Source organism: Salvelinus fontinalis, chromosome 38 (assembly GCF_029448725.1).
Source record: "Salvelinus fontinalis isolate EN_2023a chromosome 38, ASM2944872v1, whole genome shotgun sequence".
Taxonomy (NCBI): Eukaryota; Metazoa; Chordata; class Actinopteri; order Salmoniformes; family Salmonidae; genus Salvelinus; species Salvelinus fontinalis.
In genome coordinates this window covers 36,280,053-36,341,974 of record NC_074702.1, presented here as the reverse complement: position 1 = coordinate 36,341,974, position 61,922 = coordinate 36,280,053, and the positions used below count along the sequence as shown (strand labels likewise).

Sequence of the window (61,922 nt, the reverse complement as noted above, 5' to 3'; positions counted from 1 at the left end):
TCTCCTCTTCCACTCGGTGATTGGTCATCCTGTGCCGGGACGAGAGGAGGGTGAGCGCCTACTCCGACTACGCCAGGGATCTAGGACCGCCTTGAAGTTCGCTCTGGAGTTCCGGAATATCGCAGCCTCCACCAAATGGAACGAGTCGGCTCTGGTCACCGTGTGGAGGTACAGGTGGGAGTTGCCGTGATAACAACCTGCCACTCGACCAGCTCATCAGCATGGCGAATCATTTGGACAACCTCCTGCGGACCCGACAAAGACCTGCACAGAATCCAGAGCCCATGGCTACACCTGCTCTGTGGCCGGAGCCGATGCTGGTGGGCTCTGCACGTTTGCCTAAAGGCAGAGCGTAGGAGCAGGAGGAATCTGGGCCTCTGCTCCTATTGTGGAGTAAGGGGTCATTTCTCCCCAACCTGACCTCTATCCACTAATAGGCGAGGAGGTGACAAGCTAGGGAATTCTCCTGCTCCAACCCAGGTGGGATGCAAGTTCTCCCCTCCTTTTCTATCAGCTCAACCAGCGTGTTTCCCCATTAAATTCCCTGAATACCCTAGCCCCACACTCCGGTTAGCTCTCATTGTTAGCTCTGATTTGCGGAGCTGCCGGGAATCTTTTAGATTCGTCACCCATTCCGTTTCTCTGCTGACCCATGACACTTATTTAGAACAGATCACCTTTTCGATTATAGACACCCCCACGCACCTTGTTGTGTTAGGTCTCCCCTGGTTGAGCTGGCATAACCCTGTTATTTCCTGGTCCGAGGGGAGACTGCTGGGTTGGTTGCAGGAGTGTCAGGGGAGGTGTCTCGCGGTGTCTGCCAACACCACTACGGTGGAAAGTCTGGACCACACACCTCAAGTGGAGTTACCGGAGGAATACCAGGATCTGCATCAGGTTTTCTCTAAGACCCAGGCTACACACCTGCCTCCTCATCGCCCCTGGGGACTGCGTCATTGATCTGCTGTCTGACGCAGCCCTCCCGGGAGGACACGTCTATCTCCTCTCCTATGCGGAGACCGAGGCCATGGAGACCTATGTGCAGGAGAGCCTCCAGCAGGGTTTTATCCACCAATCTACGTCACCAGCCTGCTCAAGCTTCTTTTTTATTAAAAAGAAAGATGGGGGACTGCGCCCCTGCATTGGTTATCGAACTCTGAAAAAAGCCACCATTAAGTTCAGCTATCCTTTACCCCTCATCCCAACCATGATCAAACAAATGCACGGGGTGCAGTACTTCACAACACTGGACTTGAGGAGAGCCTACAATCTGGTGCGCATTCATGCAGCCGTCGAATGGAAAAGCGGCCTTTTCCCATGACCACAGGCTTTTATAAGTATCTCGTAATACCTTTTGGCCTGTCTAAAGCTCCTTCAGTCTTTCAGGCCTTTATTAACGAAGCGTTTCGGGATATGCTGGGACGGGGCGTAGAGAAACATTTTGGTCTATTCTGCTGACCCTGCCCAGCGTGGCTTGTTAGTCAGCTCTGTGCTGTGTAGACTGTTGGAGCATGATCTATATGTTAAACAAGAGAAGTGTTTGTTTTTCCAGCGGTCCGTGTCCTTTTTGGGATACCTCATATCCACGAAGGGAGCGGAGATGGAGGAACAACGCGTCAGCGCAGTCAGGTCATGGCCCATCCCCAACTCTGTGAAAGCAGACCAGCGATTCCTGGGGTTCGCCAACCATTTCCGGAGGTTCATCCGGGGCTGCAGCACGGTGGTCGCACCTCTCACCTCCCTGCTGAGAGGAGGTCCCTAGCGGCTTCGTTGGACGGCAAAGGTGGAGAGGGCGTTTGAGACACTGAAGGCACGCTTCACCGCTGCTCCCGTGCTGGAACCTCCCGACCACTCACTTCATCGTTGAGGTGGATGCCTCCGAAGTACGAGTCGGGGCAGTGCTGTCCCAGTGCACTGGAATCCCTCCAAAGCTGCGGCCCTGCGCCTTTTACTCCAAGCAGCTAAAACCCACCCAGAGGAACTACGACGTAGGTGACCAGGAACTCTTGGTCGGTCAAGAAGGCTCTGAAGGCGTGGAGGCACTGGCTGGAGGGGTCAAAACACCCTTTCATGGTGTGGACGGACCACCGCAACCTGGGCAGTGAAGAGGCTAAACCCGAGACAGGCTCGAAGAACGTGAAGGTGGACACCCTGTCTCGCCTCTATGATGCAGAGGAGAGAGAGGGAGAGGAGACCCCCATCATCCCTCCGTCCCGTATCATCACGCCAGTGGTGTGGGACATGGACGCCGACATACGGCAGGCCCTGCATACGGAACCCGCACCTGCACAGTGCCCGGAGAACCGCACCTACGTGCATACGGGTGTGTGGACAGCCTCCCTACCTGGGTGCACACGGTGCCTGTGTCGGGTCATTCTGGGATAAGCCGTACCGTCGCCTGCCTGACTGAGAAGTTCTGGTGGCCCACATTGGCTAGGGACGCCTGGGTTTACATCTCTTTCTGCTCCATCTGTACCCAGTCAAAGACACCCAGACACCTCCCTTATGGAAAGCTCCTTCCATTGCCAGTGCCACAATGACCCTGGTCTCACCCCTTGGTGGACTTTGTGACTGACCTTTCAATCTCCCAGGGGAACACCACCGTTCTCATCATTGTGAACCAGTTTTCCAAAGCTTGTCGCCTCCTTCCTCTGCCTGGTCTCCCGTTGGCCATGCAAACCGCAGAGGCTCTTTGTACTCACGTCTTCCGACACTACGGGATCCCGGAGCACATTGTATCAGATTGTGGCCCTCACTTCACCTCACGCGTATGGAAAGCATTCATGGAATGCCTGGGAGTCACGGTCAGTCTCACCTCCGGGTACCGTCCTCAAGCTAATGGGCAGGTGGACATGGTAAATCAGGAAGTGGGCAGGTTCCTGAGGTGTCACTGTCAGGACCGGCCGGGGGAGTGGGAAGATTTTCTACCTTGGGCTGAGTACACGCAGAATTCCCTCCCCCACTCTTCCACTAGCCTCACTCCTTTACAGTGCATGTTGGGGTATCAGTCGGCTATGGCACCTTGGCCTCCAAGCCAGACCGAGGCCCCTGCAGTTTCGGCGCGCTAAGGAGTTCTGGAATGCTGGACACACTCGTCTCCAGCGGGCCGTACGTCGGCACAAGGAAGAGGCCGACCGCCACCTCAGTGAGGCGCCTGTCTTCTCTCCAGGAAACTGGGTCTGGCTCTCCACCCGGAACCTGCCCCTCTGCCTGCCCTGCCGGAAGCTGAGCCCGTGGTTTGTGGGGCTATTTAAAGTCCAGAGGAGGGTTAATGAGGTAACGTACCATTTGCAACTCCCTGCTGATTTCCACATTAACCCGACTTGTCATGTGTCTCTCCTCAGGCCAGTGGTGCCTGGTCCCCTCGCTGAGGCTGGACCCAGTGATGCCCTGCCTCCTCCTCTGGACATCAAGGGAGGTCTGGCATAGTCGGTCCGTGAAGTCCTGGATTTGAGGCATCGGGCATGGGTGTCTCCAGTACCTCATCGACTGGGAGGGGTACGGCCCAGAGGAGCAGTGCTGGGTTCCTGCGGTGGACATCCTGGACGCTTTGCTGACCGGGGATTTTCACTGTCGGCACCCTGACGTCGGCACTGCATCCCTGTGGTCGTCCTCGAGGCCGGTGTCGTCCCGCTGCTGGTGCAGTGCGTCGGGGGGGGGGGGGGGGGGGGGGGGTTCTGTCACGGATCCTACTGCTGCTGCTCATTCCATTCACCAGCTCCAGAGGTCACGTCACCGGCCTTCTATGCTTCACTGAACTGGATTCATTACCACCAACCCCGGACTGTCTTGTCTCATTGCGCACACCTGGTTCCCATTCCCCCTGATTAGTGTGTGTATATATGTGCCCTCTGTTCCCCATTGTCTCTGTCGGTTATTGTTACCATGTCCGTTGGTCTTGTGAGGCCCTGTGCTGCTGTATCGGCTTCCATGCTACGTGTTTACTGTACACTTGTTTTCCGGGTCTCGTCCCATGTATTATTTAGAGGTTTACACCTCGCTCTTTTGTTTGGGTGGAGAAAATAAATCCCCCTTTTACGTATTCCTGCGCTTGTCTCCTATCATTATACAGCGTGACAGCTTGTAATAATTTAGCATCAGAAAAGTATTATTGTCTACACATCAACAGCCATCACAAGAGTAATGAAACTATCACTTGTATGTAGAAGGCTGTAATTTTCAGACAAAATTAATGGTACCTTTTAAATCTCACAAACATTGCTCTCACACATGGTTGGATTTAAATCCTGGAGTATTCACAACTACTAGAGTATCTTCACCATCGGCGGATGAATCACTTGCAAATATTCAGGACGAAGAGTTTGTTGATGATGCCAATGCTTCTTCTGATTTGTATTGTACAGCTAAAGGCTTAGCAACTATTATTGAGGAAAGATGTGCATCTTCTCTACTGAAATTAGAGAATTTGGTCCATGTGCCAAGCTCAGTTATTGATGAGTTTTTAAGGGAGCTCCATCATTTGATTTGTTCCACAGCTGTACCTTTATCTAGTGACTTAGTTATTGGCAGTTTTCGTCAACATAACCTCCAAGTGGATGAATCGACCACTTCTTCGAGATCGGTGTCCCTTCCACAGGACGGTTGAGCTAATTTAGGCTAACGCGATTAGCATGAGGTTGTAAGTAACAAGAACATTTCCCAGGACATAGACATATCTGATATTGGCAGAAAGCTTAAATTCTTGTTAATCTAACTGCACTGTCTAATTTACAGTAGCTATTACAGTGAACGAATATCATGCTATTGTTTGAGGAGAGTGCACCATTTTGAACATGAAAACTTATTAATAAACAAATTAGGCACATTTGGGCAGTCTTGATACAACATTTTGAACAGAAATAGAATGGTTCATTGGATCAGTCTAAAACTTTGCACATACACTGCTGCCTTCTAGTGGCCCAAATCTAAATTGCACATGGGCTGGAAAAATACATTATGGCCTTTCTCTTGCATTTCAAAGAGGATGGTTAAAAAATTAAAATACAAAAGAATGGTTGGTTTTTTCTTTGTATTATCTTTTACCTGATCTATTGTGTTATATTCTCCTACATTCCTTTCAAATTTCCACAAACCTCAAAGTGTTTCCTTTCAAATGGTACCAGGAATGTGCATATCCTTGCTTCAGGGTGTAACGCTCGTCCTCCTCCTCGTCTGAAGAGGAGCATGGATCGGACCAAAACGCAGCGTGGTTTGAATACATACTTGTTTTATTAAAGAAAGACGAACACGAAAAAACACTTGATAAACTACAAAACAATAAACAACGTTAACAGACCTAAACTTGAGAACATATAACATGAACGCACAAACAGGAATGAACACAGGAATGAATGAACGAACGAAACAAACGAAACCAGTCCCGTGCGGCACAAACACTGACACAGGAACAATCACCCACAAACAAACAGTGAGAACAGCCTACCTTAATATGGTTCTCAATCAGAGGAAACGTAAAACACCTGCCCCTGATTGAGAACCATATCAGGCTAATTGAAAATGAACCCAACATAGAAACACATAACATAGAATGCCCACCCCAACTCACGCCCTGACCATACTAAACAAAGACAAAACAAAGGAAATAAGGTCAGGAACGTGACACAGGGCCTGAGCTGCAGGCAGTTAGATTTGGGTATGTCATTTTAGGCGAAAATTTTAAAAAGGGGCGGATCCTTAAGAGGTGTTAAAAAAATACTAAATTATAAAGGGCACAAAATGATTATATGGAGCAATCACTAATAACGTTACTGCTTACAAAGAAATTGAAGTTAATAAATTGCTCTTGCAGTTTGTTCTGGTAATCCTGTGCAAAAGTCTATTGAAAAAAGTGGTCATCTTAGCACTGCTTATCAGTGTAAGCAGTATTACAAGGAGCACTTCAGTGTTGTGGAGCCAATTGAATACATGCTAAACGCTAAAAAGAGACACACTTTCCAGTATGTCCCAAATACTGAAGTAGTTTCAGAAGCTTTTAAGTAGAAGGGACATTGTTGATAAAGTAGTTGAGAGTCATTGGGGACAGCAGGACATGAATATTGGACCATCATATCAATACAAGTCTTACAAAGATGGTTCACATTTTAAGGAGAACTGTTTTCTCTCTGGAGAAGAGCGAAGGATACTCTTAGGTCTTTATGTGGATGACTTCGAAATGTGTAATACCCTTGGCACTTCAAGGAAGAAACGGGTGGGTGGGTCTCATTCCTCTTTATCATCCATTTATTTAGCAGTTCTGTGCAAGAACAATGATGTTAAAACTATGGTTATGGTAAGGTTTTAGAACCTCTTCTACGAGATCTACGAACTCAGGAGGAACTGTGTTTATGCCCCTATACTAGGTGTATATGTCAAAGGTACAGTATAGAGTGTAGTGGTTGACAATCTGGGAGCTCACAGCATATCTGGTTTCATTGAGAGTTTCTCAGGGGAGTACTATTGCATGTTTTGCACAGGAAAGAGTTGTGATATTCAGTTACATGAAGTTGCATCTGGTGCTTTCAGCTTGAGAACAAAAGAAGCTGAAGACATTTGAACAAACATTTTTGGGGTGAAGAAAGACTGTGTTTTCACAGGCAACTTAACTAATTTTCACGCCATCTCTGGCTATACTCCAGATCTTGATCACAATATTTTGAGGGGGTATTGTCCCAAACGAGCTGTCTCACTGCTTAGCATTACTTGTATCAAGACAACTTTTTACATTGGATTACCTGAATACAGTTATTCTGAATTTCCCCTACAAGTGGTCAGACAAGACAAACAGAATTCACGTGTTACCACACAGATTTTCCAGTAGAAAAACAGTGGGTGTAAACGCTCATGAAAACTGGTGCTTGCTAAGGTTGCTACCATTTTTGATCGTCCCCTTGTACCTGAAGATGAGCCAACATGGCTTGTACTTATGGACCTGAAAGACATCATTGAGCTTGTTGTTGCCCCTGTGCATAGTGATGACTCTATTTCTTATCTAGAACGCAAAATAATTGAGCACAGGCAAAGAGTTGTTCCCTGGCGTTAGGCTTCTGTAACCGGAGGTTGCTGGATCGAATCCCTGAGCTAACAAGGTAAAAATCTGTCGTTTTTTCCCCGAGAAAGGCAGTTAACCCACTGTTCCAGGGGTGCTGAATAAGTGGGTGTCAATTAAGGCATCTCTCATTCAGAGAGGTTGGGTTAAATGCGGAAGACACATTTCAGTTGAATACATTCAGTTGGACAACTGACTGGGTATCCCCCTTTCTACTGAAGCATCATTATCTGGAACACTACTCCCAGATGATTCGTTTTTCTGGTCCTCTTGTAAGGCTGTGCTGCCCTACCAAGCAAAAAGGCAGTAGCTGCTCATAGTGTGGAACTGAGAAAAAGGCCTTTTTTTAACCTTGATTAAACAGTAACTTTATGCAGTTACTGCTAACATGACCCCCCATTTCCTCCAAAACACAATACAATATAGGCAGGATCCTTGTCCACATGATTAAGCATTGTATTTAATGTAGCAAAAATGACATTAACTCATTTTTGACCAAATGAGCAGTTACTGCCTTTTTGCTTGGTCATTGTTAGGACAACGCTTCTTATTTTTTAAACAGATATATAGCCTACAGCACTGTGATTTAGACCTGTGCAATTTGTTGAACACTGAATGTCAGTGAATGGACATTTGTCTTTCCAAAGCGCTGAACCGTTACAAAAAATACAGTATAATCTTTGAAACTCATGCCTGTTGCCTTCTTTGTCACTGATGCAAATGGTCTCTTGCTCCTTGGTTCTACATTTTAGCATGTACTTTATATTTCCCTGTTCATTAGTGTAAATACAAACACTAAGGTAGAAAGTGGCAGCATTTCATCTTGTGCTTACATGAATAATTATGTAGAACCTGGTCTATAATATAAATGATGGATGAAGTTCTACATAATTATGAGTAATATCAATAGAATAATGTTAATTATTAAGTAGTTGTCACGCCCTGACCGTAGAGATCCTTTTTATGTCTCTTTTGGTTGGTCAGGGCGTGAGTTGGGGTGGGCATTCTATGTGTGGTGTAATATGAACACTTACCACGCTGCACCTTGGTCCTCTCCTCCTCCTCCTCTATACGACGAGCGTTACAGTAGTGATCAGGTTTAGGGAACATGATCAAATCCATTTGAAGCTACACATTTAATTCAGATAAAATTAGCTTTACCAAACCATGTTCAATTGATTCTATTCCATTACAATGCATTTACTTGAACAAATTATATTTGCTTGACAAAAATAATAAAAGAAAACTGAAAAAGAATAATTGTGTTTATCTAACATGTTTCATTCATTTGGAACAGATGTACATATTTTAATTAATTACATTCAAAGCACCATCTTTTTCAGTGCATTACAAATGTAGACATAGAGGACAAAAGTTAAATACTCTACAAAAGATAAATCAGAGAAAAATGTAATAAATTCACTATCTTAGAAAAATCCCATAAAAACCTTTACAAGGTAAAGAAAATAAATTGTCTGAACTTAAGCAGGAATATGATATTTTACTTTTGAAGAGAGCCAACAACTACAGGTTATACTCAAATAAAGCATACTACTTAATGGCAAATAAACCTGGTAAAGATCTTGTAGCCCTCACAAAACGAATACACACCAAACCACTTGTAATTTTAAAATATAAAGATACAAGTGTGTTAATTAGAAACAAGAAAGTGATTATTGTCATTTTTAAAAGCTTCTATAAAAATCTATATACATCAGAATTAAACAACAGTTGGACTGATCCTACAGCCTTCTTAGACTCAACAACCCTGATGCAATTATCAGCAGACAGAAAAGAATCACTAAAAACAGAGATTACCCCAAAATAAATATTAGATACTGTTAAAACATTAGTGTGGAGAAATGCACCAGGAATGGACAGCTTTCCTATAGAATTCTATTTAACATTTTGGGAAAAATAGTTCCCCGATTTACGCAAATGACAACACACATGCAACTCAATTCAGTGTTTCCTAGTACCATGCATCACACCGTTATTTTAATTATATTAAAACCAGGAACATCTGTGGAGTTCCCTGATGATTACAGACCTGTAAGTTTAGTAAATTGTGACCGTAAAATATTAACAAATCTCATAAGCAACAGAATGTCAAAAGTCTTACCAGACTTGAAACATATTAATCGAACAGGGTTTATGACACTTACAAGCAAATACAAGTACAAGTTTCAGTTTAATACAATATGCTAAAAAACAAGATAGAGATTTATCAACGAAGGCTGTTGATTCCGAAAAGGCTTTGGACCGTCTATTCAAAACATTCAAAGCTTTCAACTTTCCAGCTGAACTAATAAATGTAAAAAAATATATAATGTGCAGTGTTATTAAGCAGTAAGGCCAGAGGGGGTGTGGTATATGGCCAATATACCATGGCTGAGGGGTGTTTTTATGGAAGACGAAAAGCGAATTCCCTGGACACAGCCTTTAGCTGTGGTACAGTGACCATATATCACAAACCCCTGAGGTGCCTTATTGCTATTGTAAACTGGCTACCTGATTAGAGCAGTAAAAATACATGTTTTGTCATACCCGTGATATGGTCTGATATACCACAGCTGTCAGCCAATCAGCACTCAGGGCTCGAACCACCCAGTTAATAATTTGTATTTATAAAGTACATTTTGCAATGCATTAATCCATCAGAGGTTGTCTAAGGACTAGATTCAATCCGTATAGCAGACGTTCTGCGTTATAGCTCGATTGAAATTGAAAGATTTTATTTTATTTTATTTGGATCCCCATTAGCCGACGCCTATGGTGACAGTTGCTAGTTGAGTAGCAATTTTTACACCTGAGTGTAATGTAAACCTTATAAGCCTTCAACAAGCTTTTTAAGTGAACACACGTTTTTATGTGTAACCAGGCCATGTAGAAACAATTTGTGTTCTATAGATAGGAGGTGTGAGTCCTCAAGGGGTTATAAATATATATATGAACATAGAGATTTATATTATACAAATTTTGAAGTTAATGTAATGCCATTGTTAGGTGAGAAAACCCCTCTGGAGAAGGGAAAAACAGCTCCTCCGGATGTGAGCATGAAAGAGATTTTCAATTCACTGTCTAGTGATAGTGATATAAAGAACCATTTCAAAGTAGAGGAGGAGACACGGGTGAAAAAGTCAGACGTGACCCCCCTGTGGGCTCTCTGTTCCCTCAATCTATCCTCACACTGAGTTGCGCAAGGCAGATCAGGTTTCAAGCATCTGGTCAGCACTGCCTGTCTTTGAGTCAACAGACTTTGACAGCAGTGATGAACGCTGTCTTAGGCCAACCAGAACACAGGCTGCGAAAGGAAATAAAGACTAACCTCCAGTGACAGTAATCACACATAAATCAGCATCTCCAAAACAGTTGGATGGATGGTCAAAAACTTTGAACCATCCACGAGACGTGGGTAACAGAGTTGTACAGGTTCCGAGTGAAACCAACAACATTATTTGTTCAGCAGAAGACAAACCTGGTGTGTGTCATTATTGTGGGATTTCTGGTCACTGGCAACGAGAACGTCGGAACGAAAACGTGTCTTTATGAGAAGTGGCCAGGAGAAGAAGGGTCCGTCTAAGGGAAAATGGACGTGTCTTTATGAGAAGTGGCCAGGAGAAGAAGGGTCCGTCTAAGGGAAAATGGACGTGTCTTTATGAGAAGTGGCCAGGAGAAGAAGGGTCCGTCTAAGGGAAAATGGACGTGTCTTTATGAGAAGTGGCCAGGAGAAGAAGGGTCCGTCTAAGGGAAAATGGAAACAGGACAACAGCCCCAACAACACAATGCTGATGCAGAAATTTAAGAAGCTCTCTCCGGCTGCTGTGGAGGTAAACTAATAGACCCCCTCTTACGTCCATCTCAGCTGGTGTACATCGGGTGGAATATATGTCAACATGATGGTTAACAACTTTACAGTAGGTTTTTAGTACAGTAGATATGGGTGCTGAAGTCACTGTATTGCCCATATCTTATGGAAAACATATGTCCTCAGTACACGGGCGGGAGACAGAGACAGATATGAAACAGACCAAACCATTATCAATTTCTATTGGTCCAATGAAGATTGATGCAGGGGTGTGGATAGACTCATTTGAACAACCTATTTTAGGCCTTGGTGTTATTCTGCAACTTGACTCTACGCTGAACGTTTCTGAAGGAAAGGTGACGTGAGAAATTAGACAACTGCAGGGATCTACAGTTCAGAACCATGCTATTTGGACTACAAAGAAAAATGAGAGTGGAACTTTGGATATGGAACCAGTGTGCTTGACAGGTGTTGCCCCACCTTGCACAAGACAATATCCCATTAGCAAGAAAGCTATGGCCGCTACTAAAGTAGTAGAGACTCCTAACATCATCATACAACGTGGCACACCATGTAATCCAGTTACTCGGATTCTTCCTCCAGATACTACATTACTTGAACATGACTGCTGTGAGTTGGTTTTGGATCAGCTATCTGATAGGTTTACTAAGAGTCATCCGTTGGAAAACCCAGAGTTTATCTTATACACAGATGGTTCAAGCATTGTGGAGGAGGGTGTGAGGAAGGCAGGCTGGGCAGTTACTACAATGGACAATGTGATAGTGACAGACACGTTACCTGCAGAAACAACAGCCCAGGTGGTGGAATTGGTGGCTTTGACAGAAGCATGTAAACAGGCTGAAGGAAAAACAGCTAAAATCTACACAGATTCGAGGTCTGCTTTTGGCGTTACCCATGATTTTGGAAATATATGGAAAAACAGAGGATTCATGACATCACTGGGAGCTCCTCTGAAGAATGGACCAGAGCTCATGGCTCTACTGAATGCTCTCCAGTTACCTGGACAAGTTGCGATTTTGAAAATGAAAGCACATGGAAAAATCTTTACAGACGAGAGTGAAGGTAATGATCTGGCTGACAGAACTGCCAAGGCGGCTGCCAAGAGAACACCTCTGTCACCTAAACTGATTAGGAAACACCTCGTATGCATTGTTTACGGTATTATGTAGTATATGGGCACACATAACAAAACCACATGGTTGAGTCCGTTTGAGGTCGTCACAGGTTAACCCATGTCACTACCAGGTACGTTAGATTTGAGAAAAGCAGACGTTCACTTTATGAGGGACATAATGCTTAACTGTAGCATCCAACTCTCTAATGCAGTAGGGGAAGCAGACAGACAAGTAAGAGAGGCGTGGGGAATAATACACGAGGGGGGACATGACATTAGGGCCAAAATGAGAAGGTCCTTATCAAGTTTTGCTCATAACAAGATCAGCAGTAAAAGTTCAGGGAAAATCACGGTGGATACATGTCATTCATTGCAAGGTTGTCCATTTTGATGACAAAGCGGAGCCTGGAGAATAAAGAACTGATTGATTAGCAATCGGGGGCCAATCTCGGGTGAAGAAGCATAGTAAGATGATCAGAACCTGATAAGCATGTATGTTGTACACCGCTGTAACGGCTTTCCTCCTCCTCTTCATCCGAAGAGGAGGAGCAGGGATTCGACCAAAACGCAGCGTTGTGAAATGACATGATTTTAATGAACAAGACGAAAAAACATGAAACGAAATACACTTGAATAATTAACAAAATAACAAAACAGAGTAGACAGACCTGGACATGGAACTTACATAAATACACGAAGAACTCACGAACAGTCTACATAAACCGAGACAGTCCCGTGTGGCGCGACAAACACTGACACAGGAGACAACCACCCACAACCAAACAGTGTGAAAACACCTACCTTAATATGACTCTCAATCAGAGGAAATGAAAACCACCTGCCTCTAATTGAGAGCCATATCAGGTCACCCTTAAACAAACATAGAAACACATAACATAGACTACCCACCCAAACTCACGCCCTGACCGTCAAACACATACAAAAATAACAGAAAACCGGTCAGGAACGTGACAACCGCAGTCATCATATTAGGGATATCTAGGTGAAATGTCCAACTTTCTCCCAAAAATCGGTACATGCTTACATAGGGAGATCTATGTGAAATATCAATTTATCTTGAAACCAGAACTTGTTACTTTCACTTTTTTGTTTCCTTCGTTACAGGTTATGAGAATCTATCGTCTGAGGCTGCAGCAATATTCCTTGACCCGAGGCCTGTACCTGAAACGATACAAGATCACCGGTGAAGTGTTCATTAGAGATGTCCTTATCAACCAGTGTAACGGAAGAATAATTCCTCACTACCGGCAGACTGTCAGAATATAATCTTTAATAGTTATCTATGTGGGACTGATACCAGTGTGGAAGAGCTGGTCACTTTTAAAGGACTTGGTGAATGATTACCTTGCTAATAGGACGATTGAATATTATTGTCTTGCAGACAGTTATTTATTTTGTGAGTTTCCTCCTAATACAGGATGTGATAGGAATCGTAAGGGACATCATCATTACACCTGTTAATGCTTATTTTCTATAACTTTGTTTGAAATTGATGTCTTATTGTAACAGCAAGTAAAATATGCCCTTTGTGCTTTCTAGAAATGCAAGGTGTTTCATGCAAATGATTTTATGCTTACTGCTTGTTTTTTATACTGTCTATTTTTTCATGTTTTCTATTGTTTTCTAAAAAGACATTTGAAGTATATATTTTTTTTAAATGTTCTAAGGGGAGTGTAAGAATATTTAAAGATCAATACACAATGCAGAGGACTAAAGGCCAAGAGGACTAAAAGTCAAGAGAGGACTAAAGGTCAAGAGGACTAAAAGTCAAGAGAGTACTAACGATCAATGGAAATAGTGTTTTTTTTGTAAAAGGGAATTAATAAACAATGGGTCAGAGACATGGGAGGAATTTGTCTATTTATTGAGCCTGAAATAGGATACTTGTTATTTGGCCATTGGCCCAGTTTTGTTGCAAGGAATTCTAATTGGTCAACCACAGGCTGTGGCTGGGGGTTATAAAACTACATCCTGTCTCTTTGTTCTGTGGAGAGAATCACTGAGGACAGGGGAGAATGAACATCTACCTCTCAGCATAACATCTGTCACGTTCTGACCTTAGTTCCGTTGTTTTGTCTTTTGTTTTAGTTGGTCAGGGCGTGAGTTGGGTGGGTAATCTATGTTTTCTATTTCTGTGTTGGTTTTCTGTGTTTTGCCTGATATGGTTCTCAATCAGAGGCAGCTGTCAATCGTTGTCCCTGATTGGGAACCATATTCAGGTAGTCTGTTTTCTGTTGGGTTTTGTGGGTGGTTGTTTTCAGTCTTTGTGTGTCTGCACCAGATAGAACTGTTTTGGTTTTCACTTTGTTGTTTTTGTATTTTGAGTTGTTGACTTCATTAAATAAGATGAACAATTACCACGCTGCGCATTGGTCCTCTGATCCTTCAAACTTCTCCTACTCAGACGAGGAGGAAGACAACAGCCTTTACAACATCCATGATTTGTCCTCTTTGAATAAACTTATTTTCCTCCCCCTGCTCTGCTTTGGGGTCTGTGTTATTGAAGAATAACATCAACTGCTAACACATATATATAACATATGTGACATAAAAAAATACATTACAGACAAAAACACTTAACATACATTTAAAACCATTAACATGCAGTGTGTGTGTGCATCTATCAGTTCAACATACATGTCAGTACATACACAGAACAAGTAGGTCACTGGGGAGAGCCATTGCTATATTTGTTTTTTGAAACCAGGTTTGCTGTTCACTTGCGCTATATAAGATGGAAGGGACTTCCATGCACTCATATTGCTCCGTATAATACTGTATGTTTCCTTGCATTTGTTCTGGACCTGTGACTGTAAAAAGACCCCTGGTGGATTGTCTGGTGGGGTAAGTGTGTGTGTCAGTGCTGTGTGTAAGATGACTATGCAAACAATTTGGAAATTCCAACATATTAGTGTTTCTTATAAAAACAAGAAGTGACGCCAATAGGGACTGGCATGCATATTATTAGTGTTAGCCCTTTGATTACAATGAAGAGCAAGATGTGCCGTTCTGTTCTGAACCATCTGCAGCTTAACTAGGGCTTTCCTTGCAATACTTGACTGGTAGTCTAGTGGTTAGAGCATTGGGCCAGTAACTGAAAGGTTGCTGGTTTGAATCCCTGAGCTGGCAAGGAAAAAATATGTTGTTCTACCCCCGAGCAAGGCAATTAACTCTGGGTGCCATGGATGTGGATGAAGGCAGCTCACCGCACCTCTCTGATTCAGAGGGTTTGGGTTACATGTGGAAGATGTGTTCAGTTGTACAACTGACTAGGTCTTTCCCATATGACTGGACAATAATCAAGATAAGATCAAACTAGAGCCTGCAGGACTTCCTTTGTGGAGTGTGGTGTCAAAAAAGCAGAGCATCTCTTTTTTACTGACAGACCTCTCCCCATCTTTACAACCATTGAATCTACATATTTTGACCACAACAGTTAACAATCTAAGGTCAAGTAATCAAGTAATTTAGTCTCCTCTACTTGTTCAACAGCCACACCATTCATTACCAGATTCAGCTGAGGTCAATAACTTGCCAGAATCAGCTGAGGTCAATAACTTGCCAGATCCAGCTGAGGTCAATAACTTGGGGAATGATTTGTACCAAATTCAATGCTCTACGTTTTAGAGATGTTCAGGATCAGTTTATTACTGTCCACCAATTCCAAAACAGACTGCAACTCTTTGTTAAGGGTTTCAGTGAATCATTAGCTGTGGTTTCTGATGAGTATATGGTTGAATCATCAGCATACATGGACACACATGCTTTGTTTAATGCCAGTGAGAATTCATTCAGAGGTGAGAGGATTTGTCAGGTCTCTGAAAGTGGTTTTGAACATCCAGCTTGGTCTAAAAACATTGAGTTAATTAATTCCCTTGGTGTTGGCTGCTTTTCAGCCCTTCAATGCTTCTTCCTAATGGCTTACTTGTTCTGTTTGAGAACCGGACGCGGAGGAAGGAAGAGGAAAATAAAGCGATTCCAGAACAATCTTTTCTCTCCATCTTCCTCTCTTCTAAATCAGCCGCTCCAGAGACCATAAAAGACCTTCTGCTCGTGGTAAAAAATATTATTCTGCTAGTTTCATTTACTTTTTCAATTTTGCTCCAAAAACTTTATTGTACCACTTCAAAAACGTTATTGTTCTATGATTATAATTTCCATAGTTGAGAAGTGCAAGAGGAACACGTACATGCACTCTACGACGCCCTTTACTTCTGTTGACGCAAATCACACGTCACAAAAATTAATGTTCATTGACTACATACAAGTATAGCCTTATACCAACACATGTAAAGTAAGATCTAATGTAAACAATGCACGCATCATGAAACATATCATTGTTTAATTGTGGAGAAGGATAATACATATTTTACATATAGTTATATAGTGAGTGATGGATGTACTGAATAGCTAAACAATTATACTGTCAATAATTAATAACCAATAATGATGAAAAGTGAAGATCTAGGGAAACAGGGGTATTGTCTGCACTATAGTGTTGCTATTGCTATAGTTTAAGTATGATTACATCAAACACGGTTATTTATCCTGGGCCTTGTACATTACATATTATAACTATAACCTATTCTACAATGCACCATGGTAATACATGTTTAGCACGTAATCCAGGCATTATCAAGATGTCTCTTCCCTGACACATAGGAAATCAGGGTAATGCTTTAAAAAAGGTATGTTCCTCTGGACCTGTGGGATTCTACCAAGGCTTTATAGTATTAATCTGAAATATAGAGACGTATAACTACAGCCAGACAATGGAGGTTATACCTATTCATTATTGTGTTAAATCTAAAATGTATTCTCAGGCAGGATTAAGTATTGACTAATACAAAGCCTGTTTACTGCAGGTAATTACTATCATTCTATTATAATCTCATTGAGATCAATGTGTCTCTGTTGAATTCACAGAATGAATCTGCATACTATGAGTTTATTTATCAGGCTGTATCCCTGAAGCATCTCTTTACTCTACATCTATAAATCATAATGCCTCTTAAAAGGTGAATTACTTGCGATATTGTAACTCCTTGTTTTAACTTAAATATATACATGTAAATCATTTAAGGGAAAGGGGGTAATATCACTTGATGAAGCATTGGATTGCAGACACATAAATAATTGATGGTCCATTATTTTTATTCACTACCATACTGAGACTGACAACATTACTCTTCCTGCTAATTATTTTTCATTTGTATTTTACCTTTATTTAAACAGGGAGTCACATTGAGATTAAAAATCTATTTTTACAAGAGAGCCCTGTATACATTACAATAAAAACAGGATATGAAAACATCATACACATATATGTGTATAAAACAATATAATTCATCACACAATAAACAAAAATAAACATATTCAATAAAAGCAATCACATAGAGGTCCTCAATTAATCATTTAAACTGCCTGAGTGGCACCAGCACATCTATCTGCAGTGAACTCTGCATATTGTCTAGAAACCACCATTAAACATGTTAAAAGAGAAACATCTATGTTTACTCCTCAAATGAATCGGGTAATCTCATGTTGCTGTGTCTGAGGAGAGATACCCACCTGTCTGGAAAAGGTAGGCCTACTAATGGCAACGGAATGCTTGCCAACAATAAAATGCATTATTCGAATTTTCATCTTTATTAAATCATAAATAAACAATGCAAACAACAAAGTGGATGTGTGTTTGATGAAGGTTACTATGGAGTGTCACAGTGATCTTTTCCGTAACCTTGCGGACAAAAAAATAAACATAATTTTGAATATTCTTAATGACAATGTCACAAGATGTAGCGCAGTCAAACACAAGTCACTTGTGAATTAATTGATTAAGTCCTGTTTTGCATTTATTTATTCGTGATGAGGATGTTTCTTAGATAGGAGCCTAGTATTTGGTGTTCCCGAGTGGCGCTAAGACACTGCATCTCAGTGCTAGAGGGGTCGCTACAGACACCTTGTTTCAAATCTGGGCTGATTCACAGTGATTGTGTTTGGGAGTCCCATAGGGTGGCGCACAATTGGCCCAGTGTCGTCTGGGATTGTCCTGTGTAGGCTGTCATTGTAACAATTTGTTCTTAACTGACTTGCCTAGTTTAAAAATATGTATATATATTATCACACAATGCCTCTCTCAACCTGGCCATGCACTCCCCTTCAGTTTGTTACAGGTTGAACTTAAGTGTCCATACTTATATTTCTTAGCAGTATTAACACGTGTATAATATTTTGTTGTGATGTAATTACATCGCCTATTTCGAGTATTGTTATGTTGGTTGTTAAGACAATGCACAAATTGTAGTTAAGCCTCGAGGCTGTTTTCACATTTTCCTTTGCCTTTCCCCATGATCTTGTCTGTCTATATGCTGCCATCTGCTGGTACAGTTTAGACATCACCACAGAACACATTTATTGCTGTCACACTGAGGAGATGGTGATGGATATCGAGTTTCCAACTGGAGAAAGTAGTAACTAATCAATGATTGAAAACTACATCAACAACTGTCTGATTTAGTGAAGGTACATTAGGCCAGGACTATGGTCCTTATTGGACATGCACCAGCAGGTTCAGACAGTGGTTAACTGAACACACACAGTTCTGTTTGACCAAAAGGCACACTGTACTGTATCTGTTTGAGCAAGGGTGCGACTACAGTCTAGTAAATTAATAATCCACAGCTAACCTGCATCATGCACACCTTTAGAAGTGAGACTCCACCAGCTCTCATAGCCCCTACGAAAAAAGTTTGCGGTCCGAGTGCAGTATAAGATCAGTATGCAGCAACTATTTCATCAGAAATAACACCGCCGACTGCAGTTACTGAACTTTTACTGCAGTTTCAAAACTGTAATCTGCATTCTACTGTCTAGGTCTCTCTTCAGTCTTTGGCTGTAGATTGTTCCTGCTCGGGTCCTCTGAAATACAGCACCCTATGCAAAACATGAACAACTCAGTGACATTTTGGGAATGGTGTAGGCCTAAATGACCAAATTCATACAGTAGGCTTTGTTATGACGACTGAATAACATTCAGACAGGTCCTAGATATTATTATCTAAAATAAACAAAAACGAGTTGTTTCACAAATTTACAGAGTTCCGCAGATGTCTTGCCTACTCAGGAAAGACGCATCATTGCCATCTTTCCCTCCTTCCTTTGATTTTCTTTCTTTATTCAGAGGGGCAGGATCCAAAAGCGGTAGTTCGTTGAAAATGGAAGGAGCAGCGACGCGCACTGTGATAACGTCTACAAGCAGCAGCACGGAACATTTTGCCAGATCTACTCTGGCTTATGACAGGCAGTTTCTTCGCACTGCTTCGGGGCTCCTCGTTTTCGCAGAAATAGTAAGTAGTCAAGTTTCAAGGTTCAAAATGTAGAATACGGGATACTCATTGTATACATCGTCCAAATAAATGGTTATTTGCGTGTTCCTTCTCGACGATGCAACAACATTATGACATAATAAAAGATAAGAATACGTACATAAATTAAATGTCTCAGTAGAATAAAATAAACATTTTATAGTAGCATAACTATAATTCAAGAAAGCACATTTTATAGTCCAATATTTACACGTGTACTGGAGAAGTTGGGAATGGGGTGCAGTGTATAAACTGTGGCTGGGGTGTGTGGGGTCGTGGATGATGCTGCGTGACTTCCTCAGGCACCGTTTGGTTGGGAGCATGGTCCCATGATTTACTGGGCTGTCTTCACCACCCGCTGGAGGGACTTGCGGTAGTAGACGCAGCAATTCCCATACCAGGCCGTGATGCAACCGGTCCGTACATTCTTGATGGTGCAGGGCTAGTATTTGGAGAGGACCCGGGGCATCATGATGTTGTGGCGTCTTGACAACAGTTGTGGTGGTGTTGGTCCATGACATGTCCTCAGCGATGTGGACGGTGAAGAACTTAAAACTAGTAACTTTCTCTACTGCAGTCCGGTTGATGTGGATCGGGACATGTTCCCACCTCTGCTTCCTGAACTTAACAATCAACTCCTTTGTTTTGCTGACTTTGAGGGAGAGGTTGTTGTCATGACACCACAATGCCAGCTCACTTACCTCCTCCCTATAGGCTGACTCGTTGTTGTTGGTTATCAGGCCTATAACCGGTCTGTCGTCAGCAAAGTTCATGAGGGAGTTGGTGTTGTGCAAAGCCACACAGTTGTAGATGAACAGGGGGCACAGCAGAGGACTGAGGACACCCCTGGAGCACCCCTGAGTTAAGAGTCAGTGTGGAGGAGGTGTTGTTGACAATCCCCACAGCCTGTGGTCTGCGCCTCAGGAAGTCCAGGATCCAGTTGCAGAGAGGGATGTCCTAACTGCAGCACAAACATATTTGTGTCCAAGTTCGATATAATAATTTATTGAAATCACTATGGCAGTGACTTTTACCATTTTTCTCACAAAAGCTGCCATCAGAACTCATGGAGGGAATCAATACTGTATGACCTGCGTGATGGTTTATCACAGATCGTGACATGACACTGTACTGAACACTGCACTGAAGTGAAGGTTCAATTATTTAACATTGTTCATGGAAATGTAACTGGAGAAAATGAACATAATGTCAACCTACTTTCTGTAATGTATACTACTTCCAGTAATATATGCTTCTTCCTGTAATATATGCTACTTCCTGTAATATATGCCTCTTCCTGTAATATAGGCTACTTCCTTTAATATATGCTTCTTCCTGTAATATAGGCTACTTCCTGTTTTATATGCTTCTTCCTGTAATATAGGCTACTTCCTGTAATATAGGTTACTTCCTGAAATATATACTTTTTCCTGTAATATAGGCTACTTCCTGTAATATATGCTACTTCCTGTAATATATGCTACTTCCTCTATTGCACTCAACATTACCCATTCCCACCTGGACAAAAGGAACACCTATGTGAGAATGCTATTCATTGACTACAGCTCAGCGTTCAACACCATAGTGCCCTCAAAGCACATCACTAAGCTAAGGACCTCCCTCTGCAGCTGGATCCTGGACTACTTGACGGGCTGCCCCCAGGTGGTAAGGGTAGGGAACAACACATCCGCAACGCTGATCCTCAACACGGGGGCCCCTCAGGGGTGCATGCTTAGTCCCCTCCTGTACTCCCTGTTCACTCATGACTTCACCGCCAGGCACGACTCCAACACCATCATTAAGTTTGCTGATGACACAACAGTGGTAGGCCTGATCACCGACAACGATGAGACCGCCTATAGGGAGAAGGTCAGAGACCTGGTCATGTGGTGCCAGGACAACAACCTCTCCCTCAACGTGATCAAGACGAAGGAGATGATTGTGGACAACAGGAAAAGGAGGACCGAGCACGTCCCCATTCTCATCGATGGGGCTGTAGTGCAACATGTTTAGAGCTTCCATTTCGTTGGTGTCCACATCACCAACAAAATAACATGGTCCAAGCACACCAAGACAGTCGTGAAGAGGGTACGACAAAGCCTATTCCCCTCAGGAGACTGAAAAGATTTGGCAAGTGTTCTCAGATCCTCAAAAGGTTCTACAGCTGAACCATCGAGAGCATCCCTACTGGTTGCATCACTGCCTGGTATGGCACCTGCTCAGCTTCCGACCGCAAGGCACTACAGAGGTTAGTGCGTACGGCCCAGTACATCACTGGGGCCAAGCTTCCTGCCATCCAGGACTTCTATATCAGGCGGTGTCAGAGGAAGGCCCTAAAAATTGTCAGAGTCCAGCTACCCTAGTCATAGACTGTTCTCTCTGCTACTGCACGGCAAGCGGTACCGGAGCGCCAAGTCGAGGTCCAAAATGCTTCTTAACAGCTTCTACCCCCCAAGCCATAAGACTCCTGAACAGCTAATCAAATGGCTACCCGGACCCCACTTTACACTGCTGCTACTCTCTGTTTATAATCTATGCATAGTCACTTTAACTCTACCTACATGTACATATTGCCTCAAATACCTCGACTAACCGGTGCCCCCGCACATTGACTCTGTACCGGTACCCCCTGTATATAGCCTTGTAGCCTTGTTATTTTACTGCTGCCGTTTAATTATTTGTAACTTTTATTTTCTATTTTTTACTTAACACTTATTTTGTAATTTTTTTATTAACTTCTTAAAGCATTGGTGGTTATGGGCTTGTAAGTAAGCATTTCACTGTAAGGTCTACACCTGTTGTATTCGGCGCATGTGGCAAATACAAATTTGATTTGATTTGAGCAAATGCATTTAAATACATGATAAGGTAGACACCACTAGACTACAGCCATCACTGACTATGTGTGCGTCCCAATTGGCATCCTATTTACTTTCTACTCGAGGCCTATGGGCCCTGTTAAAAAGTAGTGCACTATAAAGGGAATAGGATGCCATTTGGAATGCTGGCTATATGCTTCCCTGTCCCCTCAGGTGTTTGGTCTGCTGGTATGGATGCTGATAGCAGGGACGGAGTACTTCCGTGTGTCTGCCTTTGGGTGGGTCATGTTTGTGGCCATCTTGTACTGGGTCCTGACGGTCATCTTCCTCATCATCTACCTGACCACGGCTTACAACAGGATCCCTCAGGTCCCCTGGACAACTGTGGTACGACACATACTATGACACATAATACAACAGCACATTATTTGAAACTTGACTGATTAAGGTTGTTTATTATATATCTAGTAATTGAATAATTGTGGACTATTTATGTAACAGAAAACCAATGGAGTTAATTGGCTTGATGGTTTTGTGGGAGAGAGCAAATAGATGAACCATGTCTTTATGAATGTGATCAAATGAAACCATTCTATAATGTGTACTACCCTACAGTATCTGAGCCAGCCAGGAATCCTGTTGTTGTCATTCTACAGGGTCTGTTCGTCAACAGTAGTGCTACAGTGAAGTATGTGGTGTTCTACAGGGCCTGTTCTTCAACAGTAGTGCTACAGTGATGTATGTGGTGTTCTACAGGGCCTGTTCTTCAACAGTAGTGCTACAGTGATGTATGTGGTGTTCTACAGGGCCTGTTCTTCAACAGTAGTGCTACAGTGATGTATGTGGTGTTCTACAGGGTCTGTTCTTCAACAGTAGTGCTACAGTGATGTATGTGGTGTTCTACAGGGTCTGTTCTTCAACAGTAGTACTACAGTGATGTATGTGGTGTTCTACAGGGTCTGTTCTTCAACAGTAGTGCTACAGTGATGTATGTGGTGTTCTACAGGGTCTGTTCTTCAACAGTAGTGCTACAGTGATGTATGTGGTGTTCTACAGGGCCTGTTCTTCAACAGTAGTGCTACAGTGATGTATGTGGTGTTCTACAGGGTCTGTTCTACAACAGTAGTGCTACAGTGATGTATGTGGTGTTCTAGAGGGTCTGTTCTTCAACAGTAGTGCTACAGTGATGTATGTGGTGTTCTACAGGGTCTGTTCTTCAACAGTAGTGCTACAGTGATGTATGTGGTGTTCTACAGGGTCTGTTCTTCAACAGTAGTGCTACAGTGATGTATGTGGTGGTAGCAGCAGTGGACGCAGCCTCAATTAGCCATGCTATTAAGGGGCGCCATAACTACACCTGCTGGGTCGCATCCACAGTAAGAAAACCTCCTCAGATCTCCCAGACAGACATTTAAATCACGCCAACTGTGAAAATATACCACAAATATGACTGAGTATTTATGATTGCAGCGATATTAAAATATACAATATTAAAATCCCAAATACAGTGGAGCAAAAAAGTATTTAGTCAGCCACCAATTGTGCAAGTTCTCCCATTTAAAAAGATGAGAGAGGCCTGTAGTTTTCATCATAGGTACACTTCAACTATGAAAGACAAAATGAGAAAAAAAATCCAGAAAATCACATTGTAGGATTTTTAATTAATTAATTTGCAAATTATGGTGGGAAGTGGGAGAACTTGCACAATTGGTGGCTGACTAAATACTTTTTTGCCCCGCTGTATATGCCTACAAGTCAGATAAGAAAGGTATGATGCCACTTTACCATCCAGAATGCTATCTATTAAGCCTACTCAACTCAGACCCAGTATTGTACTGAATTTGAATGTTTTCATCCGTCTGTTTTTCAGTTCTTTGCCTTCCTGGTCACGCTCTGCTATGCAGGAAGTACATATTTAAGTTTTAAATTCTGGCGCTCGAGGGATGAGGAACAATAACCAATCACAAAGGACAGCTAAAGTATATCCGTTATGGAACACATGAAGGATCTTGAAAAGTACACATGGTTAAGTGTAACAACCACTCCTTCCCTTTGGAAGGCATTTCTCTATTTGATTTCTGTTATATTTCTGTTATTTTGGAGTCATGGTGTGTTTCATCTGTTGGAATGACAGAGCCTGAACCTCAGTGGTGTTTTTACTTCTTATGAACTCATGAGTTTTTAAAAATTACATTTGGATGAAAATGACTGAAGCTAATAAAGTGGCTATTCTGTTTTTCTGAAGCTGGAGATCAAAGCTTTAACTCCAATATTAAAATGGATTGGACAGTAATGTTGTCCCACACTAGATGGTGCTACAATACAAGGCTAAGAAAAAGGGCTGATGAAGAACATTACAGTCAATTCTCTTTTTGATTATTCCAAAAAAGTATCATATACGAATAATATATTTCACTAATAGGAGTCAGCACCACTGAATAAAAATGCAACATGCAACAATTTTAAAGATTTTACTGAGTTATGATTCATAGAAGGATATCAGTCAATTTAAATAAATTCATTAGGCCCTAATCTATGGATTTCACATAACTGGAAATGGAGATATGCATCTGTTGGTCACAGATACCTTAAAAAAAAGTAGGGACGTGGCTCAGAAAACCAGTCAGTATCTGGTGTGACCACCATTTGCCTCATGCAGCTTATTAAACATCTCCTTCGCATAAAGTTGATCGGGCAGTTGATTGTGGCCTGTGGAATGTTGTCCCACTCCTCTTCAATGGAGTGGGACAAAAATCCAAGATGGCGTAGCAGTCAGACGTCTTTGTCTTTGTCTTGTCGTGTCCCGTGTATAGATCTTTTTTTCTTTGTATATATTTCGTATATATTTTTTATATTTTTAACCTCAATTTCAACATACTCTCCTGCAACCCGCCTCACCCAATGTGGTATGGATCTGCTATTTTCTTTACTTTAGAACCGGAACCCCCAACAGAAGCTAGCCAGCTAACTAGCTACAAGTCAGTTAGCCACTGCTAGCGGTCATCAGCTAACCTCAGCCCGATCAACTCCCGCCAGTCTGCACAGGGCGATTCAACCCAGAGCATATCAGACTGCTTTTTTCTTTACCACATCTCCACATCTCCGGATTCCTACCGCAAGCTCAGAACCATTTCTCCTGGATCATCGCAGCTAGCTAGCTGCTATCCGAGTGGCTACTCCTGGCTAACGTCTCTGTCCCGAAGCAAGCACCAGTTAGCCTGAAGCTAGCCTCATGCTAGGCCCATCTCCCGGCTAGTTGAATAGGTCCATCAGCCACTTCTTGGGCTACAATAGCTATTTTACCAATTGGCCTGGACTAGAGGTCGACCGATTATGATTTTTCAACGCCGATACCGATTATTGGAGGATCAAAAAAGCCTATACCGATTAATTGGCCCGATTTTATTTATTTATTTGTAATAATGACAATTACAACAATACTGAATGAACACTTTTATTTTAACTTAATATAATACAATACATCAATCAAATCAATTTAGCCTCAAATAAATAATGAAACATGTTCAATTTGGTTTAAATAAGGCAAAAACAAAGTGTTGGAGAAGAAAGTAAAAGTGCAATATGTGCCATGTAAAACAGCTAACATTTAAGTTCCTTGCTCAGAACATGAGAACATATGAAAGCTGGTGGTTCCTTTTAACATGAGTCTTCAATGTTCCCAGGTAAGAAGTTTTAGGTTGTAGTTATTATAGGAATTCTAGGATTTCTCTATATACTATTTCTCTCTATACCATTTGTATTTCATATACCTTTGACTATTGGATGTTCTTATAGGCACTTTAGTATTGCCAGTGGTACCGTATATCTTCCCGCCCTCTCCTCGCTCTTACCTGGGTTCTAACCAGGAACACATCGACAACAGCCACCCTGGAAGCATCGTTACCCATCGCTCAACAAAAGCCGCGGCCCTTGCAGGGCAAGGGGAACAACTACTTCAAGGTCTCAGAGCGAGTGACGTCACCGATTGAAATGCTATTAGCGCACCCATCGGTTACACCAGCCTAATCTCGGGAGTTGATAGGCTTGAAGTCATAAAGAGCTCAATGCTTGAAGCACAGCGAAGAGCTGCTGGCAAACGCACGAAAGTGCTGTTTGAATGAATGCTCACGAGCCTGCTGCTGCCTACCACCGCTCAGTCAGACTACTCTATCAAATATCAAATCATAGACTTAATTATAACATAATAACACACAGAAATACGAGCCTTAGGTCATTTAATATGGTCAAAACGTTTATTCTTTCATTGAAATACGGAACCGTTCCGTATTTTAACTAACGGGTGGCGTCCATAAGTCTAAATATTCCTGTTACATTGCACAACCTTCAATGTTATGTCATAATTACGTAAAATTCGGGCAAATTAGTTCGCAACAAGCCAGACGGCCCAAACTGAAAAGTGACACAATTTCCCTAGTTTAATATTGCCTGCTAACCTGGATTTCTTTTAACTAAATATGCAGGTTTAAAAAAATATCCTTTTGTGTATTGATTTTAAGAAAGGCAGTGATGTTTATGGTTAGGTACATTTGTGAAACGATTGTGCTTTTTTCGCAAATGCGCTTTTGTTAAATCAGCCCCCGTTTGGCGAAGTTGGCTGTCTTTGTTAGGAAGAAATAGTCTTCACACCGTTCGCAACGAGCCAGGCGGCCCAAACTGCTGCATATACCCTGACTCTGTTGCACAGAACGCAAGAGAAGTGACAATTTCCCTAGTTAAAAGAAATCCTTGTTAGCAGGCAATATCAACTAAACATGCATGTTTAAAAATATATACTTGTGTATTGATTTTAAGAAAGGCGTTGATGTTTATGGTTAGGTACACATTAGTGCAACGACAGTGCTTTTTTTGCGAATGCGCTTGTTAAATCACCCGTTTGGCGAAGTAGGCTGTGATTCAATGATAAATTAACAGGCACCGCATCGATTATATGCAACGCAGGACAAGCTAGATAAACTAGTAATATCATCAACCATGTGTAGTTAACTAGTGATTATGTTAAGATTGATTGTTTTTTATAAGATATATTTAATGCTAGCTAGCACCTTACCTTGGCTCCTTGCTGCACTCGCATAACAGGTAGTCCGCCTGCCATGCAGTCTCCTCGTGGAGTGAAATGTAATCGGCCATGATCTGTGTCCAAAAATGCGGATTACCGATTGTTATGAAAACTTGAAATCAGCCCTAATTAATTGACCATTCCGAATAATCGGTCGACTTCTAGCCTGGAGACCTTTTACTGACGACACGGAGCCCCGCCGATCCATCACGACTGGTCTACCGATGTAATCCGCCTGAGGGGGATTCAACAGGCTCCTCCGTCGCAACGTCCCCTGAAGGCCCGTCTGCTAGCCTGCTAGTTGCATCCCGCTGGCTGTCTAGAGCATATTGGACTGTTTTTTTCTCTCTACCACATCTCCACATCTCCGGATTCCTACCGCAAGCTCTGCACCTTTACACCGGATCATCGCAGCTAGCTAGTAGCTATCCGAGTGGCTACTCCTGGCTAATGTCTCTGTCCTGAAGCAAGCATGAGTTAGCTTGGAGCTAGCCCCGAGCTTTGCCCACCTCCCGGCTAGCTGAAGAGGTCCATCAGCCAACTTCTTGGGCTACAATACCTATTTTTCCAATTGGCCTGGACCCTTTTACTGCCTTACACAGAGCACTGCCGATACATCACGACTGGTCTGCCGACGTAACCGTCCAAGGGGGCTTCAACAGACTCTTCCGTCGCGACCTCCCCCTAAGGCCCTTTTGCTATCCCCGGCCCGCTAGCTGTCTGAATCGCCGTGTCTCCAGCTCGCCTAGCTACTCACTGGACCCTATGATAACTTGGCTACGCGTGCCTCTCCCTAATGTCAATATGCCTTGTCCATTGCTGTTTTGGTTAGTGATTGTCTTATTTCACTGTAGAGCCTCCAGCCCTGCTCAATATGCCTTAGCTAGCCTTTTGTTCCACCTCCCACACATGCGGTGACCTCACCTGGTTTAAATGAGACAAAACCTCTCTCATCGTCACTCAGTGCCTAGGTTTACCTCCACTGTATTCACATCCTACCATACCCTTGTCTGTACATTATTCCTTGAATCTATTCTTCTGTGCCCAGAAACCTGCTCCTTTTACTCTCTGTTCCGAAAGCACTAGACGACCAGTTCTTATAGCCTTTAGCCGTACCCTTATCCTACTCCTCTGTTCCTCTGGTGAATGGAAAATGGACAGAGTGAAGAATGAAACTCATCTAAACTGGAAAGATGAATTTGTTCTTAACTGACTTGCCTAGTTAAATAAAGGTTACATATTTGTTTTTCATTTTTTAAATAAAATGCTATTTCATAGTAAACAAAATGACAACAGACTTTCAGCACGAATATAGGGAAGGACACTCAACATGCATGGCACTTACACAAATGACTGATGATTGGCTCAGAGAAATTGATGTTAAAATAATTGTGGGTTCTGTCTTGTTAGACTTCAGTGCAGTTTTTGACATTATCGATCATAGTCTGCTGCTGCCAAAACGTATGTGTTATTGCTTTACAATCCCTTGCTATAACGTGGATAAAGAGTTAATGTCTAACAGAACACAGAGGGTGTTCTTTAATGGAAGCCTCTCAAACACAGAAGAAGTAGGTAGAAGCAGGAATTCCCCAGGGTTGCTGGTTAGGCCCCTTGCTTTTTTCAATCTTTACAAACGACATGCCACTGGCTTTGAGTAAGGCCAGTGTGTCTATGTATGCGGATGACTTAACACTATACATGTCAGCTACAACAGCAACTGAAATTAATGAAACACTTAACAAAGAGCAAATCATTCACTAAACGCTAAACTTCAACTAAATCTCGTAATGAATAATGTGGAAATTGAGCAAGTTGAGGTGACTAAACTGCTTGCAGTAACCCTGGATTGTAAACTGTCATGGTCAAAACATATTGATAAAACAGTAGCTTAGATGGGGTGAAGTCTGTCCATAATAAAGCGCTGCTCTGCATTCTTTACAACACTATCAACAAGGCAGGTCCTACAGGCCTGGTTATATCAGAGTTAGAAATTAAAATGAAAGAAAAGTGTAATAAAATCACTATCTTAGAAAAAGCCCATTACAAGGTAAAGTAGAAGATAAAGTGTCTGAACTTAAGCAGGAATTATTAGGTTTCAGGTATGACCCGGATGCAGACAGTGTCAAAGTAACAAAAGTTTATTTCTAGTACAGGGGCAGGCAAATGACAGGTCAAGTGCAGGCAGAAGTCAATAATCCAGAACAGAGGCAGCAGCAGACCAGGTATTCCCAAACTGTGGTACGCGTACCCCCAGGGGTGCGCACAATGCCGTAAGGGGTACGCAAAATAAAAATGTGATTCACATAAAAATATATATATACAGTATATATATATATTTTTTAAATGTCTTTACATTTTCAAACAGTCCATTTATATTTTCCAACAGCGCTATATATTTAGGTGAATTTTTTCTCTCGCCTGAGTAGTCCTGTTTCACTGCCCAAAATCAAATTAAATAATTTAGTGTTCAGCAAAATAACAACACAATGTCACAATGTCAAATATAGGTAGCCTAGGGAAATAATTAACATCCAATCACATTAACCGTTACTCTCTCGCGGAATTCCACTAACGGTCCGTATGTAGCCAAACTTAGCTGCTGCTCATGTTGGTATCTGTACTGATGGCACAAAAGCCATGGCAGGGAGCATAGTAGATTGGTAACGAGCGTGCAAGCAGTTGTTCCCAACGCCACTTGGGTACACTGCAGCATCCACCGAGAGGCTCTTGCTGCCAAGGGAATGCTTGACAGCTTGAAAGACATTTTGGACACTACAGTGAACATGGTTAACTTTGTTAAAGCAAGGCCTCTGAACTCTCGTGTCTGATCAGCACTATGCAATGATATGGGCAGCGACCACGTAATGCTTTTACAGCATACAGAAGTGCGCTGGTTATCAAGGGGAAAGTATTGACACATTTGTTTTAATTGAGAGACAAGCTTAAAGTTTTCTTTACTGACCATAATTTTCACTTGTCTGACCACTTGCATGATGAGTTTCTCACACGACTGGCCTATCTGGGTGATGTTTTTTCTTGCCTGATTGATCTATATCTAGGATTTACAGGGACTCTTCACAACTATATTCAATGTGCGGGACAAAATTGAGGCTATGATTAAGAAGTTGGAGTTCTTCTCTGTCTGCTTTAACAAGGACAACACACCGGTCTTTCCATCATTGTAGGATTTTTTTGTGTGCAAATGAACTCAAGCTTACGGACAATGTCAAATGTTATATAGCGAAGCACCTGAGTGAGTTGGGTGCGCAATTACGCATGTACTTACCCGAAACGGATGACACAAACAACTGGATTCATTATCCCTTTCATGCACTGCTTCCAGTCCACTTAATGATATCTGAACAAGAGAGTCTCATCGAAATTGCAACAAGCGATCAGAAGCCACTGCCAGATTTCTGGATTGCACTGCGCTCAAAGTATCCTGCTTTGGCAAATCACACTGTTAAGACACTGATGCCCTTTGCAACCACGTACCTACAGTATGTGAGGATGGATTCTCAGCCCTCACTAGCATGAAAACTAATACGTGCACAGACTTTGTGTGGAAAATGACTGAGACTCTCTCCAATACAACCCAACATTGCGGAGTTATGTGCATCCTTTCAAGCACACCCTTCTCATTAACCTGTGGTGAGTTATTCAAAATGTTCGATGAACAAATAAGATTTTATATATAAGATAGTAAAATAAAGAGCAAAATTATTGATTATTATTATGTTATTATTTGTGCCCTGGTCCTATAAGAGCTCTTTGTCACTTCCCACGAGCCGGGTTATGACAAAAACTCACACTCTGTCTTATGTTCAATAAATGTATCGTATAGTGTGCATGTGTGGCATGCTTACAATGATGGCAAAGAACAACATTGGAGAGTGCGCTGACCCTGGTGCTAGAAGGGGGTTGAATGGGTACGGGACTATAAAAAGTTTGGGAACCACTACAGTAGACAAAGAGCTGTGAGACTTGGCTTTTAAACTTCTTAGGGCTAGGGGGCAGCATCCTGAATTTCCGCCTGTCTGACGTACCCAAAGTAAACTGCCTGTTTCTCAGGCCCAGAAGCCAGTATAGGCATATAATTGGTAGCATTGTATAGAAACACTCTGAAGTGTCTAAAACTGTTAAAATAATGTCTGTGGCTATAACAGAACTGATATGGCATGTGAAAATCCGAAGAAAACCCGACCAGAATTTCTTTTTTACGGTTCCCATTCTCGTTTTTTGTAAACCTATTGGAAACCCCTATGTCCGTCACCCAATTTGCAATTCCTATGGCTTCCACTAGATGTCAACAGTCTTTATTCAAGGTTTCAGGCTTCTTTTTTGAAAAACAAACAAGTATTTGGAGTTTCTGTTGGGAGAGCACCTGGACCAAATCAGCAGCGCGCGGGGGAGAAGGCGCTCGCTTACGAATTTTCCTTTGAACATTTTCCGTGTGAAATAATATTGTTTATTTACATTTTAGACTACCTGAGGATTAAATATAAACATGGTTTGACTTGTTTGGACAAAGTTTACCGGTAGCTTTTTGGACTTCTTCGTCTGTATGTTGGACAAGTGGATTACTGAAATCAATGGCGCCAACTAAACAGACCTTTTGGGATATAAAAAATGATTTTATTGAACAAAACAACCATTCATGTTGTAGCTAGGACCCTTGGGATTGCGACAGAGAAAGATCTTCAAAGGTAAGTGATTTATTTAATCGCTATTTGTGATTTTGTGAAGCCTTTGCTGGTTGAAAAATATGTTGATGTGGAGCACTTTCCTCAGATAATCACATGGTATGCTTTTGCCGTAAAGCCTTTTTGAAATCTGATGACGCAGTTGGATTAACAAGAAGTTTAGCTTTTAAATGATATTAGACACATGTATGTTCATGAATGTTTAATTTTACGAATATTTATTTGAATGGTGCGCCTTCAATTTCACTGGATGTTGTCAGCTTCTATCCCGCTAGCGGGACACCGAGCCCGAAGAGATTTTAACTCTGGACACATGGAAGGTGGGATGTATACGGAAGGTACGGGGCAATAGAAGACAAGCAGCAGAAGGGCTAATGACCTTGGAGATGGGAAAAGGGCCGATACGAAGCTCTCGGGGGGCGAGTTTGCGGGATTCCAACAGGAGGGGCACATCCTGGGTGGACAGCCCGGTGGTGATCCGCTTGTCTTTGATACCCGGAGGCTGCCTTGAGGAGGGCCGACCGGGCTCTCCTCCAGGGACGACGACAGCGGCAGACAAATATCTGGGCCGACCTCTTCTTCTTGCTTCAGGAAAGAGCGGGGGCTGATACCCCTGGGAACACTCAAAGAGTGATAGGCCCGTGGCAGAACAGTGAAGGCTGTTGCGGGCGTATTCGACCCACACAAGCTGCTGGCTCCAGGTGGTGTGTTTGGCGGTGACCAGGCAGCGCAGAGTAGTTTCTAGGTCCTGGTTGGCTCGTTCCGACTGGCCGTTGGACTGGGGGTGGAACCTAGGGCAGAACGCCTTCCAGAACCGGGACGAGAACCGGAGACCATTTCTACTGGCAGTCCATGGATCCGGAAGACGTGCTGCACCATGAACTGGGCCGTCTCTTTGGCAGAGGGTAGCTTGGGGAGAGGAATGAAGTGGGCGGCTTTGGAAAATCAGGATGATGGTGTTGCCATCAGACGGGGGGAAACCCATGACAAAGTCCAGAGAGATGTGAGACCAGGGAAGGTGAGGGACAAGCAGAGGTTGTAGGAGACCGTGGAGTCTTGTTCTGTGCACAGACCGTGCAAGTGACAATGAATGCAGAGATGTCAGGAAACCATGGTAGGCCACCAAAAGCATTGTTGCACAAAAGCCAGGTCCAACGGGAGGCCGGGTAGCAGTCAACCCTGGAGGAGTGGGCCCACTCCAGGACCGAGGAGCAGACTGCGCCAGGAACGAACATCCGGTTATCTGGGCCCACCCCCAGGGTTTGGCTGGGAACACTGCGCCTCACAAACCTGCTTCCATATTCCCCAGCTAAGTACAGTCGCCAGGCACGAGGTGGAAAGGATGATCTCAGGTTCTCACGGGGAATTAGCCGTGGGGCTATATCGGTGTGACAGCGCATCCGGTCTGACATTCTTGGATACCGGAATAGTATGAGAGGGAGATGTTGAACCAGGTGAACATTAGGGCCCACCTAGCTTGCCTGGAATTGAGGCGCTTGGCGATGCAGAGATATTCCAGGGTCTTGTTGTTGATCCACACAATGAAAGGACATTCCGCCCCCTCCAGCCAGTGCCTACACTCCTCCAAGCCATCTTCATCATGAGAAGCTCATGATTCCCCAAATCATAGTTCCTCTCTGTGGCGTTGAGGCGGTGGGGGAATAAGGCGCAGGGATGTAACTTGAGGTCCAGGGCAGACGGCTGGGACAGGACAGCCCCCACTCTGACATCCGAAGCGTCGGCCTCCACCACAAACTGGTGGGATGGGTCAGGATGCTCCAAGATGGAAGCTATGGTGAAGCGGTGTTTGAGTTCCCGAAATGCAGAGTCAGCAGCTGGGGACCAGGTGAACGGAACCTTTGGAGAGGTGAGTGCAGACAAGGGGGAAGCCAGGGTGCTGTAGCCCCGGATAAAGCAGCGATAAAAGTTGGCAAATCCCAGGAAACATTGCAACTGTACTCTGGACTTAGGCTGGGGCCAATCCACCACTGCTCTCACCTTCCCGGGATCCATCTGTACACTCCCTTCAGTAATGATGTACACCAGAAAGGGGATGGTGGAGCAATGGAATTCACACGTCTCTGCTTTTACAAAAAGCTGGTTCTCCAGGAAGCGTTGGAGAACCTGTCAGACGTGAAGCACGTGTTCTTGGGTGGAGTGGGAGAAGATGAGGATGTCATCGAGGTAGACGAAGAGGAACCGATTCAACATGTCACAGAGAGCATCATTAACCTGTTTGGGCTGCAGGGGCAGTATTGAGTAGCCAGATAAAAGGTGCCCATTTCAAACGGCCTCGTACTCAATTCTTGCTCGTACAATATGCATATTATTATTACTATTGGATAGAAAACACTCTCTAGTTTCTAAAACCGTTTGAAATATATCTGTGAGTAAAACAGAACTCCTTTTGCCGCAAACTTCCTGACAGGAAGTGGAAAATCTGAAATCGATGCTCTGTTCTAGAGCCTGCCTATAAATGTCCTTGATATTTATTAGAATACATGCACTTCATACGTCTTCCACTAGATGTCGACAGGCAGTGAGAGAAGAAATGGAGTGTATAACTTGATCTGGGGTCGAATAAAAGCTCTCGGCATGACGTGTCACAAGTTTCCTGTTTTCTGGAGAGCGCGTGAAGGGACCTGGTTTTGCCTTCTGATAAGCTGTCGTTATAGACGACTAATTTCTCCGGCTTTGATTTTATTTGATACATGTGACAATATCACCGTAAAGTATGTTTTTTCAATATAGTTTTATTAGATTATTGAAAATTTTTCGGGACGTTAGGCGTGTTGCGTTGTGTGCCTTTGTTCAGGAAGGAGAGCTTCGCGCCACTTTGCTAGCTTTCCGTCCTAATTGACTGGAGAAGAGGAAATTCTAAATCCAAACAACGATTGTTCCCGACAAAGGACCCCATGTACAACATTCTGATGAAAGATCGTCAAAAGTAGGACCCATTTTATGACGCTATTTCATATATCTGTCGAACATGTTGTACTAGTAGTTTGCGCCCAGAGTTTGGGCACTCTCGCTATAACTAAGCTGGATGTCGTAATGAAGTTATTTTTAGAATTCTAACACAGCGATTGCATTAACCTGTTTGGGCTGCAGGGGGAGTATTGAGTAGCCAGATAAAAGGTGCCCATTTCAAACGGCCTCGTACTCAATTCTTGCTCGTACAATATGCATATTATTATTACTGTAATGAAACAGGCAGGGAGCAGGTATCGAACCCTCGACCTTCTAGCCCGAGGTCCGGCGCGCTATCGACTGTGCCGCAAAAGCATGCTCGAGCGGCAGAGTCGATTTCCGGGCTTATAAACCCAGGGTCGTTACACTACTCCCTCCTTTCAAAGAGCGCGTCCTCGCGCTAGCTTGCGACTTTACGTCTTACAGGAACGCGCTCACCGGCCAAGCACACGCACTGTCGTGGATGCGAGGTCCGATCACTTCCGACACCAATGTAATGAAACAGCAGGGAGCAGGTCTCGAACCCTCGACCTTCTAGCCCGAGGTCCGGCGCGCTATCGACTGTGCCGCAAAAACATGCTCGAGCGGCAGAGTCGATTTCCGCGCTTATAAACCCAGGGTCGTTACATTACTATTGGATAGAAAACACTCTCTAGTTTCTAAAACCGTTTGAATTATATCTGTGCGTCAAACAGAACTCATTTGGCACAAACTTCCTGACCAGGAAGTGGAAAGTCTGAAATCGAGGCTCTGTTCTACTTCCTGCCTATACATGGGTATGATACGTATTAGTATACGTGCACTTCATACACCTTCCCCTGGATGTCAAGAGGCGGTGAGAGAAGAAATTTAGTGTTTATCTTGGTCTGAAGTGGAATACAAGCTCTTTGTATGACGTGTCCGCCCATTTCCTGTTTTCTGGAAGGGCGAAGGGGGACTTGGATTTGCCTTCTGTTTAGCTGTCGTTATAGATGACTAATATCTCCGGCTTTGATTTTATTTGATACATGTGACCATATCATCGTAAAGTATGTTTTTTCAATATAGTTTCATCAGATTATTGAAAACTTTTCGGGAGTTTTGCCGTGTTCCGTTCTCTTCCGTTTGTTGACATGGAGAGCTTCGAGCCACTTGGCTAGTGCGCTTGCTAATTCAAGAGGGAAAATGAACGTTCTAAATCCAAACAACGATTGTTCTTGACAAAGGACACCTTGTCCAACATTCTGATGGAAGATCACCAAAAGTAAGAAACATTTTATGATGCTATTTCATATATCTGTCGTGCATGTGAACTAGTCGCCGGCGCCCAACTTTGGGGTACTCTAGATATACCGAAGCTGGATGTCGTAATGAAGTTATTTTTTAGAATTCTAACACTGCGATTTCATTAAGAACTAATGGATCTATCATTTCCTATACAACATGTATTTTTTATTTATGTTTATGAATAGCTATTTGGTCAGAATATGTGTGTCAGAAAAAGTGTCAGAAAAATATCGTTGCTGTTTAGACGTTGTGGAAAAAGTAGCTAAGATAGCAACATGTATAACCACTGATTTCAGCTCTAAATATGCACATTTTCGAACAAAACATAAGTGTATGTATAACCTGATGTTATAGGACTGTCATCTGATAAAGAATATCAAGGTTAGTCAAAAATTATATATCTTTCACTGGTTTGTTACGATCGCTAACTTTTACTGCTGGGAAATGGCTTGTCTTTCTGGCTATTGTGGAAAGCTAATTTAACGCTATATTGTGTTTTCGCTGTAAAACACTTAATAAATCGGAAATATTGGCTGGAATCACAAGATGTCTGTCTTTCATTTGCTGTATACTATGTATTTTTCAGAAATGTTTTATGATGAGTAATTAGGTATTTGACGTTGGTGTCTGTAATTACTCTGTCTGCTTTCGGTGCAATTTCTGATTGTAGCTGCAATGTAAACTATGATTTATACCTGAAATATGCAAATTTTTCGAACAAAACATAGATTTATTGTATAACATGTTATAAGACTGTCATCTGATGAAGTTGTTTCTTGGTTTCTTTGGTTTGTTCTAGGTTAGTTTGGTTGATTTTGCGCATGCTACCTGTGCTGTGAAAAATGTCTGTGCTTTTTTCTATTTGTTGGTGAGCTAACATAAATATATATTGTGTTTTCCCTGTAAAACATTTAAAAAATCGGACATGTTGGCTGGATTCACAAGACGTGTATCTTTCATTAGCTATATTGGACTTGTTAATGTGTGAAAGTTAAATATTTCTAAAAAATATTTTTTGAATTTCGCGCTCTGCCTTTTCAGTGGAATTTTGGAGGAGTTCCGCTAGCGGAACCCCTGGGCTAGACAGGTTAACCAGAGCCTAGAACATAGCAGGGGAGTTGGTAAGGCCAAGTGGCATGACCAGATACTCGTAGTGACCACTGGCCTGCTTGAAGGCAGTCTTCCACTTGTCCCCTTCCTGTATCCTCACCAGGTGGTAGGAACTCCGGAGGTCCAGCTTGGAGAACACGGTGGCCCCCTGGAGCGGCTCAAAGGCTGAGGAGATGACAGGTAGCGGCTAGCGGTTCTTCACTGTGATGTTGTTGAGACCCCGGTAGTCGATGCACGGGCGCTGGGTTTTGTCCTTCTTCTCCACAAAGAAGAACCCTGCTTTGGCAGGGGAGGCAGAAGGATGGATGAACCCAGCAGCTAGGGAGTCCTCAATGTAGGTCTCCGTGGACTTGGTCTCCGGAACCGACAGAGAGGACAGATGCCCGGGGCGTAGTGGTGCCTGGGAAAAGGTAAATCCCGCATTCATATAGTTGGTGCGGCGGCGGCGAAGTGGCGCCGGATCTTACTGAACATCTTCCGGAGGTCCTGGTAACGGACCGGGAAATGGGCCAATTAACCAGGGGGAGAGTTTACGGGATTCCACCAGGAGTGGCAGATCCCGGGTGGACAGCCATACCTTCTGCCCGAGACAATACCGGGGTAACTTCCGAGCCCTCAGGAAGATGTCCTGGGGCAGGCTGCGCTAACTTCAGGTAATGGGCGTGGCAAAACGGGCTCCAGCCCATGATGGCACCGGCAGACCAGTCAATGAGGGGATTGTGTCGCCAGGAGAATCCCAATACCACGTGAACCTGAGGAGACTTAATGAGCAGGAACTGGATCGTCTCGCTGTGGTTCCCTGACACACGTAGGTTGATATGGGTGCTATAGTGGGTGACCCGGCCTATAGAGTGCCCATACAGTGCTCTAACGTCAATAGGAATGGAGAGGGGCTGAGTGGGGATATCCAGCTTGGAAGCCAGGGTAGCGTCAAGAAAGCTCTCATCGGCCCCAGAGTCGATGAGTACCCGGAGTGATTTTGACTGGTTCCCCCACAGCAACATGGAATGAAAAGGTATGCGAGTAAGAGGAGAGGAAAAGTTCTCCGTATGGCCCACCAGAGTACTCGCTCATACCTGTAAGCCTGATCTATTAGTGGACAGGTGGAGACGAAAGGACCAGTAGTCCCACAATACAGGCAGCTCTTAGTGTGAAGCCTGTATAGCCATTCAGCAGGAGACAGCCTAGCTCTGCCTAATTGCATGGGCTCATGAAGAGGTGAATCGGCAGTCTTCGGAGCCTCTCGGGGTAACTCGGTTAGCCTAGGGTTCTCTTGGCAACGGAGTCGTTGGGGACTTCCGGGATACCTCAGAGGCGAGATGGAATCCTTGGATGGGCAGGTGAAATCTCCTCTCCTCTCTTCATTCCCGTAGTCGCCCATCGATCCAAATGGTCAAGGCGATGAGTGAGTCGAGATTCGTAGGTAGTTTTCGGGCTGCAAGCTCGTCCTTTACTTCCTCCGATACTCTGTGTAGGACCATGTCGAACAGCGCTTCCGGGTTCCATTTGAGTAATGATGTACGCTATCCTCGAGCGGTCTGAGGGGAACAAAGAATGCTGCAGCTCGAAAATGAGGGAGCACTGAGAGAGAAAAGCCTGGTAGGTTCCGGAATCTCCACTCTACCGCTCCAGAGGAGGTAAGCAGGGTTCTAGGGACACTGGGGTAGGCTGGGAGATCACCATTGTGGTAGGCTGCCTAGCAGACAACCCATGGAAATGCTCCAGCAATGTGTTAAACACTCAGTCATGGCGTTCATCCAAGGTCTGGAACCCTTCCATGAGACCACGAAGCAACTCCTTGTGCCTTCCAAAGGTGGCTCATTGGGAGGAGAGGCTATTGCTGAGCTGGTCTGAGTCTGCTGGGTCGGTCATGGCCAGTTCGTACTATCAGGTTTCAGGTATGACACAGATACACAGGGGATAATTTGGAAGATGGGCAACACCTGGAGAGGGGTGGAGACAAGAACAAAGACAGGTGAAACAGATCAGGGTGTGACAGGAATATTATTTTTTACTTTTGAAAGAGCCAATAACTAAATGTTAAACTCAAATAAAGCATACTACTAAAAACTTCTTGCGATATAGGGGGTGCTGTTTCGACTTAGCATAAATCGGTCTCCAGATTAAACTGCCTAGTACTCAATTCTTGCTCGTACAATATGCATATTATTATTATTATTGGATAGAAAACACTCTCTAGTTTCTATAGCCGTTGGAATTATGTCTCTGAGTGAAACAGAACTCCTTCTACATGACTTTTCATGACAGGGAGTGAGATTTCAGAAATCTTCGCCCCTGTTCCCAGGTCAGTTTTAATGTCCCTGTAAATGCGCAATCAGGGCCTGTATAAAACACCAATGACCGGAAGTAGCTTTCTTTTCGTCTCTGTGCCTGACGCACGAAGGACGTCGGACTTGCCTCCTTCCAAGCTGTTGTTTAGCCAGTAATATTTCTCCGGTCATGTTTTTACTCGTTATAGGTGTTAAAAACATCATAAGGTAGTTAATTTAAACCGTTTTATAGCAATTTATATCCGTTTAGGGCGATTTTATGGCATTTCTGTGTGACGCACCTCGAGGAGCTGGGCACTTTTCGAGTGCATGGTGAACGTTAGTGGCCATTTCGACCGGACAAGAGGACATCTTTCGACCAAAAGACGATTAGACCGGAGAAAGGATTCATTGCCCAAGATTCTGATGGAAGATCAGCTCATAGTAAGAACTATTTATGATGATAAATCGTGTTTCTTTCGAAAAATGTTAAACGCTTATGCCGCCATTTTCTTTGGGGTAGCTTCGCTTTGGCGCAACCTGTATTGAAAAGTAAGGATAATTTTAAAAATGTAATTCAGCGATTGCATTAAGAACTAAATTGTCTATCAATCGCTGTCCACCCTGTATTTTTTAGTCAAGTTTATGAGTATTTATGTATAAGACTAGATCACTGTCTAATATGGCGCCCGACATTTTCTGACCAGCTTGGCTACTTTTCTCATTATATAACCACGATTTTGGTGGCTAAATATCCACATTTTCGAACAAACTCTATATGTATGTTGTAATATGATGTTACAGGAGTGTCATCTGAAGAATTCTGAGAAGGTTAGTGAAAAAATTAATACATTTTGGTGGTGATAATGCTATCGCTCTTTTTGCCGTGAATCAATGCTGGGGTAATGTTTGCACATGTGCTATGCTAATATAACGATTTATTGTGTTTTCGCTGTAAGACACTTAGAAAATCTGAAATCATGTCTGGATTCACAGGATCTGTGTCTTTCAATTAGTGTACGCTGTGTATTTTTAAGAAATGTTTTATGATTAGTAATTAGGTAATACACGTTGCTCTCTGTATTTATTCTAGTCGAGTTGTGATGGTGGGTGCAATTGTAAACTATGATTTATACCTGAAATATGCAAATTTTTCTAACAAAACCTATCCTATACAATAAATATGTTATCAGACTGTCATCTGATGAGGTTTTTTCTTGGTTAGTGGCTATCAATATCTTTATTTGGCCGAATTGGTGATAGCTACTGATGCAGTAAGAAAATGGTGGAGTAAGAAAATTGTTGTCTTTTGCTAACAGTGGTTAGCTAATAGATTTACATATTGTGTCTTCCCTGTAAAACATTTTACAAATCAGAGATGATGGCTTGAATCACAAGATCTGTATCTTTCATTTGGTGTCTTGGACTTGTGATTTCATGAACATTTTATTTTATGATATCCCTGTAACTTTAGGCTAGGCTATGCTAGTCAGCTTTTGTGTTGGGGGGGATCCCGGATCCGGGTTAGGGAGGCGTTAGAGGTTAATGGCAAATAAACCTGGTAAAGATCTTGTAGCCCTCACAAAACGAATACACACCAAACCACTTGCAATTTTAAAATATAAAGATACAAGTGTGTTAATTAGAAACAAGAAAGTGATTATTGTCATTTTTAAAAGCTTCTATAAAAATCTATATACATCAGAATTAAACAACATTTGGAATGATCCTATCCTTGATCCTTCTTAGACTCAACAACCCTGATGCAATTATCAGCAGACAGAAAATAATCACTAAAAACAGAGATAACCCAAAAATAAATATCAGATACTGTTAAAACATTAGTGTGGAGAAATGCACCAGGAATGGACAGCTTTCCTATAGAATTCTATTTAACATTTTGGGTGTCACGCCCTGGCCTTAGTATTCTTTGTTTTCTTTATTATTTTAGTTAGGTCAGGGTGTGACATGGGGAATGTTTGTGTTTTGTTGGTTTTGGGTGATTCTATGGTAAAGGGGGTGTTGGGTGTAGTATATGGGTTTGTGTTGAGTACATGTGTCTAGCGTTGTCTATGTATGTTCAGTTGTCTAGGAGAGTCTATGGTTGCCTGAATGAGTTCCCAATTAGAGACAGCTGATTTCTGTTGTCTCTGATTGGGAGCCATATTTAGGGTAGCCATAGGCTTTCATTCGATGTGAGTAGTTGTCTATGTGATACGTTTGTAGCCTGTGTGTGCACATCGTTATTTAGCTTCACGATCGTTTTCTTGTTTTGTTTAGTTCGTAAGTGTGTTTGTTTCGTTTTGCCTTCTTCGTCAATAAAAGGAGATGGCTTATTTTCCTAATGCTGCGTTTTGGTCCGTCAATCCTCCACACGATCGTGACAGAACTACTCACCAATACAGGACCAAGCGGCATGTAAAGCGGCAACAGGACCCACCTACACAGGATTCGTGGACATGGGAGGAGATACTGGATGGTAAGGGGCCATGGGCACAACCGGGAGAATATCGCCTTCCTCGTGAAGAGCTGGAGGCAGCTAAAGCCGAGAGGAGGCGATATGAGGAGGCAGCACGGAGACAAGGCTGGAAGCCCGTGAGTTCAACCCAAAAATTTCTTGGGGGGGGCCTTAAAGGGAGTATGGCGAAGTCAGGTAGGAAACCTGCGCCTACTCCCTGTACTTACCGTGGAGAGCGAGAGTACGGGCAGACACCGTGTTACGCAGTAGAGCGCACGGTGTCTCCTGTACACGTGCATAGCCCGGTTCGGTACATTCCAGCTCCACGTATCGGCCGGGCTATACTGAGCGTTGAGCCGTATGTCATGAAGCCGGCCCAACGCATCTGGTCACCAGTGCGTCTCCTCGGGCCGGCGTACATGGCACCAGCCTTACGCATGGTGTCCCCGGTTCGCCTACATAGGCCGGTGCGGGTTTTTCCACCTCCCCGCACTGGTCAGGCGACGGGGAGCATACAACCAGGTAGGGTTGGGCAGGCTCGGCGCTCAAGGGAGCCAGTACGCCTGCACGGTCCGGTATTTCCGGCGCCACCTCCCCGCCCCAACCCAGTACCACCAGTGCCTCCTCCACGCACTAGCCATATGGTGCGTGTCTCCAGCCCTTTACCACCAGTGCATAAACCACGCACCAAGCCTCCTGTGTGTCCCCAGAGTCCTGTGCGTCCTGTTGCTGCTCCCCGCACTAGCCCTGAGATGCGTGTCCCCAGTCCGGTACCACCAGTTCCGGCACCACGCACTAGGCCTAATGTGCGCTCCCAGGGTCCAGTATGCCCTGTTCCTGCTCCCCGCACTAGCCCTGAGATGCGTGTCCCCAGCCCGGTACCACCAGTCCCGGCACCACGCACCAGGCCTACAGTGCGCCTCAGCCGGCAAGAGTCTGTCGTCTGCACAGCGATGCCTGAACTGCCCGTCTGCCAAGCGCCATCTGAGCCATCCGTCTACCCAGCGCCATCTGAGCCATCCGTCTACCCAGCGCCATCTGAGCCATCCGTCTGCCCCGAGCCATTAGAGCCGCCCGTCTGTCCCGAGCCGTTCGTCAGTCAGGAGCCGCTAGAGCCATTTGTCAGACAGGATCTGCCAGAGCCGCCAACCAGACAGGATCTGCCAGAGCCGCCAACCAGACAGGATCTGCCAGAGCCGCCAACCAGACAGGATCTACCAGATCCGCCAGCCAGCCATGAGCAGCCAGATCCGTCAGCTAGCCATGAGCAGCCAGATCCGTCAGCTAGCCATGAGCAGCCAGATCCGTCAGCCAGCCATGAGCAGCCAGATCCGTCAGCCAGCCATGAGCAGCCAGATCCGTCAGCCAGCCATGAGCAGCCAGATCCGTCAGCCAGCCATGAGCAGCCAGATCCGTCAGCTAGCCATGAGCAGCCAGATCCGTCAGCCAGCCATGAGCAGCCAGATCCGTCAGTTAGCCATGAGCAGCCAGATCCGTCAGTTAGCCATGAGCAGCCAGATCCGTCAGCCAGCCATGAGCAGCCAGATCCGTCAGCCAGCCATGAGCAGCCAGATCCGTCAGCCAGCCATGAGCAGCCAGATCCGTCAGCCAGCCATGAGCAGCCAGATCCGTCAGCCAGCCATGAGCAGCCAGATCCGTCAGCCAGCCATGAGCAGCCAGATCCGTCAGCCAGCCATGAGCAGCCAGATCCGTCAGCCAGCCATGAGCAGCCAGATCCGTCAGCCAGCCATGAGCAGCCAGATCCGTCAGCCAGCCATGAGCAGCCAGATCCGTCAGCCAGCCATGAGCAGCCAGATCTGTCAGCCAGCCATGGGCCGTCCCTCAGTCCGGAGCTGCAGTCCCTCAGTCCGGAGCTGCCATTCCTCAGTCCGGAGCTGCCATTCCTCAGTCCGGAGCTGCCCCTTATCCTGGTGCTGCCCCTTACCCTGGTGCTGCCCCTTACCCTGGTGCTGCCCCTTACCCTGGTGCTGCCCCTTACCCTGGTACTGCCCCTTACCCTGGTACTGCCCCTTACCCTGGTACTGCCCCTTACCCTGGTACTGCCCCTTAGTCCGGAGCTGCCCCTTAGTCCGGAACTGCCCCTTAATGCAGTGGGGTTAATGTGGGGGGGTCATTTGGAGGAAGCTAAGGAGGCGGTTAGGGACTGTGGTGACATGGGGACCACGACCAGAGCCGGAGCCGCCACCGTGGATGGAAGCCCACCCAGACCCACCCCTAGACTGTGTAATGGTGCGCCCGGAGTTCGCACCTTAAGGGGGGGGGGTTATGTCACGCCCTGGCCTTAGTATTCTTTGTTTTCTTTATTATTTTAGTTAGGTCAGGGTGTGACATGGGGAATGTTTGTGTTTTGTTGGTTTTGGGTGATTCTATGGTAAAGGGGGTGTTGGGTGTAGTATATGGGTTTGTGTTGAGTACATGTGTCTAGCGTTGTTTATGTATGTTTAGTTGTCTAGGAGAGTCTATGGTTGCCTGAATGAGTTCCCAATTAGAGACAGCTGATTTCTGTTGTCTCTGATTGGGAGCCATATTTAGGGTAGCCATAGGCTTTCATTCGATGTGAGTAGTTGTCTATGTGATACGTTTGTAGCCTGTGTGTGCACATCGTTATTTAGCTTCACGATCGTTTTCTTGTTTTGTTTAGTTCGTAAGTGTGTTTGTTTCGTTTTGCCTTCTTCGTCAATAAAAGGAGATGGCTTATTTTCCTAATGCTGCGTTTTGGTCCGTCAATCCTCCACACGATCGTGACATTGGGAAAAATAGTTCCCCGATTTACGCAAATGACAACACACATGCAACTCAATTCAGTGCTTCCTAGTTCCTCGTATCACACAGTTATTTCAGTTATATTAAAACCAGGAAATCTGTGGAGTTCCCTGCTGATTACAGACCCATACATTTAGTAAATTGTGACAATAGAATATTAACAAAGCTCATAAGCAATACAATCTCAAAGTCTTACCAGACCTTATACATATTAATCAAACAGGGTTTATGAAAATTTGTCATTTACAAGCAAATAGAAATACATGTTTCATTTTAATACAATACGCTAAAAAGCAAGATATAGATTTATCAATAAAGGCTGTTGATTCCAAAAAGGCTTTTGATTCTATTAAATGCCCTTATCTATTCAAAACTTTGAAAGGTTTCAACTTTCCATTTGAACTAATATTTAAAAATATATATGATGTACAATATAATTGAGCAATAAGGCCCGAGGGGGTGTGGTATATGGCCAATATACCATGGCTAAGGGCTGATTTCATGCACATCGCAACGCAGAGTGCCTGGACACAGCCCCGTGGTGTAGTGGCCATGTATCATAAACCTCAGAGGTGCCTTATTGCTATTATAAACTGGCTACCAAAGTAATTAAAGCAGTAAAAATAAATGTTTTGTCATACCCGTGGTATATGGTCTGATATACCACAGCTGTCGGCCAATCAGCATTCAGGGCATGAACCACCCAGTTTATTATTTAATTTTAAAAGTACATTCTGCAATGCATTACTCCATCAGAGGTTGTCTAACGGCTAGAATTAATCCATATAGCAGAAGATCTGCGTTATAGAGCAGAGAGAATAAAGTAGACGTCAAACGTTTGATTTATGACCCTATGTCCGGATGACGTGTGCATGCCCATATTTGAGGATCCGGTCAGGTCATCCTGGCGGGAAATTATCATGTGGTTATGCCCATATATGGGCATCCTGTTCCTGGTCTTACGCCTTAGAGTGAGTGCGAAAATAGGTATATAATGTCTTTGAAGTTGTCATGATGATTGATGTCTGGGGCCTCTTTGAACTGTGGGGGATGAACATTTCAAAGAGTATGGCCCCCCCACCCCCTGTTTTATTGACCTTAGGGCTGTTGTCTATGAAACACAAATGTCCTGGGGTATTGGGGTTGGCAGACGCATTATAAATAAAGCCCAGAACCAGACATGCGGCCCCAGAACACTAAACAAGATTTTTTTAAATAAACCCTGAACATTAAACAGAAAATTATGTCTCCTAGTCCAATTCTCGGGATGCTATGCGTCTCTTGTCATGAACCCAATGACAAAAGCCTCGAGGGAGTTCTGTGTGAAGCCCCAGAATGTTTTAAAGAAGTTTTGGGTACGAGTGAGGGACATATGTCTTACATATTCCAACCGGAGGATTCTACGGTTAAGATATTCACAGACAGTGGCCCCAAACCCCTTTATCAGGCAAAACCTGGGAATTTGTCTCCTGCTCTGCGGACGAGAGAATGGCTTAAGATTAGTCTAGCGCTCTGTAAAATTGAACAGGCCCTGAGTGGTACAACTCTGCCCGGATATGCACTGGAAGAACAGGTCTGTGGACGCAGTGATCTGAAGGCCGTAAGAATCGCTTCAATGGCCTATAGCCCTGACTCCAAAGTGACAATTTTAGCATGTGTACAATTTGATAGTGCAAATGCGACAAAGTCTGTCAGTTCTCATGTATCTTCCAAAGCATGCAAGGATGTCAACTTTTTTATGCCAGTGTTTAGCTTTAAATGGATTGATTATCCCATATTCATAACCCTTATGAATAAGCTGGACAGTCTTTTCCAAAATCGTGAACAATTACGGAGCTGGCCGCGTCTATCCTTAATTAAGCTTTAATTTGGTGTATTGCACTTGTTAATGTATGAAAGTTACATATTGTCACGCCCTGGCCTTAGTATTCTTTGTTTTCTTTATTATTTTAGTTAGGTCAGGGTGTGACATGGGGAATGTTTGTGTTTTGTCGTTTTGGGTGGTTATATGGTAAAGGGGGTGTTGGGTTTAGTGTATGAGTTTGTGTTGAGTGAATGTTTCTAGGTAAGTCTATGGTTGAGTGAATGTTTCTAGGTATGTCTATGGTTGCCTGAGTGGTTCTCAATCAGAGACAGATGTCTTTCATTTGTCTCTGATTGGGAGCCATATTTAAGGCAGCCATAGGCATCATGCATTTGTGGGTAATTGTCTGTGTCTATGTTGCATGTTTGCACTTAGGTTTTGATAGCTTCACGTTCGTCTATTTGTTGTTTTGTTTAGTTTTTTTTCTTCTTCGAAATAAAGAGAAGATGTATTTTTCACACGCTGCGCCTTGGTCCTCTCTCTCTCCCATTGACGATCGTGACACATATTTCAAAAAAATATTTTGGAATTTCACGCTCTGCCTTTTCAGCGGAATGTTGGCTAGCGGTACCTTAGCCATAAACAGCTTGGAAATTTCTAGAAAATTATGTGATGGCTTTACAAGCTTCTGATAAACTATGTCAATTAGCCTGAGTCAATTTGAGGTGTACCTGTGGATGTATTTCAAGGCCTACCTTCAAACTCAGTGCCTCTTTGCTTGACATGATGGGAAAATCTAAAGAAATAAGCCAAGACCTCAGAAAAGAAATTGTAGACCTCCACAAGTCTGGTTCATCCTTGGGAGCAATTTCCAAATGCCTGAAGGTACCACGTCCATCTGTGCAAACAATAGTACGCAAGTATAAACACCATGGGACCACATACAGCTCAGGAAGGAGGCGCGTTCTGTCTCCTAGAGATTAACGTACTTTGGTGTGAAAAGTGCAAATCAATCCCAGAACAATAGTAAAGGACCTTGTGAAGATGCTGGAGGAAACATCTACAAAAGTATCTATATCCACAGTAAACGTGTCCTATATCGACATAACCTGAAAGGCCGCTCAGCAAGGAAGAAGCCACTGCTCCAAAACCGGCATAAAAATTCAGACTACGGTTTGCAACTGCACATGGGGACAAAGATCGTACTTTTTGGAGAAATGTCCTCTGGTCTGATGAAACAAAAATACAACTGTTTGGCCATAATGACAATCGTTATGTTTGGAGGAAAAAGGATAAGGCTTGCAAGCTTAAGAACACCATCCCAACCGTGAAGCACGGGGGTGGCAGCATCATGTTGTGGGGTGCTTTGCTGCAGGAGGGACTGGTGCACTTCACAAAATAGATAGAATCATGAGGGAGGGAAAATATGTGGATATATTGAAGCAACATCTCAAGACATCAGTCAGGATGTTAAAGCTTGGTTGCAAATGGGTCTTCCAAATGGACAATGACGGCAAGCATACTTCCAAAGTTGTGGCAAAATGGCTTAAGGACAACAAAGTCAAGGTATTGGTGGCCATCACAAAGCCCTGACGTCAATCCCATAGAAGATTTGTGGGCAGAACTGAAAAAGCGTGCGCGAGCAAGGAGGCCTACAAACCTGACTCAGTTACACCAGCTCTGCAAGGAGGAATGGGCCAAAATGTACCCAACTTTTTGTGGGAAGCTTGTGGAAGGCTACCCGAAATGTTTGACCCAAGTTAAACAATTTAAAGACAATGCAACCAAATACTAATTGAGTGTATGTAAACTTCTGACCCACTGGGAATGTGACGAAAGAAAGAAAATCTGAAATAAATCATTCTCTCTACTATTATTCTGACATTTCACATTCTTAAAATAAAGTGGTGATCCTAACTGACCTAAGACAGGGAGGTTTTACTAGGATGAAATGTCAGGAATTGTGAAAAAACGAGTTTAAATGTATTTGGCCCAGGTGTATGTAAACTTCCGACTTCAACTGTACGTACACTGGAGAAATGTCAATTCTAAATCTTGTTCGAATGTTTATTATTATATTTTAGAATCAGTCAGTCTTGTCATCTTTAGTTGTGTCTACATATGGATTGGGTCATTAATAGGGTGGTTAGTTCATTGGCTCAAATACCTACTTTATTGTAGAAGATTTGATTCAGTACATGTATTTCAGTTTAATTCAGGCGGGCCAGATGAGATATTACATTTTCTGTCTCTATTATTGGCTGAAGTTTTCTGCAGTCTGTTACAACACTCACATAGTCTTATCCAGAGCGACCAACAGTTAGTGCATTCATCTTAAGGTAGCTAGGTGGGACAACCAAATATCACACAGTCATAGTAAGTAAAACTGCTCCCCAGTAAAGCAGCAATCAGCTATTTAATCACAAGGAAACAAACTGATTTGAGGTTTTAGCCCAACCCATCTTTGCCCAAGCCATTAACAGGGCTCCAGGGAGCAGCCATTCATGAACTGGAAACTGAGGAGGAGGACCAGGTGGAGTAGGCAGGGGAGGAGGAAGTAGAAGAGGGGGAGGAAGGAGGAGGGTGAAGAGGAGCAGAAGGAATACGTTTCTTTCTAAACATCTTTGTAAGACCCATTGTAACATGTATGTACTGTATGGCATGTTTGTGATGAACACTGAAAATCATTACCCAATGATGTCACTGATCTACAGTATGGCATATTTGTGATGAACACTGAAAATCATTACCCAGTGATGTAGTTTATCTACTGTATGGCATGTTTGTGATGAACACTGATAATCATTACCCAGTGATGTAGTTTATCTACTGTATGGCATGTTTGTGATGAACACTGATAATCATTACCCAGTGATGTAGTTTATCTACTGTATGGCATGTTTGTGATGAACACTGAATCATTACCCAGTGATGTAGTTTATCTACTCTATGGCATGTTTGTGATGAACACTGAATCATTACCCAGTGATGTAGTTTATCTACTGTATGGCATGTTTGTGATGAACACTGAATCATTACCCTTTCCATCAGACCAGTAAGGGTTTCTACTCTCCTGGCCCATAGCAGCCGATTAGTAGTAATACACCCCTGTCCCTCAGACCAGTAAGGGTTTCTGCTCTCCTGGCCCATAGCAGCCAATTAGGAGTAGTAGAACGCCCCTGTCCTTCAGACCAGTAAGGGTTTCTACTCTCCTGGCCCATAGCAGCCAATTAGGAGTAGTAGAACGCCCCTGTCCTTCAGACCAGTAAGGGTTTCTACTCTCCTGGCCCATAGCAGCCGATTAGGAGTAGCAATACACCCCTGTCCTTCCGACCAGTAAGGGTTTCTACTCTCCTGGCCCATAGCAGCCGATTAGGAGTAGTAGTACGCCCCTGTCCTTCAGACCAGTAAGGGTTTCTACTCTCCTGGCCCATAGCAGCCATTTAGGAGTAGTAGTACACCCCTGTCCTTCCGACCAGTAAGGGTTTCTACTCTCCTGGCCCATAGCAGCCAATTAGGAGTAGTAGTACGCCCCTGTCCCTCAGACCAGTAAAGGTTTCTACTCTCCTGGCCCATAGCAGCCGATTAGGAGTAGTAATACACCCCTGTCCCTCAGACCAGTAAGGGTTTCTAATCTCCTGTCCCATAGCAACCGATTAGGAGTAGCAATACACCCCTGTCCTTTAGACCAGTAAGGGTTTCTAATCTCCTGGCCCATAGCAACCGATTAGGAGTAGCAATACACCCCTGTCCCTCAGAACAGTAAGGTTTTCTGCTCTCCTGTCCCATAGCAGCCAAATAGGAGTTATACTGGCGTTGGGATGTGAAGACAATACAAACATGTTATAATTTCTTACTATTATCATTATAAGAGATGTTTTCCCGTAAGTGCTTTGTGACATGCAGCTACAATGGTCAAATGTCACTATTTTGAAATATTCTAATGCAGGGCTCTCCAACCCTGTTCCTGTAGAGCTACCCTCCTGTAGTTTTACACCAGGGCTCTCCAACCCTGTTCCTGTAGAGCTACCCTCCTGTAGTTTTACACCAGGGCTCTCCAACCCTGTTCCTGTAGAGCTACCCTTCTGTAGTTTTACACCAGGGCTCTCCATCCCTGTTCCTGTAGAGCTACCCTCCTGTAGTTTTACACCAGGGCTCTCCATCCCTGTTCCTGTAGAGCTACCCTCCTGTAGTTTTACACCAGGGCTCTCCATCCCTGTTCCTGTAGAGCTACCCTCCTGTAGTTTTACACCAGGGCTCTCCAACCCTGTTCCTGTAGAGCTACCCTTCTGTAGTTTTACACCAGGGCTCTCCATCCCTGTTCCTGTAGAGCTACCCTTCTGTAGTTTTACACCAGGGCTCTCCATCCCTGTTCCTGTAGAGCTACCCTTCTGTAGTTTTACACCAAGGCTCTCCAACCCTGTTCCTGTAGAGCTACCCTCCTGTAGTTTTACACCAGGGCTCGCCATCCCTGTTCCTGGAGAGCTACCCTCCTGTAGGTTTTCACACCCAACTCTGTTCTCGGAGAAACCCTCCTGTAGGTTTTCATTCCAATCCTGTTCCTGGAGAGATATCCTCCTGTAGGTTTTCAATCCAACCCCAGTTGTAACTAACCTGATGTATCTTATATACCAGTGAATTATTATAATCAGGTGTGCTAGATTAGGGTTGGAATGAAAAGCTACAGGATGGTATCTCTCCAGGAACAGGGTTGGAGAGCCCTCTTCCAATGAGACTATGGTGCATTGTTTTATGGAGAATAGTTGTGTGTTGATAGGTTTGATGAATCAGCTCTGTTAGCAGGACTACTTGAGTCCATAATGTGGCCAACTGCATGCTGTCACTGGATGCTTTTCTCTGGAAAAGACAGTGAAACAAGTTAAAGTGTATTATTAACTAATTAGTAACTCATTGGCCAGTTTATTAGGCACCCCCATCTAGTCCCAGGTTGGAATCCCCCTTTGCCCCACAACAGCCTGAATTCTTTGGGGGCATGCATTCTACAAGTCAGAAACATTCCACAGGGATGTTGGTCCATGCTGACGCAATGTCATCACGCAGTTGCTGCAGATTGGACAGCGGTACACCACCGCCTACAACCTGTACCGTTGACACCAGGCAGGATGGGTCCATGGACTCATGCTGCTTACGATAGTGTAATGTTAGAATGTGAAAAATAAAATAGTCACCTTTAGTCTTGTGAGTCAACTCTGATGTTGAGTCTGTAGCTGCTCTTACCTTTGAAATTAGAGTGAGTTATGATTATACCTCCACGTATGTATATTCTTAAAGTAATCCTACGTACTATTGCAACCTGCCTTGTAAGCCCTCTTATCTGTAGATGTACAGTACCTACAAGATTCCCAAAACAATATTTTTAACTGTCTTATATGAACCATGTACTGGTTTGACATCTTTTGACAGGATTATCTTAGCCAACCTCAGTTAAACTTATTGGCCAACTAGTCTCAAGAAAAACATGACATTCAGCATCTGACAACACATTATCTAGTCATCAATCAAAGAAGAAGACAGATGATTGTAACTCTTTCAATTTCACCTGGTTGTTCGCTATAAATACACATGTACCAGTAACTGCCATTACTTCCTCAATCCTTTCCTGATGAGCAAATGATGTCACGCATGTTTTCTTCTAAAGACAGGTGTAGAAGAGGCAGACAGAAACCGTCATACACTGTTATAAATGACCATAGGTCCACAAGTGACTTGGTTGAATGACGGTTAACTGACAGATGGCAGCAACTTTCTGCTATCTCTAACATTTAATGTGAATGTTTCATAACTCTAAAACACACCTGTGTGTGGAGATACAGTATATCTCTCTCCTGTCTGGCAAGAGAAACAGATTCTGACGATTAGAACAGTTTCCCACAACCTGCCTGCCTAATGAATAGAACGGAATGGGGTTATACCTGTCTGTCACTGAACTTTATCATCATAACAACAGGAAAGTCTAACCCAGAGCCAGAAAGTGTCGCCTAAGTTCATGATCTCACTGCAGTGTCGAGCCTGTTTGACTAATTTATGGAGCAGAAAATTGCTTGGCATTGCTTTTAGGGGTAATATTTTGATCGGACCAAAACAAAACAGTACTTTTGTCAATGACACAAAGTTCAGCAAAGGCCCCAATAGATGCTACATATTAGTCCAAATCTAGGAGGGGTAATAGACATGCATTATTTATCTCTATTAAATATTAAAGTGTGGTGAGACACACTTACAAACATTGCCTTAAACATATTGATTTAAAAATCAGAACACTCCACACACACACACACACACACACAGAGGAATGAGGATATACTAAAAACTCTCACGCAAAACGTTGAACAGCAATCCACTTCATAGGCCAATAATATGCGTAACATTATCTACATGGTGTTTCAAAGTTGTACAGGAAGAAAATAACAAGTGTTCTGAAGTGTATCCAGTCTAGGCCATCAGGCTTCTCTGCCCACTGTGCAGACTAAGAGAGCAGTACACTTATTCACAACGTGTTAAAAGATAACAAAGGAATACCTTACCCATACAAAAACAATACACAACAGAGACAAATGAAGAGACAAATTAAAGTTTTTCAAAAGCACCACGTCTTCCCTTCAAAGAAAATCGTTTTTGGCTTGATGATACACTATCAGCGAAACTATAAAAATTATGAAACATTGAGAGACGAAAGATACATTATTTTATATCTTTCTTTCTTTTTTTTGTTGGTAAATTTGAGGAAGCCTGGCTTCCCTTGGCATCCATAAATACACACCACTGATAGGAATTTAAAAAAGAAAAAATATCAATTACATTAATATACCAGAATCCAGATGAATTCGAAATTCACATTTATTTATCATTTTTATTTGACCAAATTAGTCTTATTGAGATAAAAAAAAAAATTAAAGAAATCAAGAGTGACCTGGTCAAAATAGCAGCACATAAAGTTTCATACAAAGACACATCCACATAAAAAAACACAAAACACAACAATATAAAAACATCAATATACACATTGAGCAGACAAGATGCTTTGGTAGGGGTGTAGTGCATCTACAGGTAGGTAGAACATCCAGCTTGGTCTGAAGACATTGAGTTAATTAATTCCCTTGGTGTTGGCTGCTTTTTCAGCCCTTCAATGCTTCTTCCTAATGGCTTACTTGTTCTGTTTGAGAACCGGACGCGGAGGAAGGAAGAGGAAAATAAAGCGATTCCAGAACAATCTTTTCTCTCCATCTTCCTCTCTTCTAAATCAGCCGCTCCAGAGACCATAAAAGACCTTCTGCTCGTGGTAAAAAATATTATTCTGCTAGTTTCATTTTCTTTTTCAATCATCCAGGCTATATCACAACCGGCCGTGATTGGGAGTCCCATAGTGCAGCGCACAACGTTGTCCGGGTTTGGCCGTTGTAGGCCGTCTTTGTAAATAAGACTTTGTTCTTAACAACTATATTTAAAAAAATTATACATCATTTCTTTAAGATTTGAAACCATCCCATTGCAGTATCAACCACATTACACTAAATGCAAATAGCAAAAATCCATATAATTTTTGCCCCATTTGTTCCTCAAATTAGCTCAGACTTACTGGGACTGTCACGGCCGTCAAATGAAGTAGATCAAAGAGCAGCGTGGTGAGTGTACATATTCCTTTTTATTAGGATGACGGCGACAAAAACAATAAACAATACAAAAACGGTCGTGAAGCTTAAGGGCTATGTGCCACAAACAAAGTTAACTTCCCAAAAAGAAAGGAGGGAAAAGGGCTACCTAAGTATGGTTCCCAATCAGAGACAACGATAGACAGCTGTCGCAGATTGAGAACTATACCCTGCCAAAACATAGAAATACAAAATCATAGAAAAACAAAACATAGAATGCCCACCACAAATCACACCCTGACCAAACCAAATAGAGATATAAAAAGGCTTTCTTATGTCAGTGCGTGACAGGGACTAAGACAATGTTTCAAGGAACCACAGACTTATTCTGTAAAACAAAGACAATAAAAAAAAACATTTCCTAATTTCATTCTATCTCACCAGAACTAGTTAAGCAGCTTTGACTGTTGAACCAGGCATATACTGTATAAGCCCCATCTATCAAACTGTCTAATCTAGACCATCCACACAGTTTGTGATTCGCAACAAAGTGGTGTCCCTCCCCACCACTTGTTTTGGTATACAGCTGAACATTGAACAGCTTCCCAAATCTCAGACTGTACCTTTAACTAAAACACGATGCCGCTTGACATGCAATGCCAGGCTAGAAGGGGATTAGACTTCATAGACAAAATGTTTGATGTTATGAATGGGTATGGCAGATATACGTTCCAGACACTATGGTTGTGTTGGATAGTAGCGCTGGGAGTTGTCAGGGACTTCACGACACAATATTATCAGAATTACAAGGTGCTGATATGATATGTATTACGATTCTCATGATTCTACATGTATTGCAATTCTATACTGTGATTTTATTGTGATGCGATGTTCCAAACATATTGCTCACTATATGTCTGTGGCAGAGAGACTAGAAAGCATGAGGAAGTCATGGAAATTGCCCCCCCCAAAATGTGCTTCCTATTTAAAATGAAAATGGTGAACAGTCTATGAAGGAAAATAAGAGTTTTAGTGCAGGGACAGCCAACTAGCACAAAAATAATAGTTTGATATTGTTGATGCGACACGACACGATATATCGTGGAAAATATTATCCCAATATGTAACTATCAATTGTTATTTCCTTCATTACTATTGGATAGGTGTTTTAACGGTCTTGCTGTTGTACATGTAATTCCTTATTGACACCATTGAGGTAGGGTTTGTTAAGATGACAGATTAGTTTATTGTAACTTCTGGCCAGTACTGTATGTATTTTCTAATTAAAAGGAATACAATGAAATATAATGATTAAAGATATGCTTTTTATTAAAATATCCACAAGCAGATGTAGCAGAAAGGGAACAACAAATAACAAATACAGCGTGTATAAAATAGTGAAGGTGAAGCACCCTGAGACGCTATTATCTCCCCATAATATTTGATTGTTCCATTAATCAAAGATATAATTAATCCTTTAAATCCCATATGATTCTTTCATTTATTGTGATACAATGTGATAATCTCAAAGAATGTGTAACAACGCATGTGGTCTGTGACCCACGCTGACAGGACTATTTTAACATTCCCATCTGATGGGCGCTTCATGAGAATTTGAACTGAAGGAATTTGAATGTTTACTGCTTTAAGTGAGGAATCACCTCAAAAATTCTTCCAAAATATTCTAAACATTCAAATTCATTCAGTTTAAATTCTCATGAAGCGCCCATCAGATAGAGATATAAAAAACAGTTCTGTCAGCGTCTATGTCAAACATCCGTCCAACATATAGGGTCAGTTTCCTGGACACAGATTAAGTTTACTCCTGGACTAAAAAGCATGTTGAATGGAGAATCTCCATTGAAAGTAACTAGTCCAGGACTAGGCTTAATCTGTATCCGGGATACCATCCCAAAGATCAAGACATACTTTTTCCCCCTAATAAATAGGAGTTACTGTTTCCAGTGCTGTTTCCATAGTACTGTTTCCAGCCCCTTCCATGTTCACCAAGCCCCAGTGGGCTCCGATGGAGGTGATCCCGGCACCGTTGAAGCGACCGCTGAGCAGCCTTAGCTCATTGCCCATGTTGGCTGGGTAGAAGTTGAAGGAGACTTGGTTGGGCAGGCCGGCTGACAGAGTGCGCCCCATGTTGGTGGTTAACACCAGGTAGCAGATGTAGTCTGCTGGGTTGTACTTCCCAGACACCTCGACGATGGCCTCATCATTAAACAGCTCCATCTCCTGCTTTAAGCCCCCTTCGCTACCGAACACAGGAGACCAGGTGTTGCCGTATCTCAGCTGGAACCTAAAACAGAGGAAGCTTTTCACGTTGGTTGTGTTTTGATAAGGCACATTCAGACAGAGAGAGCAGGTAGCATCAGAGAATATCAAGGAATTACATTTGACATTGTACTCTGGGTTAGATATGATAACAATATTGTTTGGTCATGTACTGAATATGTAATAAACACAACAAATAAATAAATACAGAAAGAAAGAAAGAAAGAAAGAAAGAAAGAGTGTCTGTTGGGTAGTGTAGTTGGACTGAGTCGTGGAGTCTGCTGGGTAGTGTAGTTGGACTGAGTCAGTGGTGTTTGTTGGGTAGTGAAGTTGGACTGAGTAAGTGGTGTGTGTTGGGTAGTGTAGTTGTGCTGGGTCAGTGGTGTCTATTCATGGGTCTGCTCACCCGCTGATGTAGTTGTTGCTGTTGCTGTTGTAGTAGTAGTAGTAGTAGTAGTAGTAGTAGTTGTTGTTGGTCTCCCACACTCTGACTCCTGTGATGCGTCCTTCACCGTAGGAAGCAAATGGGGTGCCAAGTCCCTGACCCACCGCAGAGGAATACGAGTACGGGTCTTTGATGGCTAAAATAACATGGGAAATAAGTTTACTATATTTACTATATTAATAATACATATTTATAAATACATCATTTTAATTTTACCAACACATTTCTGAAAGATCTTTACATTATGAGTAAAGTGCAGATGAATTAACTAAAGTACATTCTGCAATGATTTAATCCATCAGCTTTTGTCTCAAAGAAGAACCTAGAAGTCTAACTGAAAAAGACAAGTTGGTGAAAGCACAAAAGCTATTATTTAATCATTACAATTCAGAATTGTATTTTTATTACTCACGCAATGCCGAGCAGCCTGCCAAGAACACTGTGACAACCAGGATTAAGAACATTCTGCAAAAGGGAGGCATCAATACTTAAGACCTTTAATTTCAGTCAATTTTACTCTCACTCCGTTTCACTTTCAATGGTAAAACTTGATTTTTTTTTGTTAATAATGTTTTTCATAGTAGTTTGTCAAAACAACTAAGTCCTTTTACCTGTCAGGTCAACCAGTGTTTCCTAGGAGGGAGAAGAAAATAACCTTTTGGAATGTGACGTAACAATCAACAAACCATTCTTGAATGTGAAATGTTATAAAACAGCTCTAAAAAGTTGAGCCTATTCTTGTTTACTACAATCACCCTTGTAGTGCTAAGCTGCTGTCACATTCAAAATAATATCAGATCATTTAATTTAAATTTAGAGGCAAAAGGGCCAAAATGTTTGTGCCCAAGTACCAAGAGATAATGAGTATTAACTTCATAACATTTCCCACAACAGTATCATGCATTGAATACAAGTTTTCTATTTAGTTAGTTGTGTAGTTACCCACAGTGCTATATTGAGATGTGTGTGAAAACCTGTGAAAGCTTCTTATCTCTCTGTCTCTGCCAGGTCCTTCTAGTCTACTGCTTCCTAATAGAACTGTATTTATACCTGCTGAACATTCCATCAGCTCTAGATGGAAGGTGCATGACAAGGAACACCTTTAGTCAGTCACTATAGAGACGTCAGACATTGTTTTCTAATTGGTTGAGGCTATTTTGGGAGAGAGAATCAAGGAAGTACTATAAGGAAATAATAATTGTATTCTTTTGAATTGTAACAAATGAATGATCTGAAATAGGGATTAAAAAAATATACAATCGAACAACCGAACAATTCAAAGAATATACCAAAATTGTATGAATGTGTACGAAAATCCCTCAAAGTCAGTCTCCCAATCTTCAGTTGTTTCATTACCCCAAGAGGAACTCCTTCCCTTCAAACATTAACACGCTGAAAAAGACAAGTGGATCTGGTCATTAACAGGATGGTTAGTTCATTGGTTTGCTCAAATACCTACAGTATTTTATTGTAGAATATTTGTATTTCAATTTGTCTTTCAATTACATGTATTTCAATTTAATTCTAGATGTGCAGATGAGATTCAACATTTTTTGTGTCCATTATTGTCCGACGTTTTCTGCAGTTTGTTACAATACTCACATCTTCATTAAATCACTGGCAACCTGTACATGTTACTACAATATGATTTCATTTTCTGCAGATTAACCAGATAAATATCAGTAGAAGTTACAAAGTGAGAAAATAAATAAAAGTTTATATACACATTACTAATTAAATACCCTCATGCACTTGTTACTACCCTTCTATAAATGTGATAGTTCAATTAAGATATTGCTAGATTACTTGTTAGATATTACTGCATGGTCGGAACTAGAAGCACAAGCATTTCGCTACACTCGCATTAACATCTACTAACCATGTGTATGTGACCAATAAAATTTGATATGATTTGATAGTAATACAATATGTAATGTAGCACTTTATTGATAAAAAATAAAATGTCCAAGTAAAGGACAATTGCTTTTGTGTATGTAGGTTGAGTTATCAATTTTCCTTTAGCTGGGGAAGAATGTGAATTTATTTCAATAACTACCCATTGGGCACACACTGGTTGAATCAACGTTTTTTCCAAGTCATTTCATTTCACTTCAAAAGGTAAAACTTGAATAAGTTTGTTAATAATGTTTTTCATAGCAGTTCTTAAAAACAAGTCAGGCATTTTACCTGTCAGGTCAATCACCCCTAGGGGGGGGAAGAAAATACACTTTATTGAATTGTGAAATGTGACGTAACAATCAACAAACCATTCTTGAATGTGAAATGTTATAAAACAGAACTAAAAAGGTAAACCTAGTCTTGTTTACTACAATCACCCTTGTAGTGCTGTGCTACTGTCACATTCAAAATAATGTCAGATCATTGAATTTTAAATGTAAAGGCAATGAGGCCAAAATGTTTGTACCCAAGTATTAAGAGATGATGAGTATTAACTTCATAACATTTCCCACACAAGTATTATGCATTAAATACAAGTGCACATTTTCTATTTTGTTAGTTGTGTAGTTACCCACAGTGCTATATTGAGATGTGTGTGAAAACCTGTGAAAGCTTCTTATCTCTCTGTCTCTGCCAGGTCCTTCTAGTCTACTGCTTCCTATTAGAACTGTATTTATACCTGCTGAACATTCCATCAGCTCTAGATGGAAGGAGCATGACATGGAACACCTTTATTAACTTACTATAAAATGAATCATGAAACAATTACAAAGATTTTACTGACTTACAGTTCATAGAAGGAAATCAGTCAATTGAAATAAATAAATTAGGCCCTAATCTATGGATTTCACATGACTGTGAATACAGATATACATCTGTTGGTCACAGATACCTTGACAGAGTTGATCAGGCTGTTGACTGTGGAATGTTTGTCGCACATCTTTTCAATAGCTGTGCGGAGATGCAGGACTTTGGCGGGAACTGGAACACGCTGTCATGCACGTTGATTGGGGGCATTCCAAACATGCTCTGTGGGTGACATGTCTGGTGAGTATGCAGGCCATGGAAGAACTGGGAACCAGGAATTGTGTACAGATCCTTGCGACATGAGGCCGTGCATTATCATGCTGGAACATGTGGTGAAGTTTGCGGATGAACAGCAGGATAAAGGGCCTCAGAATCTTGTCACGGTATCTCTGTGCATTCAAATTGTCTTTGATAAAATGCAATTGTGTTCGTTGTCCATAGCTTATGCCTGCCCATACCATAACCCCACATACACCATGGGGCACTCTTTTCACAAAATTTACATCAGCAAACCACTCGCCCACACGACGTCATACATGTGGTCTGTGGTTGTGAGTCCGGTTGGACGCACTGCCAAACGATCTAAAAACAACGTTGGAGGCGGCTTATGGAAGAGAAGTTAACGTTACCTTATCTGGAAACAGCTCTGGTGGACATTCCTGCGTTTAGCATGCCAATTGCATGGTCCCTCAACTTGAGACTTCAGTGACATTGTGTTGTGTGACAAAACTGCACAATTTAGAGTGGCATTTTATTGTCCCCAGCACAAGGTGTATCTGTATAATGATCATGCTGTTTAATCAGCTTCTTGATATGCCATAGATGTCACATGGATGGATTATCTTGGCAAAGGAGAAATGCTCACTAACAGGGATGTAAACAAATTTGTGCACAACATTTTAGAAAAGTAAGGAACATTTCTGGGATCTTTTATTTCAGCTCATGAAACATGAAACCCACATTTTACATGTTGCATTTATATTTTTTGTTGAGTGTAAAGTAGTTAGTTCACATAAAGATGTATGTAATTCATATGAATGAAATAATCAACATGTATTGATCATATCTTTATTAATGCTGCAGAAATGAACTTTAATGCAGTATCCAAATCCATATGATGTATTGATCACAATATAATAGCCATATCTGGGAAAACCAAAGTGCCAAAGGCTGGGCCTAATATAGTGTATAAGAGGTCATACAATACGTTTTGTAGTTATTCATATGTTGATGATGTAAAGAATATTTGCTGGTCTGTGGTGTGTAATGAGGAGCAACCAGATGCTGCACTTGACACATTTATGAAATTGCTTATTCCAGTTACTACTAAGCATGCACCCATTAAGAAAATGACTGTAAAAACTGTTAAATCCCCTTGGATTGATGAGGAATAGAAAAATGTATGGTTGAGAGGGATGAGGCAAAAGGTATGGCAAATAAGTCTGTCAGCCCAACTGATTGGCAAACATAATGTAAATTAAGAAATCAAGTGACAAATCTTAATAAAAAGAAAAATAACCTATACCATGAAACAAATATAAATTATATAAAGAATGACAGTGAAAAGATTTGGAGCACCTTAAATTACATTTTGGTGGAAAAAGGCAACACGGCTCCATCATTCATTGAATCAGATTGCTCATTTATCACAAAACCACTGATATTGCAAACGACTTTAATTACTTTTCAGATAAACAAACTAAGGGATGACATGCCAGAAACAAATGCTGACACTACACATCTGTCACGCCCTGGCCTTCGTTCTCTTTGTTTTCTGTATTATTTTGGTTAGGTCAGGGTGTGACAGGGGAATGTTTGTGTGTATTTGTCTCGTCTTGGGTGGTTGTAGTTTCTAGGGGGTTTTGGTAGAGTGTATGGGGTTGTGTTGAGTGTAGGTGTCTAGGTGTGTCTATGGTTGCCTGAAGGGTTCTCAATCAGAGACAGCTGTCATTCATTGTCTCTGATTGGGAGCCATATTTTAGGCAGCCATAGGCATTAGACTGGTGTGGGTAATTGTCTATGTTTAACGTTTGTAGCTTGTGTATGCACTAACGTTTGTAGCTTCACGGTCGTTTGTTGTTTTGTAAAAGTGTTCGTTTTCGTGTTTCGTCTTCTGAAAATAAAAGAAGATGTATTTCTCTCACGCTGCGCCTTGGTCCACTCTTCCTCAAAGTTACGACGATC

General features: G+C 42.8%; 2 protein-coding genes and 1 long non-coding RNA gene across 5 annotated transcripts; 2 read left to right on the top strand and 1 right to left on the bottom strand.

The window, feature by feature from the left end:
* The first annotated feature begins 10,285 nt into the window (after positions 1-10,285).
* On the top strand, positions 10,286-13,850 carry LOC129837925 (uncharacterized). The gene is made up of 2 exons (XR_008756784.1): positions 10,286-10,875; positions 13,114-13,850. It is a non-coding gene; the product is annotated as an uncharacterized LOC129837925 (long non-coding RNA).
* Positions 13,851-19,100: 5,250 nt separating this feature from the next.
* On the top strand, positions 19,101-24,849 carry LOC129837499 (CKLF-like MARVEL transmembrane domain-containing protein 8). The gene is made up of 4 exons (XM_055903716.1): positions 19,101-19,358; positions 22,409-22,582; positions 23,452-23,571; positions 24,066-24,849. The coding sequence occupies exons 1-4, from the start codon at positions 19,119-19,121 to the stop codon at positions 24,150-24,152; spliced, it is 621 nt and encodes a 206-aa protein (XP_055759691.1). The 5' UTR covers positions 19,101-19,118; the 3' UTR covers positions 24,153-24,849.
* A 30,703-nt stretch (positions 24,850-55,552) lies between these two features.
* Positions 55,553-58,004, bottom strand: LOC129837855 (zymogen granule membrane protein 16-like). Of its 3 annotated transcripts, none has more exons than XM_055904330.1 (5): positions 57,919-58,004; positions 57,584-57,605; positions 57,385-57,437; positions 56,934-57,108; positions 55,553-56,552 (listed from the first exon to the last, which is right to left on the bottom strand). In XM_055904330.1, exons 3-5 carry the CDS (start codon positions 57,434-57,436, stop codon positions 56,186-56,188), a joined length of 594 nt encoding a protein of 197 aa, XP_055760305.1. In that variant the 5' UTR covers position 57,437; positions 57,584-57,605; positions 57,919-58,004; the 3' UTR covers positions 55,553-56,185. The 3 variants fall into 3 exon arrangements, with proteins under 3 accessions (XP_055760305.1, XP_055760306.1, XP_055760304.1); XM_055904331.1 differs by having other exon boundaries at positions 57,915-57,993; XM_055904329.1 differs by lacking the exons at positions 57,584-57,605; positions 57,919-58,004 and having other exon boundaries at positions 57,385-57,454.
* Positions 58,005-61,922: the final 3,918 nt, after the last annotated feature.

Bases quoted from the DNA above. Each gene is read 5' to 3' on its own strand.
- LOC129837855 (XM_055904329.1), bottom strand. From the start codon at position 57,454: ATGCCTCCCTTTTGCAGAATGTTCTTAATCCTGGTTGTCACAGTGTTC. The intron at 57,109-57,384 runs GTGAGTAATAAA...ATGTTATTTTAG, and splicing joins GGCAGGCTGCTCGGCATTGC to CCATCAAAGACCCGTACTCG. The intron at 56,553-56,933 runs GTGAGCAGACCC...CCTCTGTTTTAG, and splicing joins AGCAACAACTACATCAGCGG to GTTCCAGCTGAGATACGGCA.
- LOC129837499 (XM_055903716.1), top strand. From the start codon at position 19,119: ATGTCTTGCCTACTCAGGAAAGACGCATCATTGCCATCTTTCCCTCCT. The intron at 19,359-22,408 runs GTAAGTAGTCAA...CTGTCCCCTCAG, and splicing joins TCCTCGTTTTCGCAGAAATA to GTGTTTGGTCTGCTGGTATG. The intron at 23,572-24,065 runs GTAAGAAAACCT...TCTGTTTTTCAG, and splicing joins CCTGCTGGGTCGCATCCACA to TTCTTTGCCTTCCTGGTCAC.